The sequence below is a fragment of the Sycon ciliatum genome, chromosome 3, assembly GCF_964019385.1.
Source record: "Sycon ciliatum chromosome 3, ocSycCili1.1, whole genome shotgun sequence".
NCBI lineage: Eukaryota > Metazoa > Porifera > Calcarea > Leucosolenida > Sycettidae > Sycon > Sycon ciliatum.
In genome coordinates this window covers 41,117,538-41,172,537 of record NC_088645.1, presented here as the reverse complement: position 1 = coordinate 41,172,537, position 55,000 = coordinate 41,117,538, and the positions used below count along the sequence as shown (strand labels likewise).

General features: G+C 49.2%; 3 protein-coding genes across 4 annotated transcripts; 2 read left to right on the top strand and 1 right to left on the bottom strand.

Annotated features, from left to right (window-relative positions):
• Positions 1 to 10,075: 10,075 nt before the first annotated feature.
• Positions 10,076 to 38,535, top strand: LOC135812230 (15-hydroxyprostaglandin dehydrogenase [NAD(+)]-like). Its single transcript, XM_065325571.1, has 7 exons — positions 10,076 to 10,609; positions 14,840 to 14,963; positions 15,444 to 15,568; positions 16,102 to 16,198; positions 20,337 to 20,413; positions 21,529 to 21,656; positions 37,376 to 38,535. Exons 1-7 carry the CDS (start codon positions 10,496 to 10,498, stop codon positions 37,503 to 37,505), a joined length of 795 nt encoding a protein of 264 aa, XP_065181643.1. The 5' UTR covers positions 10,076 to 10,495; the 3' UTR covers positions 37,506 to 38,535.
• A 415-nt stretch (positions 38,536 to 38,950) lies between these two features.
• Positions 38,951 to 43,950, bottom strand: LOC135812229 (filaggrin-2-like). Of its 2 annotated transcripts, none has more exons than XM_065325569.1 (2): positions 43,786 to 43,950; positions 38,951 to 43,005 (listed from the first exon to the last, which is right to left on the bottom strand). In XM_065325569.1, exon 2 carries the CDS (start codon positions 42,779 to 42,781, stop codon positions 39,356 to 39,358), a length of 3,426 nt encoding a protein of 1,141 aa, XP_065181641.1. In that variant the 5' UTR covers positions 42,782 to 43,005; positions 43,786 to 43,950; the 3' UTR covers positions 38,951 to 39,355. The 2 variants fall into 2 exon arrangements, with proteins under 2 accessions (XP_065181641.1, XP_065181642.1); XM_065325570.1 differs by having other exon boundaries at positions 38,951 to 43,001.
• Positions 43,951 to 44,162: 212 nt separating this feature from the next.
• Positions 44,163 to 52,454, top strand: LOC135813101 (uncharacterized). Its single transcript, XM_065326319.1, has 6 exons — positions 44,163 to 44,360; positions 44,987 to 45,219; positions 49,781 to 49,857; positions 50,193 to 50,253; positions 50,597 to 50,695; positions 52,268 to 52,454. Exons 1-6 carry the CDS (start codon positions 44,292 to 44,294, stop codon positions 52,452 to 52,454), a joined length of 726 nt encoding a protein of 241 aa, XP_065182391.1. The 5' UTR covers positions 44,163 to 44,291.
• Positions 52,455 to 55,000: the final 2,546 nt, after the last annotated feature.

Below are 55,000 nucleotides of genomic sequence, written 5' to 3'. Positions count from 1 at the left end.
CACGCGCTCAAAAAGGACAAAAATGGATATGGGTGAGCATGAAATCGAGACTGTGTACGATGATCGTACAGTGTACTCGTAGAATCTTCTCGTAGCACCGATGCGCTATCAGGCAGGTAGATCTACGACTCTACAGAATGATGCACGGAGTCACGGACAGTGTTCTGCGCGTGCGTTGAACCGCGCATCTTCGCAAAATATCAGATGCAAACAGCTGCTATGCTGTTTTATTTTTGGGGGTGAACTCTAGCCAGGACTTGCTTCCTCACTGCTCTGACCCCAGTGCCCTACGAGACACAGAATCTGGTTACACGACTCATGATTTACGGACAAGTGACAAACATGTGGACTTGGTTGTGTTGGAAATGGAAGGAACTCTTTCCCAAACGGTCATTATGCCCCCCTGCCCCCTGAGCCCCCCCCCCCCCCCTCTCCCGTCAATCGGTAGTAGTAGTAGTAGTAGTAGTAGTAGTAGTAGTAGTAGTAGTAGTAGTAGTAGTAGTAGTAGTAGTCCAGTGGTTGTCTCTTGTTGTCGCACTACATGTCGCGCTTATTGAGTTTTCTCGCATTTGCACCTTTGTGTCATTATTGCAATTTTCGCTGTTTACTTTAGCTATCTTCTTTCTTTCTTTCTTTCTTTTTGCGCTGTTTTACCACCTTCTTACTGTATTTAATCCACTGTTCCTGTTCCTTTTCCCTTGCCTGTATTTCACCTGATGAGAAGGCTTGAAAGTATACTTGTGAAGACGAAAACTTTCAAGATGTTTGTAATGAGCCTGAAGTGTGTCCTTTTTATGAGTAGTAGTAGTAGTAGTAGTAGTAGTAGTAGTAGTAGTAGTAGTAGTAGTAGTAGTAGTAGTAGTAGTAGTAGTAGTAGTAGTAGTAGTAGTAGTAGTAGTAGTAGTAGTAGTAGTAGTAGTAGTAGTAGTAGTAGTAGTAGTAGTAGTAGTAGTAGTAGTAGTAGTAGTAGTAGTAGTAGTAGTAGTAGTAGTAGTAGTAGTAGTAGTAGTAGTAGTAGTAGTAGTAGTAGTAGTAGTAGTAGTAGTAGTAGTAGTAGTAGTAGTAGTAGTAGTAGTAGTAGTAGTAGTAGTAGTAGTAGTAGTAGTAGTAGTAGTAGTAGTAGTAGTAGTAGTAGTAGTAGTAGTAGTAGTAGTAGTAGTAGTAGTAGTAGTAGTAGTAGTAGTAGTAGTAGTAGTAGTAGTAGTAGTAGTAGTAGTAGTAGTAGTAGTAGTAGTAGTAGTAGTAGTAGTAGTAGTAGTAGTAGTAGTAGTAGTAGTAGTAGTAGTAGTAGTAGTAGTAGTAGTAGTAGTAGTAGTAGTAGTAGTAGTAGTAGTAGTAGTAGTAGTAGTAGTAGTAGTAGTAGTAGTAGTAGTAGTAGTAGTAGTAGTAGTAGTAGTAGTAGTAGTAGTAGTAGTAGTAGTAGTAGTAGTAGTAGTAGTAGTAGTAGTAGTAGTAGTAGTAGTAGTAGTAGTAGTAGTAGTAGTAGTAGTAGTAGTAGTAGTAGTAGTAGTAGTAGTAGTAGTAGTAGTAGTAGTAGTAGTAGTAGTAGTAGTAGTAGTAGTAGTAGTAGTAGTAGTAGTAGTAGTAGTAGTAGTAGTAGTAGTAGTAGTAGTAGTAGTAGTAGTAGTAGTAGTAGTAGTAGTAGTAGTAGTAGTAGTAGTAGTAGTAGTAGTAGTAGTAGTAGTAGTAGTAGTAGTAGTAGTAGTAGTAGTAGTAGTAGTAGTAGTAGTAGTAGTAGTAGTAGTAGTAGTAGTAGTAGTAGTAGTAGTAGTAGTAGTAGTAGTAGTAGTAGTAGTAGTAGTAGTAGTAGTAGTAGTAGTAGTAGTAGTAGTAGTAGTAGTAGTAGTAGTAGTAGTAGTAGTAGTAGTAGTAGTAGTAGTAGTAGTAGTAGTAGTAGTAGTAGTAGTAGTAGTAGTAGTAGTAGTAGTAGTAGTAGTAGTAGTAGTAGTAGTAGTAGTAGTAGTAGTAGTAGTAGTAGTAGTAGTAGTAGTAGTAGTAGTAGTAGTAGTAGTAGTAGTAGTAGTAGTAGTAGTAGTAGTAGTAGTAGTAGTAGTAGTAGTAGTAGTAGTAGTAGTAGTAGTAGTAGTAGTAGTAGTAGTAGTAGTAGTAGTAGTAGTAGTAGTAGTAGTAGTAGTAGTAGTAGTAGTAGTAGTAGTAGTAGTAGTAGTAGTAGTAGTAGTAGTAGTAGTAGTAGTAGTAGTAGTAGTAGTAGTAGTAGTAGTAGTAGTAGTAGTAGTAGTAGTAGTAGTAGTAGTAGTAGTAGTAGTAGTAGTAGTAGTAGTAGTAGTAGTAGTAGTAGTAGTAGTAGTAGTAGTAGTAGTAGTAGTAGTAGTAGTAGTAGTAGTAGTAGTAGTAGTAGTAGTAGTAGTAGTAGTAGTAGTAGTAGTAGTAGTAGTAGTAGTAGTAGTAGTAGTAGTAGTAGTAGTAGTAGTAGTAGTAGTAGTAGTAGTAGTAGTAGTAGTAGTAGTAGTAGTAGTAGTAGTAGTAGTAGTAGTAGTAGTAGTAGTAGTAGTAGTAGTAGTAGTAGTAGTAGTAGTAGTAGTAGTAGTAGTAGTAGTAGTAGTAGTAGTAGTAGTAGTAGTAGTAGTAGTAGTAGTAGTAGTAGTAGTAGTAGTAGTAGTAGTAGTAGTAGTAGTAGTAGTAGTAGTAGTAGTAGTAGTAGTAGTAGTAGTAGTAGTAGTAGTAGTAGTAGTAGTAGTAGTAGTAGTAGTAGTAGTAGTAGTAGTAGTAGTAGTAGTAGTAGTAGTAGTAGTAGTAGTAGTAGTAGTAGTAGTAGTAGTAGTAGTAGTAGTAGTAGTAGTAGTAGTAGTAGTAGTAGTAGTAGTAGTAGTAGTAGTAGTAGTAGTAGTAGTAGTAGTAGTAGTAGTAGTAGTAGTAGTAGTAGTAGTAGTAGTAGTAGTAGTAGTAGTAGTAGTAGTAGTAGTAGTAGTAGTAGTAGTAGTAGTAGTAGTAGTAGTAGTAGTAGTAGTAGTAGTAGTAGTAGTAGTAGTAGTAGTAGTAGTAGTAGTAGTAGTAGTAGTAGTAGTAGTAGTAGTAGTAGTAGTAGTAGTAGTAGTAGTAGTAGTAGTAGTAGTAGTAGTAGTAGTAGTAGTAGTAGTAGTAGTAGTAGTAGTAGTAGTAGTAGTAGTAGTAGTAGTAGTAGTAGTAGTAGTAGTAGTAGTAGTAGTAGTAGTAGTAGTAGTAGTAGTAGTAGTAGTAGTAGTAGTAGTAGTAGTAGTAGTAGTAGTAGTAGTAGTAGTAGTAGTAGTAGTAGTAGTAGTAGTAGTAGTAGTAGTAGTAGTAGTAGTAGTAGTAGTAGTAGTAGTAGTAGTAGTAGTAGTAGTAGTAGTAGTAGTAGTAGTAGTAGTAGTAGTAGTAGTAGTAGTAGTAGTAGTAGTAGTAGTAGTAGTAGTAGTAGTAGTAGTAGTAGTAGTAGTAGTAGTAGTAGTAGTAGTAGTAGTAGTAGTAGTAGTAGTAGTAGTAGTAGTAGTAGTAGTAGTAGTAGTAGTAGTAGTAGTAGTAGTAGTAGTAGTAGTAGTAGTAGTAGTAGTAGTAGTAGTAGTAGTAGTAGTAGTAGTAGTAGTAGTAGTAGTAGTAGTAGTAGTAGTAGTAGTAGTAGTAGTAGTAGTAGTAGTAGTAGTAGTAGTAGTAGTAGTAGTAGTAGTAGTAGTAGTAGTAGTAGTAGTAGTAGTAGTAGTAGTAGTAGTAGTAGTAGTAGTAGTAGTAGTAGTAGTAGTAGTAGTAGTAGTAGTAGTAGTAGTAGTAGTAGTAGTAGTAGTAGTAGTAGTAGTAGTAGTAGTAGTAGTAGTAGTAGTAGTAGTAGTAGTAGTAGTAGTAGTAGTAGTAGTAGTAGTAGTAGTAGTAGTAGTAGTAGTAGTAGTAGTAGTAGTAGTAGTAGTAGTAGTAGTAGTAGTAGTAGTAGTAGTAGTAGTAGTAGTAGTAGTAGTAGTAGTAGTAGTAGTAGTAGTAGTAGTAGTAGTAGTAGTAGTAGTAGTAGTAGTAGTAGTAGTAGTAGTAGTAGTAGTAGTAGTAGTAGTAGTAGTAGTAGTAGTAGTAGTAGTAGTAGTAGTAGTAGTAGTAGTAGTAGTAGTAGTAGTAGTAGTAGTAGTAGTAGTAGTAGTAGTAGTAGTAGTAGTAGTAGTAGTAGTAGTAGTAGTAGTAGTAGTAGTAGTAGTAGTAGTAGTAGTAGTAGTAGTAGTAGTAGTAGTAGTAGTAGTAGTAGTAGTAGTAGTAGTAGTAGTAGTAGTAGTAGTAGTAGTAGTAGTAGTAGTAGTAGTAGTAGTAGTAGTAGTAGTAGTAGTAGTAGTAGTAGTAGTAGTAGTAGTAGTAGTAGTAGTAGTAGTAGTAGTAGTAGTAGTAGTAGTAGTAGTAGTAGTAGTAGTAGTAGTAGTAGTAGTAGTAGTAGTAGTAGTAGTAGTAGTAGTAGTAGTAGTAGTAGTAGTAGTAGTAGTAGTAGTAGTAGTAGTAGTAGTAGTAGTAGTAGTAGTAGTAGTAGTAGTAGTAGTAGTAGTAGTAGTAGTAGTAGTAGTAGTAGTAGTAGTAGTAGTAGTAGTAGTAGTAGTAGTAGTAGTAGTAGTAGTAGTAGTAGTAGTAGTAGTAGTAGTAGTAGTAGTAGTAGTAGTAGTAGTAGTAGTAGTAGTAGTAGTAGTAGTAGTAGTAGTAGTAGTAGTAGTAGTAGTAGTAGTAGTAGTAGTAGTAGTAGTAGTAGTAGTAGTAGTAGTAGTAGTAGTAGTAGTAGTAGTAGTAGCATGGCCCTGGGTATGGGTACTACCCTAACGCGAACAAGACAACACTAATTGTCAAGGAGCAGCATTCGGCCCTGGCACTCGAGCTTTTCAGGGACACGGGCATTCGTGTTGTGACCGAGGGTGCTCGTTATCTTGGCGGCGCACTCGGTACAACGGTCTTCTGTGAGGAGTATATCACAGATTTGATCGACAAGTGGACGCTGCAGGTTGATCGCCTGGCGGAGGTGGCCACCACTCAGCCACATGCTGCGTACGAGGTGTTTGTAAAGGGCCTCGTGTCCAAGTGGCGGTACCACTTGCGCGTCCTATCTTGCCCTGCGCATCTTCTGGCCCGTCTCGACGCCGCCATTACGGACAAGCTGCTGCCAGCGCTCAGCGGCCATTCGTGTTCGGAGGAGTCGGCACTGAGAAAGTTGCTATCGCTACCAGCGCGGTTTGGTGGCATGGCAATCCCTGTGCCCTCGGTGGAGGCCGAGAAAGAGTTTTCTGCATCCAGACAGATTGTGGCTCCTGTGGCGGCCTGCATAAGACCACCAGAACATCCAACCAGCACCAACGAAACTACTCAAACAGACCAGCTGAACGAGGCAATAGCCCTCAGCCGGCAGGAGGCCGGGCGTATTCGCAGAGAGAAAGCTGCCCAAGCCACGGGTCTCGTTAGCGAATTGCGCCCGGATTTGACAGCAACACAGGCTCTGTTGGTGGAGAATGCCGCGGAAAAGGGCGTATCATCTTGGGTAACGGCGGAACCATCGTCCCAAATGCAGATGGTGCTGAACAAATCGGATTTCCGAGATGCGTTCTGCATCCGCTACGGCCTGCAGCCTGACGGACTCCCCCTGACTTGTGTATGTGGTGCTGCAAACACAATAGACCATGCGATGATGTGTCCGGCAGGGGGCTACCCCATGGCACGCCACAATGAGATCCGGGACTTGTTGGCTGACGTGATGCGTGAGGCGGTCCGGGATGTGGAGGTAGAACCGCCTCTACTACCATATGATGGTGAGCGGCTCCAAGGGAGGACAGCCAACCGCTCGGCAGGTGCCCGCCTGGACATCCGGGCTTGTGGCTTCTGGACGAGACAGCAAGATGCCTTTTTCGACATCCGGGTTACACACCCAAAGGCAAGCTTGCTGTCGCGTCAGGAAGTCATCAGCCAGCTCCGAACGCATGAACGGATGAAGAAGCGCCAGTACGGAGAGCGGGTGACAGCAGTTGACAGAGGTACGTTTACACCGCTAGTTTTTTCTACCTCGGGCATGATTGGCAGAGAATGTTCAATGGCACTGAAGACACTGGCATGCCTGATTGCTGAGAAGAACGTCGACCTACACGTATCGGTAATCATGGGTCAGCTCCGTTGTAAGCTGTCAGTCTGCCTTATGCGATGGGCAGTCACCTGTTTGCGTGGTTCAAGATCGTCATACCGCCGCAACAGGATGAATTTCACGACGATGTGCAGGTTGCGGGCAGCCTGAGCGTGATAGTACCTGACAGACATTTGCCCAACATTGCCCCATGATAATGAATTCTTGAGTTTTTGGACATTGTATTGCATTGCTGCTCCATCTACATGGCTGTATTTGTGTTTCACATCTCCATTTCAAGTTTCCTAATAAAGATTGTGTCAAGTAGTAGTAGTAGTAGTAGTAGTAGTAGTAGTAGTAGTAGTAGTAGTAGTAGTAGTAGTAGTAGTAGTAGTAGTAGTAGTAGTAGTAGTAGTAGTAGTAGTAGTAGTAGTAGTAGTAGTAGTAGTAGTAGTAGTAGTAGTAGTAGTAGTAGTAGTAGTAGTAGTAGTAGTAGTAGTAGTAGTAGTAGTAGTAGTAGTAGTAGTAGTAGTAGTAGTAGTAGTAGTAGTAGTAGTAGTAGTAGTAGTAGTAGTAGTAGTAGTAGTAGTAGTAGTAGTAGTAGTAGTAGTAGTAGTAGTAGTAGTAGTAGTAGTAGTAGTAGTAGTAGTAGTAGTAGTAGTAGTAGTAGTAGTAGTAGTAGTAGTAGTAGTAGTAGTAGTAGTAGTAGTAGTAGTAGTAGTAGTAGTAGTAGTAGTAGTAGTAGTAGTAGTAGTAGTAGTAGTAGTAGTAGTAGTAGTAGTAGTAGTAGTAGTAGTAGTAGTAGTAGTAGTAGTAGTAGTAGTAGTAGTAGTAGTAGTAGTAGTAGTAGTAGTAGTAGTAGTAGTAGTAGTAGTAGTAGTACTAGTAATAGTATTATAATTTATTATTTTGATAGGGAAGGCCCTACAGACGTTGCCGTCTTGTTACAGGGAACCCTAAGTGCTCTTTACAGAGCGGAACAGAAACGGATAGATGCTCAACCTGACGACACGAGACAGGCAGAGAAATCCACCTATCAGCGCCAAGGAAAGAAATACAGAACATGCCATATCTAGTGGTAGCAGCGGGCAAAGAAACTGAAGAGAACGATTGCCCTCTTACTTAGTAAGAGTGCGTCTCTCGGTGCAAGTAGCAGCCGACTGGAGGGTGAACATTGAGGAAAGAAGAGGACTTGTAAGCTTATGAATACAGCGGAAAACAAAAATAAAAAGCCTCAAGTTGAGACGAGATTCGAGGGAGTATAACTTAGCGTGCCGCAAAACAAAGACAGTCGGGGTATGGCGAGGGAGACCAAAAACCTTTTCATGCTGATATGACTTAAAGTAACAAGGCGAGAGTATAAAGGTGGTGTCAGACAGTGAGCATACGAGTTGCTGGCGTATTGAATAGTGGATTGGATGAGAGATAAATAAAATATTCGCTTAGTTGTGTGATCTACTGTACGGCGGCAGCGGCGGAATGCTCCTATCTTCTTATAAACAGATGTACACACATGGTTGACTTGATCCTCAAAGGTGAGGTGTTGGTCAATAATGAGGCCAAGATAACGCGCTGTGGCAGAAGGTCGAATATCGACACCACCGCATGCAATGGTAAGATCCGGCGGAAGAGGCAGAGCCTTCTTCCGAAGCACCATGAACTTCGTTTTCTGGGCATTCAAGATGAGACCAATGCTTCCAAGGTACGTATTTAGTCTGTTCAAGTCACTTGTCAACTTGTGCTGAAGTTCTCCAGTAGACTGACAGTGTATATAAAAGGCGATATCGTCAGCATACTGTTGGGACTCTGCGTGGCGAAGTACTCCAGGGACATGTCGCACGTACAAAGAGAATAACAGAGGCCCTAGCACCGACCCTTGCGGAACGCCTCGTGTACAATGTGTCTCGTCTCCTCTGTTATTTCCAATTTTCACCTGTTGTCGTCGACCCTGGAGATAGCTGGAGAACCACTGTAGTGCTACTCCGCTTATGCCAATAGCTTGAAGCTCGTTAAGTAGTAGTTCATGGCGTACCCGGTCGAATGCCTTGCTCATGTCCACAAGTACAACCCCGCAATACTCGCCCTTGTCCACACTCATCATCCAGCGGTTAACTCATATCCGCAGTGCACTAGTTGTATCGGGGTGAATCAGAATCGGACACGTCTTCACAGCGCGGCCACGGTCCCCGTTACTCGGACTCGGTGTCACTCAGGTCAGGACTGTATTCAAGCCTCAACGCGGCCTCAAGGCTGTGGCCTTTCGCTCCCTCAAATCAGAGTCGTTCCTCCTCTCTCGTCCCTTGCTACCAACGTCACAAACTTGAAAAACGAAGACGCCACGAGCGGAGGGTGAATTGAAGGAGATCCGAGCACGGCAGCTTTGTTCCCAAACCTCCGCGGGCCTTGGTCTTCTCCGCCACGGCCCGGGTGGAGCTGGCAAGGCAGCCGCACGGTCTGCACTACTGAAGCGTATTGCCTCCATGACATCGGAGAACTAACTTGATCGGGCGAATCATACTCAACAGTCATGGCGTGGATCCGGTGTCGGCTGAGCTGCGGTCTGCTAACACTAGCGTTGCCTGCCTTCGCGATGCCCGCCGTAGATCTATGTACCAGCCGCAGCCTAATACTAAAAAGTAATAGTGTGGGTTTGTCTAGTGCTCCTCGGGCAGTCAGTGATCATGGTGATGCTGCCATTCGCTTCACATGTATCCATTTTGTTATGTATCATTGTGCATTCATGATTGTTTGTGCATTGTTTCATTATTTGCCATGGCGACCCCAGTAAGTCCACGTAACTAGTAACTGGCAAGGCCGGGTTAACCGGTTGGGCCTTTTTTTTCTTCTATTCTCTTCATTCCCGCGCCTAGCGCCTGTGTGGGCCATTGTGGCTGAGAGTGAGAGTAACAGCCTACGGTGACAGTGAGAGTGAGACTAAGAGCCTGGTGAGAGTGAGAGTGAGACGGTAACAATGACACTGGCGGCAACAGTCAGTGAGAGTGAGAGTGAGACGGTAACAATGACACTGGCGGCAACAGTCAGTGAGAGTGAGAGTGAGACGGTAACAATGACACTGGCGGCAACAGTCAGTGAGAGTGAGAGTGAGACGGTAACAATGACACTGGCGGCAACAGTCAGTGAGAGTGAGAGTGAGACCGTAGTAACAGTGAGAGTAACAGTGACAGTGACTCGAGCCTGGTGAGACTGAGAGTGAGACTAAGAGCCTGGTGAGACTGAGAGTGAGACTAAGAGCCTGGTGAGACTGAGAGTGAGACTAAGAGCCTGGTGAGACTGAGAGTGAGACTAAGAGCCTGGTGAGAGTGAGAGTGAGACTAAGAGCCTGGTGAGACTGAGAGTGAGACTAAGAGCCTGGTGAGAGTGAGAGTGAGACTAAGAGCCTGGTGAGAGTGAGAGTGAGACTAAGAGCCTGGTGAGAGTGAGAGTGAGACTAAGAGCCTGGTGAGAGTGAGACCGTAGTGAGACTCAGAGTGAGAGTCAGAGTCAGAGTGAGAGTTGTTGTTGTTGTTGTTGTACGGTTGTATAGTTTGCTTCGCAGATTCTGCAGGTTGCCCAATAACAAGAAAGCGTGCCCTAACAACCGTGAAGAAAGAGTTGAGTGTGAGATTGAAGATCAGAGACAGACTGGAAAGTGATGTTTGTTTCGCTTCGCTCCTTTTTATCTCCTGGACTGGTGGTATGATCACCAACACCATGGCATGATCATGACGATGCCGCTTTGAGTCAGCTGATGCGTGGGTGGTGGACCAAGTCCCTGCTTGGTGGTCCGACTTTCTGAGGGAGTAGTAAATAATTACATGTACCAGTATTTTACTACTCCCTAAACAATGATTTTTGGATTTGGAACATACCGTACCGCGGTAAAAAAGGGAAAAAGAAAGAAAAAATGGGAAAAATGAGTCATTGAATGACTCACACAACCGTCACGTGCCAAATTTTCAGCTCCACATTCATTAATTTTCATGATTTAAATTTTGTTATCCTCTAGCTCTTATCTGTTTCATGTTTATTTTGCGTGTGGTTTGAAAGTACAAGTTGGCAACTATTCCTCTCTGTACGCTTGTACTGCACTCTGCAGCTGATTTTGTACCCTGTCACCTGTGCCTGTGTCTCCTGTTTAGTATTCATTATCATCAAAGTTAGTTGCCTGTTGGCCGTCAAAAAAACCACATCTCTTGATCTACAGTCCAGTCCGAGTGACTGTGTGTGCGTGCCGCTGAGCCTCAAATCTTCACCACCCGTAGAAAAATAACTGCATGGCCATCCATTGGCATTGCGTTGGATTCTTAGCTGCTAGTTCTAGTCAATAATTCATTTTGCACACTGACTCCAGGCGGCGGTGTAGAGACAAATTTCCGTATTGACGCAAAGACTCACTGGCTACAAGAGTAGTGCATTGTACATTGCCGAACATTTGTGGAGTTGACATTCTGATCGAGCATGATGGCTGGAATCGTCCGCCAGGACCTGAGTCGCAAGGTAGCCATCATTACCGGTGGAGCGCAGGGCATTGGCAAGGCATTCTCTGTGGCGTTCCTGCAACGAGGCGGCAAGGTACGGTCACAAATCCACACCCAGTGCATAGCATAGCAGCACACCAAAAACCACCGATAAAGTTTCTCCTAGCATACACATCGCCGGCATAGCCCGTAGCAAACTACAGGCACTAGCTAATATTAGTAATAACGACTGCGGATATAACGACAATTCGCGAATAACGACAGAATTTCCGTGACCAGAGCAAAGTCCCATCTACTGTAAAAGCCATAATATATAACGAAGTGCTAACTCTAACGAGTTAACGAGGAGAAATCTGTCGTTAACCCTTTACCAGCCGCAGGATTTATATGTAAAAAAACGGGGTCCACTAGATTGATAATAGAGACTAAACGGTGAATAATTTGTATTGACACCTTTATAGTTCTGGAAAGCTGCTAGAATTACCTTTCATATGAGACTAAAACCAAGCTGATAACATGTAGAAACGTTGCCATTCATGGCGAACAATAACTCGAGCAATGCGGCCGAAATAGCAAATTCGAGGACCATGACAATATGTACACTGTTCAGCTTCAGCTCATGCACCAGTTCATCTGTCAAGATTCAAACACCAGCAGAACCAGGCTGCTCTAGCGCTCATTTTTTGGTGCATGTCACGCATACGCGCGCATGGGCTGTGCACCGGGGCGCAAACACATACTTCAGCATGAAGTGCGTCACAGCCACACGCTTGAAATTTCTACTACACCCGTTTGCTGGACTTCGAGCTTCGGCGCTTGAGTATTTTACTTCGCGCTATATCGAATGATACGTATCTAATATTGACTGAGTACGAGGTCAATATAGGAAATAAAAGCCGAGTAAAAGACCGAGGCGAAGCCGAGGTCTTTTACGAGGTCTTTTATTTCCTATACTGACCAAGTACAAAGTCAATATTAGATTTATCACGACTAGCCAAAGCCTGTGTTCAATCGCTAAAAAGGAGTCAAATATAAGCGGTCAATATAGCCCTAAGGAGTGAAATATGCAGGAATATTTGACTGCTTAGGTATGGCAAAAATCTATGTGAGTCAATACTAAGGGAGTGATAAATGGTTGGAAAGCTGCATTCAATTGCTTTCAAATGAGCCGTCATATGTTGAATTTGAAGTAGGCAGACCGACGTTATAGTTGTTTGTACAGTGCTCTATGCTCATTTAGCATGAAGTGCGTCACAGTCACACGCTTGAAATTTCAACTTCACCCGTTTCCTGGACTTCGAGCTTCGGCGCTTGAGTATTTTACTTCGTGCTATATCAAATGAAACATCGTTGGAAAGCTGCGTTCAATAGCTTTCCAATGAGCCTTCATATGTTGAATTTGAAGTAGGCAGACCGAAGTTATAGCTGTTTGTACACTGCTCTATGCTCGTTTAGCATGAAATGTGCCAGAGTCAAACGCTTGAATTTCAACTTCACCTGTTTCCTGGACTTCGAGCTTCGGCGCTTGAGTATTTTACTTCGCGCATTATCGAATGAAACATCGTTGGAAAGCTGCGTTCAATAGCTTTCCAATGAGCCGTCATTTGTTGAATTTGCAGTAGGCAGACCGAAGTTATAGCTGTTTGTACAGTGCTCAGCATGAAGTGCGTCGCGCTTGAAATTTCAACTTCACCCAGGTGCATTCAACCGCGATTTTCTCGAAAAAAATGATGTGCAGCACACGGTTTTCTCGATGGTAGGTGATTCCGTAGGTTTTCAGCAGTAGTTTGCGATTATTCCGACCGCGGTGCGGCAAAAGACCATGGTTTACAGAGCGAAAAACGAATGCGTCGAATTCGACGCATTCGCACTATGTACGGCTGGTAAAGGGTTAAAATAGAAATCGTTATACAGAAATCGATACATATACTGTCCTATTGAGCGTTGAGAATGAGTGAGAATCGTTACTTTTGGTACACGTAAACCAGTCAATTTTGGGAAATCGTTTTATATGTGCGTCGTTAGAATAATGACTTTTACTGTAACTGATACAACGAGACTTCGGGTATAAGGACACTTTGCGAATCGGGACACTTTTCTAATGCCCCGCCGAGTGTCGTTATACGCAACGTTGACTGTAGCCTTGCCCTTTCTTTTTCTGCCCGTGTATGTTCATGTACATTTGTCTGTCCCCGGGGAAAATTGCGGAAAAAATCGGAAAAAAACGCGGGGAAAACGCGGCATAATATGGCATAATTTGCGGTGAATTTGCGGTAAATATGCGGTGAATAATATTGATGTGCGGCAATTTTCAGTGAGTATGTAGTGAAATCAATCAGTTACAAGTCTCTGGTGTAAGCACTCGTCATATTTGAGTAAAAAGCCGCCACGATGAGACGTTGCTGACCGAACAGTGCACTGTGTGTACGTGTAGTGCAACAAAAAAGTTCAAAAAACGCGGGAAAATCGCGGGAAACGCGGTCTTTTAAAAAATCGCAAAAAACGCGAAAAAAAACGCGGCCGCGGAATCGCAATTTTCCCCGGAGACAGATTTGTAGTCATTCTCTGTGTCTCTGTGTCCTCCGACAAAGTGTGCTATGTGCTTCCATTCTCTGATGGGCCACCATCAAGTCAAGTTTTGTTGGTGTCATGGTTCACGACGGTTGCAGGGCGTTGTGGCGACACGAACAATGCTGTACCGCTGTCACAGACTGTTCAGCGTGTAGCAATAAGGAACCTGGAGTGGCCCACTCTTTTTTGGGTTATCTACTCCTCTTGGTGGTGCTAACGGAATACAAACGGAAAGTGTTCCCAATTTGTTTCTGTGTACTGTAATTTCACAAATTTTTAGTGTACTTATATTTCGGGTACTTTCGGTGCATCTGTTTCATACCTAAAATTTCAATACACCGAACTAACACTAACACACATAATCCAATAGGGAACTGCTTCTCTAAGCACCTAACTTTTCTGTTCAGAGAAGCAGTTCCCTATTGGATTATGTGTGTTAGGACCCGGTCACATTGAGGGAACAATCCTCAGATTATAAACCGGGAATAATTTGTTCTGCTTTTCATCACGGCCACACTGCATACGCACAATGAAAAAATCTCACTCACGCGAGCAATTTTTTTTGTCACCACTCGCTTTTGGCAGCCTGTCAGTCCCGCTCCTGGGCCAGAGCTGCATCAGCACAGCCTCTAGAGTATCGCTCCACTTCAGAACGCAATAAAAAACAAGGAAATTCAAAGAAATCCAGTGGAAGCCGCGGATGATTATAATCTTCGGCGGAAAAGCGGGGCCTCGAGCTGATTTTCATCGAGTGGATTAAATCTCTCAAATCTCCCGCTCAGCGGCAACTATCCATGGTAACCACGGATTATTTTCAAATTTTCCCTCAGTGTGACCGGGCCCTTAGTGTTTGTTCGGTGTATTGAAATTTTAGGTATGAAACAGATGCATCGAAAGTACCGAAAATAAAAGTACACCAAAAATTTGTGAAATTACAGTACTGTAAACCGCCCAAAATTCGATCACTAAATTTTCGCGATTTCTTAGAACCAGCAAGTTTGCGATGGCAAAAGTTCGCGAAGCACTGGGGGCCACTTACATACACCCACTGTTGAAGTTAGATTTCACGATTTTGCGTTACGCTCTTCTCGCGAAAATAGCGAACATTAATCCGTCGCGAATATTAGGCAGTTTACAGTATATGATATTATCATGTGACTGATCATGTGACTGGTCATGTGACTGGTCATGTGACTGATCATGTGACTGATCATTTGACTTATCATGTGACTGATCATGTGACTGATCATGTGACTGGTCATGTGACTGGTAGGCAAAGCCCGATTTTGCCAGGGAAACTTCGATATTTTGCCGCAACATTTTGCTCACTCATCGTCGATATTTTGCTTTCATTTTGCCAGGTCACTCGATATTTTGCTCCCTTTTTGCTCCAATGCAAGGCCAAATTTGGGTCACGTGGAGGAAAACTGACCGAAAGTGGGTCACGTGTTGGCAAAATGAGAAAAAATGAGTCACGTGTTGTTAAAACTGTGCGAAAATGAGTCGCAAGCACCGTATAAGTGTAAAATCTCCCAATTTCCAGCGAACATACCGATATTTTGCTCCGTTTTGCTAGCAAATTCTCTAGTCAAAATTCTTCGATATTTTGCCAGCAGAATTGCTAGCAAAATCGGGCTATGTCTAGTGACTGGTCATGTGACTGGTCATGTGACTGATCATGTGACTGATCATGTGACTGATCATGTGACTGATCATGTGACTGGTCATGCTCCCTTATCATGTGCCTATGTAGGTGATGATTGGAGATCTCCAGCCGACTGTGGGAAGTGACACATGTTCAGAACTGCAGAGCAAATTTGGAAAGGCCAACGTAGCGTTCACACAAGTGGACGTCACCGACCACGATCAGCTTGATGGTACGTTACGAGGGCACGCACAGGCATGTGTGTGTGTGTGTGTCTATACGTGTGTGTACGTGTGTGTATGTGCGTGTGATTCACTGGCCAAAAAGCCACTTCGTAGCTGTGTGGTGTAGACCAGGCTGAATAGTGGGCATCAATTCTTCAGCCTTGCAAGCTGTTGAATGGTGCAATCCCAGCACAAGTTGCTATGGCTTCTGCCGTAGCATCGCTATAATCGTCTCCGGCGATGGGCGTCAAATGGTCAACGGTCATGTGCGTGTGCATGTCTTGTCCTTTGATCGGAGACTTCAGAAATTCTTACTGCATTCTCTCCTACCTAATCTCGATTTATCCTGACTGCCTCCTCTCTCTCTCTCTCTCTCTCTCTCTCTCTCTCTCTCTCTCTCTCTCTCTCTCTCTCTCTCTCTCTCTCTCTCTCTCTCTCTCTCTCTCTCTCTCTCTCTCTCTCTCTCTCTCTCCCTTGTTCTCACGTAGAAATGTACCGCTTGACACTGCGTAAGTTCTCTCGCCTGGATGTGGTCGTAAACAACGCTGGTGTCGGCTTTGAAGTGGAGAACTCTGCCCCGGACTGGTGGCGCAAGACTGTCGCCATTAATCTGGTAAGAGGGGGAATCCCCTCCTCGTTCACTTCCCTGCCCCTTGCTCCTACTCATCTCTCACAAACGCATGTGGTTTGTGTGTGTGAAGGCACTTTCAAACGGCTCAGCATGCGGGTAGTGTAAGCAATGCTCCTCGCCGACTGCCTTTTCTAGCCCTTTCAGGGCCACTACTGATTCCACGTATTCCCGCCAGGGCACACGCTGAGGCGTGCAAGTGTATGCACTGCCAGGATACTCGTCCTCGGGAAAACAGCGTACATTGTTTGGACGAGTTAACTCGTCCTCGGTCCTCAAAGGGCTAGGAATGTCGTGAGCCAACAGTAGACCACAGTGGTTAGTGGTTAGTGGTTAGTGGTTAGTGGCGTATCCGCAACACGTGTATGTGCACTCCGGTAGTTGTGTCTGCTTGTGTGCACCCTGGTATTTGTGCACGTGTGTGTGTGTGTGTGTGTGTGTGTGTGTGTGTGTGCGTGTGTGTGTGTGTGTATTTGTACGCAGTCCATTTTCCTGGGTTGTTGCTATGGTGTTTTCAGACCGCGCTGATCGACTCTACATATTTGGCAAAGTACTACATGAGCTCAGAGAAGGGTGGCAGTGGTGGTGTTGTGGTCAACATTGCCTCCATGGGTGGTGAGTTTGTGTGCGCTCTCTCGTACATGTACATGCATGCACACACACTCATGCAGACACACACACATGCAGACACACACATGCAGACACACACACACACCTGTCCTGTCCTGTTGACCCACTGCCTTAAAGGTTACGTGGTCCCATTGCGGGAGGAGGGAGAGGAGCAAACACGCCGGTGGCGGGTCAGGTCCCTGGACTGCCGAAATCTCCGAGAGCAGTGCTGACACATTAGTGGAAACTTGGCACGTTCATCCGTTGTTGGGCGGTTCTGGCGAGGTCTACAAGGAGCGGAAGCGGGCTGGCTAGCGATTGAGGTAGGCTGACACCTGTGCACAGCGAGTCCACCCCTGCTACGGTACCATTTCCCACAATCCGCGCATTGACATGCACCACGCTGCTGATGGACTGGCTTGCGACGCTCCGCTGTGCACTTGTGGCGCTTAAGATCACTTGGTCTAGAGCAGACCTTTCCACAGGTGGGGCACTCAACGGGGGCTGCTGCGGCCGGCCAGTTGCTTATCCTGGTCTTGGTATCTACATCGCCATTCCATGCGAGATGTGTTAGCGGTCTGGTACCAGTTCACAATTTGGTTATGTCGAAGATCGACCGACACGCAGTCCTTCCACCGTTTCCTTGGTCCATGGGCAGGTCTGACAGGTGGGAGCTGGCCAAACAGAAGGCACTTCGGCATGCGGGTGTCATCCATGCGCGCCAGGTGACCTAGCCACTCTAGCTGACGATGCCGAAGCTTACAGTTGATGGTCTCCGGATCGCCCCACATACGCAATAGTTCAGCATTGCTGATGTGGGCATCCCACATCTGCTGTCTCGACACACCAAGGATAGAGCGGACGCAACGCATATGGAAGGTGGACAGGCGTTGCAAGTCGCCCTGAAGGGGGACCCAGCACTCAGAACCGTATAGTAGTAAGGACATGACACACGCGTTGAAAACACACCTCTTCAAGAACACAGGAAGCTGACCATTGGCAAATACAGGGCGCTGTAAAGCACCACAGGCCTTGGAGGCACTCGCAATGCGGGCGCTGACGTCCACTGCCGAACGGCTGTTGCTGGCGATAATGGAACCCAGATACCTGAATTCAGCCACATTCTTGATCTCAACATCCGCCAGCGTGAGTGGAACACAGTCTGCATCTTGGATGTTGCTGCCGCACACCATGAATTGGGTCTTGGTAGTGCTGACAGTTAGTCCAAAATCAGCAGCAGTCGCCTGGAATACAGAGAGTGCGAGCTGAGCACCGTCACGTGTAGTCGCTAACAAGGCTGAATCGTCGGCGAACTGGCATTCCCCAAACTTGGTCGATATCTTTCGCGTCCTCGGCTTGCCGAACAAATTTCCGTCAAAGCAATAGCGAACCTCCATGCCGACACCAGGAACTGCCGACACTCTCCGGGACCAAACAGTGAAAACGGCCCACATGAATAGATTGAAAAGCACGGGGGCCATAAAGCACCCCTGCCTCAAGCCGTTGTTGATGTTGATGGGCTGAGTGTGTCCCTGGGATGTGCGGATTGTGGCAGACATAGATGTGTGAAAGGACTTGATGACAGCGAGGAGGGTGTCCGGTACCCCAGCACAAGCAAGTACACGCCACATACACTCTCTGGGCACTGAATCGTAGGCCTTGCGCAAGTCGATGAAAACCATGTAGCCTTTCGTGTCATGCTCGAGAGATTTCTCCACAAGTTGGCGTACAGAGAAGATCATGTCCGAGCACGAGCGCCCGCGCCTAAAACCACACTGCGAGTCTGGCAGCAGGGTCTCCGCTAGCCGCTGGAGACGTGTCTGTATGATGGCAGCCAACACCTTCCCCACAACATCCAACAGAGCAATGCCACGCCAATTGTCACACAGTTGCAGGTCGCCTTTTTTGGGGATGGGTACGAGAGTAGCATCAACCCATTCCTGCGGTACCTGTCCGGAGTTCCACACAGCACCAAACAGATCTAGCATCCTGTCCCGTAGAGGAAAACCACCGTACTTAACCAGCTCCGGCAAAATCCTGGATGCGCCAGCAGCCTTGCCAGGCTTCAGCTTATCGATTGCACGTCGCACTTCAGCCGACGTTGGGGGGTTAGCCAAATCATCAGCAACCGGGCAATGTGGGAGAGAGTCCAGTACCGCAGGGACGAACGTAGATGGGATATTCAACACTGTGTCGAAATGACGACTCCCCCGACCATCCTGTTCCTCCTGAGACTCACACAAGTTACCATTTTCATCCTTGATAGCAGACACCCGGGTGCCCACCCGTCCACGACAGCACGCCTGCAAATCTCCTATACACTTCCAAACTGCCGCGCCGTCAAATCGGGACTCCGAGGCCTGCTGTGCCTTGTTCTTGATCCATTCCACCTTCGCATGACGTACTGCAGGACGGGCAGTAGCGCGGGCAGCCTTGAACTTGGAATAGTGATCGTCACGGAGCCTACCATGTTGAACCCACACATTGTACATTGCATTGCGTTCGTCCAAGAGCGGTTGAATGACATCCTGGCTATCAACAAACCAGTCTGACTGCCGTCTCTTTCGTGGACCCAAGTTATCCATAGCTGATGTAACAACAGCATCGCGTACCGCAGTCCATTGGTTCTCAACACTGCCCTCCTCGGGCCACCGATCAGCGAGCTCTTTAGCAACATCCGACTGGTAGTGTTCGGCTGCAGACTGCTTTGACGGAAGATCAGGATTTTCGCCACGCATCTTGGCAACATCAAATTGAAAAACCGGAGGGCTATGACGGGCAGCACGGCGGCGCACGGCCGGAGTATCCAGGTCGAAAGACATGGTAAGTAGCTCATGATCGCTCCCACACTCCGCATTCCGTACTGTGGTGACATCCATGCAGTGACGCTGATCGGCTTGGCGAACAATGATGTAGTCAATACAGTGCCAAGCCATTGACCCAGGGTGTTGCCACGTCCGCTTGAAGATGTCCCTTTTCGCAAACCAGGTGTTACAAAGACTAGCGTTGTTCATGGACAGAAAGGACAGCAGCTCGGTTCCAGCACTGTTCAGTTGGCCCAAACCATGAGGTCCACGTACTCTGCCCCACTCATCCTCAGCCACACCAGAGCCAACGCGCGCGTTGAAGTCACCAAGCAGGATATATTGATGGTCCTTGCATACATTGATGGCATACTGCAATTGGTGAAAAAACTCATCCTTTGCTGTTCTTGGACTGGCAAACGTTGGGGCGTAGGCACTGATGACATAAATCGATTTAGGATTGTTCACTCCCCTGGGATGGCTGAGTGGAAGTTTGAGACGTGCTAGTACCACACGCGGACCAAACGACCTCCAAAAACTACCACGAGCTTTCCACGCGCCGGACGAAAATTTATTGAGTATTAGTGCAACTCCTTCTCCTCGACGAACACACACACACACACACACACACACATACATACACACCATTTGACCATTCTCTAACGCCCATTGCTGGAGGCGATGATAGCGATGCTACAGCAGAAGCCATAGCAATTTGTGCTGGGATTGCACCATTCAACAGCTTGCAAGGCACACACACACATGCACGCACACACACACACAATTTCGCACACACATTCTCTCTCTGTCTATTACTAGTGGTCCATTAAAATGTGTGTAGGCACATGCATAGTTCCTGTAGGTATAGTCCAACCAGAAGTTCATGTTTAGCACTTAGGAAGTCGGGGCTTGGGCAGCGCGCTAGCGTTCAACGCCCTGAAATTGACAACTTGTATTCTGCCAGAATTTCGTCAGCAATTTATTTTTCCGGCTGTATTCGGCACCGATCCGAAACGCCACAATTAAAATGCTGAGAAAATCATGAAACGGTGTAATTTTGCAGTGCCGGAATTTTGTGTATTTCCAGTGGGAGGTGTTGCCGGGCGCATGCTGCCACTTTCCAACTGTACTTGATTTTGTATAAAGTTTAGAATGCATGCACGAGATGCGCACCGGCGAGTGTGCATACCGTGCACTCAGGTGTTGGGATCAGGGAGCAATGGGATGTGGCATAGGGGACACCCAACTGGAGCTGTGTTCGTGTGTGTGTATGTGTGTGTTCGTGTTTGTTCGTGTGTGATTGTTGTCGTCGCTGGTATTTCCGTTTAACCTTTCCGCAGGTCTTCAAGCTATGCCGTTTAGTCCAACGTACTCTGCATCGAAGCATGGAGTCATTGGCTTTACACGTGCAACGGAGGTACGGGTGTGTGTGCGTGTGCATACGTGCTTGTGTGTGTATTTACAATGCATTCTCTGACAGAAACTCACTGCGGGTATGCAAATCCCCAGCATGATCATGGCAGATATTCGTATTGCACACACGCTATCCTTCGTTTGTACGTACAGTCAACTTCACTTATAACGACACTCGGCGGGGCATTAGAAAAGTGTCCTTATTCGCGAAGTGTCGTTATACCCGAAGTCTCATTATACCGTAATGTCGCGTGCATAAGCCGGATTTGTGCATAAGCCTGTCTCGTGTAGAAGCATGAAATCTGCAACAGCTTTTCGCGTACAAGCCTGTCGCATGCATAAGCCGGGCCAGTACACGAGACGCGCCACGTGTCGCGTGCGTAAGCCGGGCTACTACGCAAGACTGGTGAGCGCGCCTTTTACATGTTCATGTTTGCATGGTACCGTACACTTGCGAAAAAAAAGAAAAAAAATCCCGTTGGAAAATGTTGGTTTTGACCTCCAAAAGTCAGCAGTTTGCGCATACAAGCCTGGTCATTGAGTGGTGCTTGTCATATAAGCCTGTCTCGTGTATAAGCCTGTCTTGTGTACAAGCCTGACTCCATCACCGGCTTATAGGCATATAAGCCCCGGCTAATGCACGCGACATTACGGTATGTGTCACAGTTGGAAGGGACTTTGCTCTGGGCATGAAAATTATGTCATTATTCACGGATTGTCGTTTTATCCGCAGTCGTTTTATCCGCAGTCGTTTTATCCGCAGTCGTTATTAGCCAAGTTGACTATAGTACAAGCGCATCTGAGACACGTGATTTGAGTTTTCGCCGTCGGAGACCCCACATGCAGAGTTGCACACTCTTGGGGGGTTATATTATACTCTTGATAGGGGTACTACATTGCTCTGGCTTGCAGCACACACCGCACGCTACCAACAGATGCAGAACATGGTGCTGTTGTGCGTTGTACACGTGTGTGTGTACATGTATGTACGTGTGTGTGTGTGTGTATGTGTGTGTGTGTGTGTATGTGTGTGTGTATGTGTGTGTGTGTGTGTGTGTGTGTGTGTGTGTGTGTGTGTATGGTCGGCGGCGACTGTTCTACACTGCTGTCTGTGCATAGTTTTGGCCGGCTCAGTACGGCGTGAGCGTCTACGCCATCTGTCCAGGATTCGTCCAGACAGACATGCTCAAGTCTGGAATGGAAAATGAAGCATTCTCTGATATCGTGCAAGCCCGTGGAGTACTGACGTAAGTTGCTGCTCGTTAAATACTCTTGTCGTGTTCACCATCTTATAGTCTAGTGCTGATCAATGAAATCCAGTCGTGTCCCTCAAGTTTGCGCCATTTCGCAGCCCAGCGTTCGCAGGTGTCTAAGGCTGCGCTACGCCCGGTGCGTACTTGAGTGACGTGACTGGATCTCATTGGGCAGCACTGTCTATTTTTCATGAGGACAACCAAACTGAAATCGAATACGGCAACATGACGACAGCAAGCCAGCCTGTAGAATAGTATAGTAGTGTGTGTGTCAGTCCTACATGTACATGCATACCAAGCGTACAAGTACATATAGGAGTACAATGCATTTCAGGCCTGCATGCGTGTCAGTAGCGCTTACAAGTTGATACAACCCACGCAGAGGAACGTAATGACCGGTATGCACAACCCACACGCATCACTTGACCACAGTCATAGTACTGTAGTATGCATGTATGTCATCATCATCATCATCATCATCATCATCATCATCATCATCATCATCATCATCATCATCATCATCATCATCATCATCATCATCATCATCATCATCATCATCATCATGAGAAAAGCCTCTTTTACGGGCAAAGCAAATGTATATCATTACATTATGTAAAGTGAACAGGGGAAATCAACACAAAACCAACCGGAAAATGATGAAACACAAAAGCAGTCAAGGAAGTAAATCAATACAAAAGCAAGCAATGAACACAGAGTAATAAAAGGGGAAAAACCAAATAGCATTATATTAAGTTGAGGCCAAAGGCAGCACCCTACTCCGCCTGGCGGCACTGGGCCAGAAATGAGTTCGGCTGTCGCCTCTTGCCGTACGAACCGCGGCAACCGCGGAAGCAGGTGACTGCCCATCGCAGCAAGCAGAAAGACAAACGGGTGCGTAGTATGCCCATTACTAGTGGGTACTTCAGTTCAGTATGGCGCTCAACAAACAGGGAGGCCAATGATTTCAGGAATTGAGTAGTTTCTGGGCCACTAAAGCCGTACGTCATCATCATCATCATCATCATCATCATCATCATCATCATCATCATCATCATCATCATCATCATCATCATGAGAAAAGCCTCTTTTACGGGCAAAGCAAATGTATATCATTACAATATGTAAAGTGAACAGGGGAAATCAACACAAAACCAACCGGAAAATGATGAAACACAAAAGCAGTCAAGGAAGTAAATCAATACAAAAACAAGCAATGAACACAGAGTAATAAAAGGGGAAAAACCAAATAGCATTATATTAAGTTGAGGCCAAAGGCAGCACCCTACTCCGCCTGGCGGCACTGGGCCAGAAATGAGTTCGGCTGTCGCCTCTTGCCGTACGAACCGCGGCAACCGCGGAAGCAGGTGACTGCCCATCGCAGCAAGCAGAAAGACAAACGGGTGCGTAGTATGCCCATTACTAGTGGGTACTTCAGTTCAGTATGGCGCTCAACAAACAGGGAGGCCAATGATTTCAGGAATTGAGTAGTTTCTGGGCCACTAAAGCCGTACGTCGAGAACACAAGTGGCGTGAAGGAGCCGCGCTCCACGTTAACCACACGGCTGGCGTATGGATTTTTCTTGTTTCGCTCGTGAGACTTCAGCTGACTCAGGGCTTGTGATCGAGACAACACAGACGCTGCGGGATGAGTGATCCGCACATCAAAGTAAGCGTCCTGTTGCCACGACCAAAAGCCGCGAGCCCGCACATCCAGACGAGCTTCTGCGCATCGGTTGAGGGAACGACCACCAGGCAAATGCTCACTGCTGCAGGGCAATAGCCGGGGCTCCGTCTCTACGTCCACCACTCCAGCCTCCCTCAGTAGTCCAGCAACCAAGTCCCGCACCTCATTGTGACGGGCAATGGTATAGCCGCCAGTGGCACAGGTAAGTGCATGAGCGGGGCTGAGAGGCACACCACAAACACATGAATCGGGTAGCCCACTCAACCTCCGCCCATAGCGGATGCACAGGGCATCACGGAAGTCGGATTTCTTCAGGATGGTTCCATCTTGCCACCGCGGGGCAACAGTCAACCATGACGATACTCCCTTTTCGGACGCGATTTCAACAAGAAATTGTTGCTCCGAGCTCAAGTCCGCCTTAATGTCTTGTTGCCGGCTGCATAGGCTCCGCATTTTGCTTGTCCGAGTCGAGCGTGCCAGCTGGCGGGTGTCCCCAACAGCATCGCGGACGGGATCATGATTGGAGAGCCTCACTCGGTCGGCAACCTCCTGGGTTGTATCACCGGAGCCCTCTGACTGGGCAGTATCCGACAAATCGCTCCTTGCCATATCACCAGGCACGCTTGGAGGGTTCGCATATGTGCCAGTCAACAGTAGCTGAACAAGAGGCTTTGTGATGCTCAAGGATGCTGCGAGCTCTGCTGGTGCACTATCCTGCAACAGAGGGAGGGCCAAACCACCAAGACGCACTGGAAATGACATCAGCTCTCTCTCAGGGCTACCAGGACGAACGCCATCCCCCAGAAGGGCAGGTATCAGGCAATCATTGATCCTCTCATCAAGCTCGGCCAGTATCTCAGCCGAACAAGGTGAGCAACGCAAGTGGTATGTCCATGTGGATGACAGACCCTTCGTAAAAACGGTGTATGCGGCCTGAGGCTGAGTGACAGCCATCCCCGTCAGGGAATCCAGAACCTGCTTCCATTTATCCACCTTCTTGGCCATGAAGGCAGAGCAGAACTCCTCACTGCCAATCGCTCCGCCGAGGTGACGGTTGCCGCTGGTCTTGATGGTAACTCCAGTGGCGGAGAAGAGGCGCTGGGCCTCTTCCTCATGCTCCGGCTTGACCAGCAACACTGATTTCTGTGGGTTTGGAAAGTATCCATAGTCAGGGCCCAGTTGGCTTATGTCTCCCCAGTATGTGGACAATGAAGAAACGCGGCCACCTGCAGAATCGTCGTCCGCGTACCAAACCTGAGCCACAGATGGATTGGATTCCTGGAGGCGCCGAATCATCGGGACTGTAGCGATACCATACAGAGCCATGGCCAGCGGATCGCCCTGGCAAGTACCCTCCAGTGAGTCAATCTCCCCGCCGCCGGAGACGAAGAGACGAATTGAAGAACTGTACGTGTTCTGGAACACCTTTGCCATAGCGGGGCATACATAGGGCACGTTATGGAGGGCCGCGTTTCTATTCAATGAATTGAACGCATTCGTAGCATCTACAAACAAGATGCCTTCCGTGTCCTCTCGTGCGAACAACTCCTGCATTGCATGAACCCCTGCCTCACAGGCAGACGGCACCCCAATGCACAATTGCATGGGAGCAGTAGCACGCAGTACATCGGACTCAAGCACCCGCATAACGGCACGACACACAAGCCGGCGGAACACTTCACCCACCGCAATCGGCCGCACACCTGGGTGTTTGTCCAATGGAATAAGTCTAGCGGCGGTAAATGCGGATAGGTGTTCCGGATCCAAGTCCTCCGAGCACAGGCATTGGGCAAAGCTGGCAAGAGCAGTACAGAGACCATCCGACGATTTGCGATAACAGGTTAGCATCCGGCACCACGCGTCAGAGTCCACACCAGATGGGCCCGAGGACCCCTTCATCTGTCGGCCCAGACGTCGGATGAGCTCCGGTGTGATTTTCTGGAACACTATACTGTTGATTGGCTCCGGGTCGCCGGCGAGAAGTATCGAAACCGGGGGCTCGGCAGCAGGTGGATGTTTTTGCAACAGTGCCTCCTTCACGGTAGTTCCAGTTTCTTCGTCCACTACATCTGTCACACCCAGCACATCATTGGAAGAATCACTGGACAGGTAGCGAATGGCAGACTTAATTTTTCCCGAAAATACCAGGTTGCTGAATGTGATATCACTCTTCTCTCCTCCACCAGACGAGGTAGAGTACCGGGGCTTGAGACGATCCTGAAGGGACTCTCCTTCAGTAGTCAGATCATCTATTCGGCCAGATTTCCATAGAGTGAGTCGACGCCGTAAATGGTCGCTATAGTTTGACATCATCTTAGAATCATGCGGACGCTGGAGAAGCAGGTGGCAGGCAACACCGACGGCCTTCCATGCAACTGGTCGTAATGAGGAGCCATTGGTGAAACCCTTGATGAGCCCAGTGAGCACGTCAACAAAATCACCACCAGCCGAGCCCAATGGAACGTTGAATAAGTTTCTCCGCCAGGTCACCACCTTCTCATACGCTCGGGATATGTCGTTGTTGAGGGAGGTGTTCGAAGATAGGGAATCATCACTGCTCATAGTATTAACTCTGGCACCCGCAGGAGAGACCTGTGATGTAGAAGTCTGCCGAGCGACCGCGGCAGCCGGAGAAGCAGCAGCAGCAGGCTGGGCCGAGCCCTGCCCCACAGCAGCAGCTCCTGGCAACAGGGAGGGCGCAGGATCCACCCCGCTCCGCCCACCAATGCGATGAGCCGGCCGACCAACCGCGCCTCCGAAATCGCCGGCCGGTAATGACGAGGTGCCGGCATCACCGCTGTCTGCCGCTTGTCCAGAGGACTCAGGACCCGAAGCATCTAGGGTAGCCAGGAGCTCCACCTGAGAACCTGTGGGATGAATGTTGGATGTTGACGCTCCAGCCCGTGAGGTGCCAAGGCCATCACCTTGAATCTGAGAGGATGGATCAGTTATTACATCACTTGCAGGGGAAGAACCAGCGCGTGCATGATCTGCGCATACCAAGTTCCTCGGAAGTGTCGAATTTATATGCAGTGAATCACTGTCACTGTCGCTAGCTTGCGATCTATCTCCAGCGCAATCAACACCGCGAGGTGCAAACCCAACCGCAAGTGGCTGGCTGGCAGGGTGCGCGTTGACAGTTCGAGTGACATTGCTAGCACCAGAAGGCTGTGAGGCAGATAACGAATTGTTGCACGTGCTAGGTAGCGACCTTCCTGGGTAGCAATCAATACACTTCCTCCCATGCCGAACACAGCTGCATCTCACACACTTTCGACTTGATTGACACTGGCAGCACGGCATAAAGTATTCCAACGGCTGGAGGTGCGAGGCTGGCAGCCCCTGCAGGCCCACTGCTGGTAGGTGGCAATGATGTTGATGAACGATGCTCTGGCGAGATTGATCAGGCGGGTACTGTTCAAGACAAAATCATCATCATCATCATCATCATCATCATCATCATCATCATCATCATCATCATCATGTGACCAAGCCGCTTTTACGGGCAACAATATTATGAATATAAAACGCAAGGTATTGTAAGAGCAATTTTCTGAAAATTATGTTAAAACACGAAAGATAAAAATGCATTATCACACCGTAGCCACTTTTATGGGCAAATTCCAATACAAGGCAATAAGAAAACGAGGATGAAGTTAACCTTTTAACCCAAAGAAAAGACAAAAGATGTCAACAATAGAACTACAAAATATAAAAAACAAACATCAGGTCATAAAAACTACTTTAAAACATAACCAAATGACAGCAAAGCGTGGAGAATGAGATTGACTTACAAAACAAAAGTAGTCCTACTATGCTTACAAAACAGAATCTACCTACACCACTAAGGAAGAAACATTAAATGATTGCAGTCTCACAAACACCGGCCTCTATCTAACGACCCATCAAACAATATCATCATCATCATCATCATCATCAACATCATCATCATCATCATGAGAAAAGCCTCTTTTACGGGCAAAGCAAATGTATATCATTACAATATGTAAAGTGAACAGGGGAAATCAACACAAAACCAACCGGAAAATGATGAAACACAAAAGCAGTCAAGGAAGTAAATCAATACAAAAACAAGCAATGAACACAGAGTAATAAAAGGGGAAAAACCAAATAGCATTATATTAAGTTGAGGCCAAAGGCAGCATGCCAAAGGCAGCACCCTACTCCGCCTGGCGGCACTGGGCCAGAAATGAGTTCGGCTGTCGCCTCTTGCCGTACGAACCGCGGCAACCGCGGAAGCAGGTGACTGCCCATCGCAGCAAGCAGAAAGACAAACGGGTGCGTAGTATGCCCATTACTAGTGGGTACTTCAGTTCAGTATGGCGCTCAACAAACAGGGAGGCCAATGATTTCAGGAATTGAGTAGTTTCTGGGCCACTAAAGCCGTACGTCGAGAACACAAGTGGCGTGAAGGAGCCGCGCTCCACGTTAACCACACGGCTGGCGTATGGATTTTTCTTGTTTCGCTCGTGAGACTTCAGCTGACTCAGGGCTTGTGATCGAGACAACACAGACGCTGCGGGATGAGTGATCCGCACATCAAAGTAAGCGTCCTGTTGCCACGACCAAAAGCCGCGAGCCCGCACATCCAGACGAGCTTCTGCGCATCGGTTGAGGGAACGACCACCAGGCAAATGCTCACTGCTGCAGGACAATAGCCGGGGCTCCGTCTCTACGTCCACCACTCCAGCCTCCCTCAGTAGTCCAGCAACCAAGTCCCGCACCTCATTGTGACGGGCAATGGTATAGCCGCCAGTGGCACAGGTAAGTGCATGAGCGGGGCTGAGAGGCACACCACAAACACATGAATCGGGTAGCCCACTCAACCTTCGCCCATAGCGGATGCACAGGGCATCACGGAAGTCGGATTTCTTCAGGATGGTTCCATCTTGCCACCGCGGGGCAACAGTCATCATCATCATCATCATCATCATCATCATCATCATCATCATCATCATCATCATCATGAGAAAAGCCTCTTTTACGGGCAAAGCAAATGTATATCATTACAATATGTAAAGTGAACAGGGGAAATCAACACAAAACCAACCGGAAAATGATGAAACACAAAAGCAGTCAAGGAAGTAAATCAATACAAAAACAAGCAATGAACACAGAGTAATAAAAGGGGAAAAAACCAAAATAGCATTATATTAAGTTGAGGCCAAAGGCAGCACCCTACTCCGCCTGGCGGCACTGGGCCAGAAATGAGTTCGGCTGTCGCCTCTTGCCGTACGAACCGCGGCAACCGCGGAAGCAGGTGACTGCCCATCGCAGCAAGCAGAAAGACAAACGGGTGCGTAGTATGCCCATTACTAGTGGGTACTTCAGTTCAGTATGGCGCTCAACAAACAGGGAGGCCAATGATTTCAGGAATTGAGTAGTTTCTGGGCCACTAAAGCCGTACGTCGAGAACACAAGTGGCGTGAAGGAGCCGCGCTCCACGTTAACCACACGGCTGGCGTATTGATTTTTCTTGTTTCGCTCGTGAGACTTCAGCTGACTCCGGGCTTGTGATCGAGACAACACAGACGCTGCGGGATGAGTGATCCGCACATCAAAGTAAGCGTCCTGTTGCCACGACCAAAAGCCGCGAGCCCGCACATCCAGACGAGCTTCTGCGCATCGGTTGAGGGAACGACCACCAGGCAAATGCTCACTGCTGCAGGGCAATAGCCGGGGCTCCGTCTCTACGTCCACCACTCCAGCCTCCCTCAGTAGTCCAGCAACCAAGTCCCGCACCTCATTGTGACGGGCAATGGTATAGCCGCCAGTGGCACAGGTAAGTGCATGAGCGGGGCTGAGAGGCACACCACAAACACATGAATCGGGTAGCCCACTCAACCTTCGCCCATAGCGGATGCACAGGGCATCACGGAAGTCGGATTTCTTCAGGATCATCATCATCATCATCATCATCATCATCATCATCATCATCATCATCATCATCATCATCATGTGACCAAGCCGCTTTTACGGGCAACAATATTATGAATATAAAACGCAAGGTATTGTAAGAGCAATTTTCTGAAAATAATGTTAAAACACGAAAGATAAAAATGCATTATCACACCGTAGCCACTTTTATGGGCAAATTCCAATACAAGGCAATAAGAAAACGAGGATGAAGTTAACCTTTTAACCCAAAGAAAAGACAAAAGATGTCAACAATAGAACTACAAATATAAAAAACAAACATCAGGTCATAAAAACTACTTTAACACGCATGCACTCGCTATTGCAGACCAGTGGAGAGCACACATCATATGGAGGATTCATGGAGTGCTGGGCAACCGAATCTGGCATGTGATAATCATGTAGGATAGTCCACGCACGAGGTGCAGCCCATGAAATGGGCACCCATGAACTGGGCGGAGTGTGGACGGCCTGTATGATAGTGTGTATGTATGTCCACGCACAAAGTGCAGCCCATGAGATGGGCGCCCATGAAATGGACGGAGTGTGGACGGCCCACGCACACGAGGTGCAGCCCATGAATGGGCACCCATGAACTGGGCGGAGTGTGGACGGCCTGTATGATAGTGTGTATGTATGTCCACGCACAAAGTGCAGCCCATGAGATGGGCGCCCATGAAATGGACGGAGTGTGGACGGCCCACGCACGAAGTGCAATGCCCGTTAGGAGGCAGGAGTGTGGGAGTATGAGTGTGATGGCCGAAGGCCGTGATAATTGCCAGATGAGAGGAGATAGCTGGCCCATGGTTGCCCAGCCTCCATGCTAAGTAAAGTTAGTTGTGACACATTGCAATGCACGTGAATGACACCGTTGTTGCTATCAGCGCAGTTTGTCAGCACAATCCTAGCAGAGCAAGTTGCTGTGCTGTTCCAAACGGTCAGCCGTGTGGGTACGTGCATGGGTGCGAGTTGCGTGCCCGCGTGGCGGGTTCTTACATACCTCCATGCGTTGTGTGATGCGCTTGTACCTCTGATAGCTTTTGGGTCAACTGCGCCATGTCTGTGTCGGTTGTCCTGATGTAGCGCAAGACGCTGTCGCTTCTCCATCGGCCCATTGCCCTGATTAGCCAGTCCGGGGTACCCGCCATGGCTGCAGTTGTGGCGGCGCCGATGCGGAACGAATGACCAGCGTAATCGCGTGAATTGGGTGTTCCCGTGAGTGGGAGAAGCTGTCGGAGCTTTTCTGTCAGTGCCTGCCTGGTCAGCGGTCTCCCAGGGCGGTAGCGGAAGAGTGCGTCAGTGGCGTCAGACGGACAGACTGTAAAATATGCCAGGAGGGCGGCAACCGGGCAAGGTTGTGAAGTGGTACTACCGATTATCTGCATGGCCCTGACGAAGTTGGTCCGTCTTCGATTGCTTGATGTGGAAGCGGATATATGTGCGTCCTTAAGTGACATCCAGAGTCACATCCTGGCGCGTGGCATGAGTGGCAGGGTCAAACCCGGCTGGAGGCGCAGTGAATTCAGCGCATCGAAGAGATCTGAAGAAGGCGAGCACCATTGCCGCCTTGAGCATGCCCTTGTCCTGCTGGTGACGCCGTTGGTCCAGGCTGAGTTGGTTGAGGAGCTTCCGCAGCAAATCAATGGTGATTGGGAGGCGAGTGCGCTGGATTGCCGGGTCAGTCGCCGTCCTCTTGATGCCTCGCATAACACGTGGCGGCAGCAATGCATTCATCGTTGGATCTCGGAATCCGGCTTCGAGATGCATGTTGCGTACTGCGGCCATGTAGACATGAATTGTCTGTGGTTGAACCGATTGTGTGAGGTGTGCTGCGAAGCAGCTGGGCATCGTGTCTGTAGCCGGCATGGGCGTCCATCTCTGCAACGCACAGAATTGCGTAAATTTCCTTTCGCCAGTGGCGTACGTGCGCCGTGTTGTCGGGGCGATTGCCATGGCTGCCAGGTCGGCGACCTCCTGCATCAGTCCAGGAGAGGGAGGCGGATTGCAGTGTCCGGGGCTTGCTGTGCCGATGGTGCCAGCTGCTGGAATGCCTGTCAGAGTGATACGGAAATAGGGCTTGGCGCGGCTAAACCTCTTGTTGATATCCCATAAGCGCCGCGTAAATGTTCTGCCTGGTACGACGACGCTCGACGCAAAGGAGAGTTTCCCCAGGAAGTGATCGAGTTTGCGTTGCGTGGTCTGGGTGCAGCGTGACAGCTCGCTGAGGAGCTCGCGGAGGTCCGTCGGTTTGTCGTCTGGGAGACGGGCTTCCATGCGCACCGTGTCCAGCACAATTCCGAGGAGGGCAGTAATGTGTGAAAGCGGACAGTGTTCAGGGGAGTGGAAGTCGGCTTACTTTTTCTCAGTGGGCTTCGAAGTCTTCTCGTGGCTATCTGCAGGGCGCTGCCACCTGAAGCGGGTGGTGCTGGTGCAGGATGTGGCGGCATGTCCTTTGTCTTCACATGAGCTGCAGGCGTAAAGACGGTCGCAGGGTGTGCGGGAACAGGGCCTGCCGCGGTTGAAGTTAAAACAGACTTGGCGGGTGCTGCCCGCCACTGATGGAAAGGGCTGCGCGTGTTGAGCTGCGGCATGTGGGCAGGCAGCGGTCGCGGCTGTTTTGGAGCGTGCATTTGGTGCATGACAGACGGGGAGAGCGGAGTAGGCGAATACTCCACAGCGTCTGATTGATCACGTCCCAGCGCAGTGCCATGCTGGCGGTGTGTTGGCGAAATGCTCGATCATAGTTCAGCACAGGAGACGTCTGCATGACAGACGGGGAGAGCGGAGTAGGCGAATACTCCACAGCGTCTGATTGATCACGTCGCAGCGCAGTGCCATGCTGGCGGTGTGTTGGCGAAATGCTCGATCATAGTTCAGCACAGCAGACGTCTGCATGACAGACGTGGAGAGCGGAGTAGGCAGAGGTGAGAAAGGAACAAACCGGTGTTCTTCTCACTACCCAAGCAAAGCAAATATGAAGTAGCAATACGGCCAGCGCGAAGTATGGTGTATGCGTTACGGGTTCAAGCTCCGATGTGTGCTGCAGCCGCATATGGCTGGTTGGCTGGCGAGTTCAGGTGAGTTCCGGCGTACGCATGTTACATGCCACCACAGCGTGCATGTACGTGTTACTTGACATGCATCAATGAATAGCGTGGGATCTGCGGGCTCTTTGGAAGCCGCTGGAGCGCGTGTGAAGTGGTGGCTTGTGCAATGTGTTAACCTACATTACCGCAAGCTCTAATGTGCTATTAAAACATAACCAAATGACAGCAAAGCGTGGAGAATGAGATTGACTTACAAAACAAAAGTAGTCCCCCTACTATGCTTACAAAACAGAATCTACCTACACCACTAAGGAAGAAACATTAAATAATTGCAGTCTCATAAACACCGGCCTCTATCTAACGACCCATCAAACAATAACTCCTGAAATTCTTGACTGACTTTTTCTGGTAGGAGCTACGGCAGCCACGAAAACAGGTCACTGCCCAACGGAGTAAAGTGAACGAGAGCAGGCACCGCAATCGACCCATAACCAGCGAGTAGGCCAAGTCACTGTGTTTATCGACATACTGGGCTGCAAGACACTTGAGAAAGCGGTCTGCCTCCCGGCCACACATGCCATTCGTGGCGAAAACCAACGGGGTGAACGTGCCTCGGTCTATATTCACAACACGCGCTTCGTATTCCCGCTTTTTCATGCCTTCATGCTTTTGGAGATGGCGCTGGACTTCTGGACGCGACAGCAGGTTTGGCTTTGGGTGAGTCACCCGAACATCAAAAAAAGCCTCCTGCTGCCTGGACCAGAAACCCCGCGCCCTCACATCGAGGCGAGCTTCGGATTTCCTGTTGGCTGTACGATGGGGAAGATCCTCCCCATCAAATGGCGCTAGCACCGGCTCCACCTCCACGTCAGGCAATACCTCCGACAGTACAGCCGCCAGCAAATCGCGAACATCATTATGGCGTGCGATGGTGTAGCCGCCAGTAGGACAAGCCATTGCATGCTCAGTGGTTAGAGTTGCTCCACAAACACAAGTCTCAGGGAGGCCATCCAGCTCCAAACCGTATCGGAAGCAGAGAGCATCCCGGAAATCAGATTTATTGAGTATGGTTACTGGCTGATTGTATGACGGTTGGGCGGTCAGCCAGCTGGAGGTGCCTTTCTCACCCGCTGTTTCTAACAGTAGCCGCTGGCACGGAGACAGTCCAGGGCCAATCTCTGCCTGCACACCACGCGAAATCTGGTCCCGCTGTGCTCTCACCCGGCGCAGCCCAGCACGCACCGCAGCAACAGCCTCAGCGACACCACACGGACCACTAGGATTAGTCTCGCCAGGCTCTTCGACGCCCAATCCCACGGCAACAGGCTCCGCACGCAGCGCAGAGAACGATCCGGCATCAGGTAGTTGGTCAAGATCAGGCGGAGGCGGACCCGCAGGTGGAGGCGGACCCGCAGGTGGAGGCGACAACGCGCCAGCATAATCAGGCGGAGGCGGTCGCACATGTGGCTGGTCTAGACCAGGCGGAGGCAGCGACGCACGAGCACAGTCAGGCAGAGGCGGTTCCGCATGCGGAGGCAGTGACACGGCAGCACGGTCAGGCGAAGGCAGTCGCACCGGTGGTTGGTCTAAGCCAGGTAGGGGCCGTCCCACAGGTGGAGGCAGCGACGCACCAGCACAGTCAGGCGGAGGCGGCCGCGGAGGCCGAGGCAGCGACGCATCAGCACAGGCAGGCAAAGGCGACCCAGCAGGCAGAAGCGGTGACATATTAGCACAATGATGCGGGGGTGGTCCCATAGGTGGTTGGTTAATATCACGCAGAGGCGGTCCCGCAGGCGGAGGCAGTGACGCACCAGCACAGTCAGGCGAAGGCGATGATAGCGCAAAGCTGAACCAGAGGATCAGTGGCACTGACAAAGGCCTGATGTTCCCCAGCCGCGGCGAGGCCCCCATGCCGGACAGGCAAAGCCATTAGCCGACGTTGGTGGCTGGCCCGCGCAATTCCATGACCCAGCAAAGCCGGCAGGAAATGGTCACTGAGGATATCATCCAAGGCCTCCAAAACGCCTGTCGAGAACGGCATTGAGCGCAAGTGGTAAGTCCACCGTGATGACAGGGCCTTGGAGAAGACGGTATACGCCGCATGAGGTTGAGTCTGGGCGATCTCACACAAGGTGCGCAGGTCACCAGCCCATCTATCTGCCAACTGCCCCATATAAGAGCGGCAGAAATCTTCTGACCCTAGGGCGCCCCCGAGGAATCGGCCGCCAGCGGCGGTAATCTGGATGCCACTGTCGAAGAAGATTTCTCTGGCCCTATCCAAATGCTCTGGCTTTGTGATCAGAACAGTTTTGGACGCGTTCGGGTAGTAACCATAACCAGGGCCAATGGCCCGGAGTTCATCCCAGTAATTCCGAAGGCGAGCCAGAAGACCTGCACCCGAGTCATCATCCGCGAACCAAGATTGGACAACACTGGGGCATGTCGCAGCCAGGCGCCTGACCAGTGGCATGATCGCCACAGCATAGGCTGCCATAGCCAGTGGGTCGCCCTGAGCCGTGCCTTCACGCGATTCGATTTCACCTCCACCAGACACAAACAGGCGGGAAACTGATCCATACGTGTTACGAAACACCGTTGCAAGCGGGGGGGGGGGGGGCAGAGACGCGGAATGTTGTGTAGCGCAGCCTGCCTATTCAATGCATTAAATGCATTGGAGGCGTCCACAAGCAAGACACCCTCAACCCCCGGGCCAGCGAACAGACGGGACATTGTGTGTACGGCGGCTTCGCAGGCAGATGGAACGCCCACACAGAGTTGGACAGGAGCTGTTACACTCAGCACATCACTTTCCACTACTGACATCACGGCACGACCAATGATACGCCGGTACACTTCGCCCACAGCGATGGGGCGCACGCCAGGTTTCTTATCGAGGGGTATTAAGCGAGCGGATGTAAATCCAATCATCGCGCAACCGGCAAGGCGCTCGGTACATATGCACCTCCCCGCGGCAGCAAGGGATGAACACAAACGCCTTGACGAGGCGTCATAGCACGTCAGCATTCGGCACCACGCCTCAGCGTCCAGGCCAGACGGTCCAGAGGAACCCTGCATGCCTCGGCCGATTTTCTTTATTAGCTCAGGGGTTATTTGTTGAAAGATGACCTGGTTGACAATCTCGGGATCACCCGGCAAGAGAGCCGAGGCAGGCGGTGTAACAGATGGCGGATGTTTCTTCAACAGGGCGTCACGGACCGTCTCTCCCGTGGTATCATCCACAATGTCGTTCATGGAAAGGACTCCACCAGAAGCGTTTGGCGCCAGGTAGCGAACAGCAGAAGAAATCTTTCCATTGAAAACGAGATTAGCGAACACCACGTCACTCTTCTCCTGTGAGGCGGGCCTGGGAGAGCCTCCGCCCGACGCCGGCAAGTGCGCCTGGATTCAAAGGCACTCGCTCAGTAACTGTGGAATGTCGCAATCTCTCCACAGCACGAGACGTCTGCGAAGATGCTCACTATGGTTTTTCATGATCTTGGATTTGTGTGGTTTTTGCAAGAGAAGGTGACAAGCAACGCACACAGCTCTCCATGCGACATCTCTTTTACCGGAGTCATCCGCAAACCCAAGGATCAAAGATGCGAGCTCGTCAACAAAGGCTGCACCAGCGGATCCATGGGGTATAATGAACAGATTGCGTCTCCAGCCTACCACGACCTCGTAGGCATCAATGATTCTCGCGGAAAACGGATCCCTGGCTACGCTCGCAACTCCACTACCAGCATCCGCTGGGCTGGGGATAGGCCTCAACCGTGCCTGAGCGGTTGATTCCACATCCACCTGGCCGCCACCAGCGCGGTGCTCCGTATTCATTCCATAATCCTCGGAGCTGTCAAGCACACTGCTTGGCTGGCTGCCACCGAGATCAGCCAGGAGCCGGGTATCCTCTCCAGGACCAGAGGGTAGGGTGGCACTTCGATTAACCGTGGCAAGGTGTGGGGAGCACTCATCACCCTCCTCGCCATTCTCACTAGAGCCGGAGGCATTCTCACTAGAGCCGGAGGCATTCTCACTAGAGCCGCCATCACCCTCCTGGCTGCTAATAACAGAGGCATCAAAAGCACTTGCCACGGTGAGAGGAGGCGCTAAATCCCGAGAGACAGAATGAACAACCGGAGGCCGCGACTGTAGACTTGCACCATCCACACCACAAGAGAGAGCTGGGGCATCATGATGATATTTCGTGTTTTAACATTATTTTCAGAAAATTGCTCTTACAATACCTTGCGTTTCATATTCATAATATTGTTGCCCGTAAAAGCGGCTTGGCCACATGATGATGATCATGAGAAAAGCCTCTTTTACGGGCAAAGCAAATGTATATCATTACAATATGTAAAGTGAACAGGGGAAATCAACACAAAACCAACCGGAAAATGATGAAACACAAAAGCAGTCAAGGAAGTAAATCAATACAAAAACAAGCAATGAACACAGAGTAATAAAAGGGGAAAAACCAAATAGCATTATATTAAGTTGAGGCCAAAGGCAGCACCCTACTCCGCCTGGCGGCACTGGGCCAGAAATGAGTTCGGCTGTCGCCTCTTGCCGTACGAACCGCGGCAACCGCGGAAGCAGGTGACTGCCCATCGCAGCAAGCAGAAAGACAAACGGGTGCGTAGTATGCCCATTACTAGTGGGTACTTCAGTTCAGTATGGCGCTCAACAAACAGGGAGGCCAATGATTTCAGGAATTGAGTAGTTTCTGGGCCACTAAAGCCGTACGTCGAGAACACAAGTGGCGTGAAGGAGCCGCGCTCCACGTTAACCACACATCATCATCATCATCATCATCATCATCAAAAAAAAAAAAAAAATCATCATCATCATCATCATGCAGTCGTAAAATACCGTGCATGTGTGCATATGCATGTGTACCGTCCCCCCCCCCCCAAAGAACGATGTTTGTTTCATGGACGATAAGAAACTTTGGCGACGACTCCCTAGAATGTGTATGACTGTGCTTTAGACATGTGTACGAGTATGTGCATTTCCGTCTATCCGTCTGTCCTCTCCATCTGCAGGCCGGAACGTATCGCCGAGGGTTTTATTCAGCTGCTGGACGAACGTCCCGACTCCGGCCAAGTGATGCGTGTCACCGTCCAGAAGGGAATTGATTACCAGAAGTACCGTGTTCCCAAGGCCAAGTTGTGAGGCACACCGTGGATACTCACAACGGTACACCGTTCCTTCTGATGTTTTACTCGTTGTCGTACTTCTGGAACTGCTATTGCGCCCCTTCCCGGGTTTATTGACCCGGAGGTTATTGCCCGGACCTGGGGCATTTGCATCTTTTTATTTATGTCCTGGGCTTTTTCACCCCGGGGTGTTGTGCCAGACTCACATTGATTTTGGTACCATACCCCAGTTTTCTGTTGTCCCAGGTGATAGGCCCAATGGTCTATTCCACCACAACGGGGTATTTGTCTGTCATGGTTTGTTTCTGTCTATCATGGTTTGTTTGCTGCCTCTGTGCTGCACTGTAAGTTCATGCTTGTGACCAGGGAGTAGTACAATACCGGTATTGTACTACTCCCTGGTTGTGACCCTGTGTGATAATGCAGGACACGGTGTGATTATGCAGGTCACGGTGTGATAATGCAGGACGGTGTGATAGTGCAGGACGGTATGTTGGAGGTTAGGGTTAGTAGCTGTGCAATGTCAAGCACATACCTGGTATGCAGGCATGAACCACAGTGACATACCAAACACACGCGTACACGTGTTCCACTTATGGCAGTCTGTCTTGTTATGTCTGCGCTGAAGCCTTACTACATATATATTAGAGTACTTATTTTAGGATAGAGTTTTCTACTTGTGCACGTGTATGGCACACTGAACTTGTACGAGTAACTCATACTCGTACAATGTCTCAATTTTAAAGGTTTTTTTAGAGAAATTTGTACTGTTTCCCTGTTTGCACCATTCTCTGCACCCCCGCCACACACACACACCGTACTGTGCCCTGCCCGTTCTGGGGACTTGACAGAAGAGAGTTCCCTGGCCTCGGAGTCCGCACACTTTTCCCTGTTTATGTTAAATTTTGACTTTTGATCATATCTAACGTTCTTATCCTCTTTTGTACATGTACTTCATTTATTTTTAGCAAATTTTAATTCCAGATTCAAATTTCTATTTTCTCTCCTGGTTTTATCCGGGCATTGTAAAGATTGGATGAGCCTGTCGACCCGTGTGAACTGGATGCCAATGTGAGCATTGGGATGTGGTCGCACACCTCATGTACCGGCATCAAGAGTATATCCATGGGAACTTATTTTACTCTTGCCGGTACATGTAGTCTTGTGTACACGTACACGTGCATGCGATATCGCTTGCAGTGCAGTGATGCATCGGGTATGCAAGATCCACTATCGGGCCTGGTTCTATACAAGCATCATAATGTACTTCACTCCTTTCCTCATTCCACATCCCTCTACAATCTCAGTTTGGACCACTCCAGAACAAACTGTCAGACACACAGTCAGTGCCATGCAAACGCAAATTCCTGGAGTAGGGGATGGGAGGGGGGGCTCTACAAGTAGTATGTAGTGGTTCACAGAGCTGTCATCGTTTGCTGCTGCTGCTGCTGCGAGCAAACATAAATTACCTAGCACCTCATGAGTACTAGTATGCAATCAGCCAACTCTAGCCAACTCTAGGTCAACTCTAGGTCAACTCTAGCCAACTCTAGGTCAACCGGAAATATGAACAGGACGCGCTCAGAACTTGAGTGAAATGTGTGAATGTGAGAAGCAATGCTGTTCATGTAGAGAGAGATTGTCAACCAAACAGAATGTTAACAGAATGAGTAGTCTTGGCGAAAGAGAAAACAAAGCACCAGCACAACAGCCGGCGCATTAGCACTATATACACAGGATGTGCCCAGCGGCCCGGAGGACATTTGTAGATGGGAGAGCGCGGGCAGGCGAGAGATTTTGTATAGCAACATGTACAAACATAGAGACACTGGCACACACACACACACACACACACACAGACGAGAGCTACGAATCACCGGCTAAGTATTTCTCAACGTCCTCGCTTGGCACCAGGTCTTTCCAGCTGGCTCCGGGATGGTAGCCAATGTTACGCTTGCGTGCCCGCTCTTTCTCTTCTTCAAGGTCCGCCCAGCGGATACGATACCCTCGCGAATTCTTCTTGCGGATGACAACGTCACCGGCGTCAGTAGCCTCTACCCCGTGTTCTGTATTACTACTAGCTCTGTCAGTCAAACCCGTCCAATCAGCGATGGATTGTGCAGCTGACGACGACGACGCATCGCCACTCGATCTGAGACCGTCGAGACGGTCAAGCCGATCTCCGCCGCCACCGCCACCACCAGACGACGACGACTCCCAACGACTTCGCACCGGATGCAGCGCTGCCGCAGATGATCCATTGTCGTCGTCGCCATCATCATCGTCTTCATCACCATGACCTTGTTTGATAGTAGCGGCTGCCGTCTGCTCCGAGCCATCACTATCATCGTCATCATTGGCCGGTATAGATTTCTCATTGCTAACATTATCTGTTGTTGTTTGTGTGGCGGACACATTGTTGTCATCGTTGTCACTGTCATCAGCCATCTCCACCTCGGCTATAGCTTCACGGTACAGGCCGCTAACGTCCAGGCGCTTGAAATTGGCCGGCGTGGATTCCCAGGCGTCGTGCAGTGCCCGAATGTCGTCGAGTGTGCGCTGATGAACGTTGCGATCGGCACACAGCTCCACCGGCTCCTCCAGGTCGGCGATGTACACTTCAAAACCTTTCAGCTTAGCTGCCAGCCAGAACTGCTCAAAGTGCGCCACCTTTTGATTGACGCAGTCGAGCAGGATCATCTTGAAGAGGCCGTCGTCCAGGGTGCGGCTAAACGCTTTCAGCATGGACGCGCGGCACGCCGGTTCCGCCGCCTCGTCGTAGTCGTACTCTTCGCGCTTGACCTTGACGCGTCGGCCGGTGTCCGGATCCTTCTCCGTCACCTCCGTCTCCGTCATGAAGTAGTCGTCAAGCGATAGGATACGTGGCGCCTCACCTCCGTTGGCCACCTCGCGATCCCGCAGCTTCTTGGCCGCGTGTGTCTTGCCCGAGCCGGGCAGACCGCGCAGGATGACAACGATGTTAGCCGGCCGAGCGGACCGTGCCTCCTCACCGTCCAGTAGACTCTCGATGAGTACAGTCTCGGCGGGAGGTGGGGCGGGAACAGCAACGGGAGGTTTGGTATAACCATCCGCCGCACCACCACCTCCGCGAGCATCAACATCACCATGGTGATGATGGTGGTGGTGACCATGTGATGATGGTCCACCGGCTGATGGTGGTGGTGGTGGATGGCGAGGCTGCGAATGCGGATGGCCATCGTAACGATGCCCACCGTCGGTTGTTGGCCCCCAGTGTCCACCACGATGATCACGTGGCGGTGGTCTGTCCACAGAGGACCCTGAATAGCCCCCACCGCCAGGGTGACGGGATCGGTCGTCGTGGCGATGATGATACCGCTCGTAGTCGTCACGGCGATAATCATCATAGCGACGCGGCGGCGGTGAGCGCCGTTCCCGTTCCCGGTAACCATGGTCACTGCCGACGGCCGCGTACCTGGTGTCGTCATGACGATCATAGCGGCTAGGTGCGCGCGCCTCCACAGACATAAGGCTTCGTGGTGCCTCCGCGCTATCATGAGCAGGTGGCAGCGGCCGCGAACTGGCTGCATGTGAGTGCGATGCTGCTGCTGCTGGACCTGCTGGTGTTTTGTGGTGGTAGTCTTCGGTACGGATTACTGGTTGCCACGGCGTTGATGATGACGCGGATGGCGGGTCTGATGCAGCCGGCGGTGGTGGTCGATGCGGCGATGCGTGATGGCCGGGATCGGTGCGTGCCGATGCTGTTACGTCACGCTGCTGTAGCTGGTGGCCATACTCGTAATCATAGGCTGCTGACGCTGGCGACGATCGTACACTGGATAGCTGAGAGCGGTGGCTGCTGTCCAGCGATGTCGCCACGGAGGATGGCTGGCCGTGCGTGCGGTGTGCGTAACCGTCGTCACCATGGTTACGGTACTCTGCTGTATGACCACCGCTGTTATCTACCGCCGACGCAGACGATGGTGCTGCACCGCTGGTGGTACGGGTGGAAGACGGAGGCGGTTGCGCTGTGTGACTGGTATCACCGTCTACTGCATGCCAGCGTGACGCACCGCTGCCTCGGCTGTACTGCTGCGACGACGACGATGCTGGAGCACGCTGCTGTTCACGTGTATCCAACTCTGATCGTGCCCAATTACCACCACCACCACCAGCAGAAGGTGCAGCTGAAGGATAGCCTGTTGAACCACTGGCCGGGTGGTGCTGGTGATGATGAGCCAGTTGATTATAGGAATACTGAGATGACGGTGCTGCGGAGTGTGCAGCGGATGACTGCGCTGATGGGGCAGCAGCAGCATCACTGGACCATCTGGATTTGCTCCGCCATGCACTCGTACTACCGCTGTTGTTATCATGATCAACAGCAGCAGCATCACTGGGCCATCTTGATTTGCCCCGCCATGCACTCACACCACCGCTGTTATCTTGATCAACCGCAGCAGCAGCGGCAGTTCCAGTGGATGTCTGCTGGCCGTCATGTCCACTATAGCCATCTCCACGTTGCTGCTGCTGTTGTTGTGTCGGTGGCTGTGACCACTGCTGCTGCTGTTCTGCTGCTGGCGGCGGCCGATAGGCAGAGTCCCGCGGACCTGCTGACGGCGGGTACGCTTCCGCGGAAGAGTGCTGGTACGCAGCGTGTGTATGCTGCTCAGAACTTTTACTGGTATCACTAGAAGCAAAGCTGCCAGCAGTAGCAGATGCTGAACCGGCGTAGGGTTGAGTAGCAGCGGGCTGAGACCACGACTGCTGCTGCTGCTGATGATGCTGATGGTGTTCGTAGCTATTCCCAGCGTAAGATTGCGGATAGCCAGCAGATGTTGTCGACGACCGCTGATCGGCTCCTGCTGCTGCTGCTGCTGTTGTTGATTGGTACGTCGCTGGGTGAGTCATCGGGTTTGCCGCATTGCCGTGACCACCAGAGCCCTGCTGGGCATGTGGGGCGGCGCCATGGACACCGTTGTGCCAGCTGGCGCCGGCGTCTTGATTGTAGTGTGACGCTCCACCAGCAGCACTACCGGTGGTTGTGGTTGCTTGAGGATATTGCTGATAGCTAGCAGCAGTAGCACCAGAATGCTGTGCTGGCCACGACTGACCCCAGGCCGAGTTCCACGGTGCAGCTTCCGGTTGTTGCTGCTGCTGCTGTTGTTGCTGTGGTGCGCCATAGCCCTGTGCTACGCCATACTGCTGTGCACCACTGTAATCCACTGTATGGCTGCTGTACTGTGCCTGCTGTGATTCCTGTGCCTGCTGTGGCACGTTGCCAGCCTGCTGCCAACCATAGGAGGACTGCATGCCTGTGAAGTATTGCTAGCGACCGGCTTGGCCACGTCAGGTCTACGCATGCACACACGTGCGCGTGTCCACGTGTCTGCGTATGTGCACACGGTCAAGCCAGTTGATAGTCTGTACTGATACCGGTGATTGATGGTGAACAGGTCACATGACCGTCACATGATCACCACAGTTCATTGCATTCAGTAGGTGTCAGCTATGGTACAGGATATCTGGTGTACTGCCTGAATGCAAACAATCAAACACACATACACACACACCACACACACATATACACACGCACACGCACACACACACACACACACACACACACACACACACACACACACACACACACACAGGCACCCCTCACTGATCTGCACGGACACAGCTGGTCATACACTATGCATGTACAAGTGTTCGGGGATTTCTACAACGCCATTTCTTCAATCCGCCACCACCCCAAGCATGCGCCTGCAATGCAACTGGACGGAGTAGCGGAACTCTGCTAAGTGTTCAGTGCATTGCACAGTGCAGCATACCCCCACAGCTGAGCTCTCCAGGGCTACCAAAGGAAATAATTATTTGACTGGCTATAGGATAATTCACATCGCCACGCCATGCACGTGCACAACAAGCAGGCTTCGAAAGGTGTTCATATCGCCACGCCACGCCATGTACGTGCACAACAGGCAGGCTTCGAACTTCAAAGAGTGAACGATTGAATACATGTACTAGGTAACATCAGGCAAGATGAGGAGTTTAAATCTTTGCAGGAATTATGTCTTTTCGCAACTCTGCTCACATCACATCTTACTAGCATTCTCAAACAAACAAAAGACTTTGCATGAATGATGGAAGAAAGAAAGCCTTCAGATGGTCGCCGGGGAATATATTCACAGTTAGTAACAGACGCAGGTGTGACAATTTTTTCTCCTTTTGAAGTGGAAATGTTAGATAGTCCTCAAGTTGTGACGAGAAAGTTTCAATGAGTGAGAATTGCCTCATTCGAAGTATTTTCTCACCTGAATTTTTAGTTGTTGTGGCTGCTGTCGCCTACTCCAACAGCAGCAGAGTGAGCTCAAATTAAGGAACAGAACTATCAACGCAATAAATACAATGTAAAGACAAAAGTAGCTCTACTTTACTTTACAATGTGGCAAGACAATCGATGAATGATGAGTTCGAGTGTCGACAAAGACTGGAAAGAGAGAAACTGCATGCTGTTTATTTTTTTGCGTACATTCTTTCTGTTGTTGGGTACTAAAGTAGCGGTATTTTAGTACTCTCGATCGTAGTGCATGTTGGGCAAGCTTTTGCGCTGAAAAGAACATTCCGCGCGATAAAAACCAAAATTTCAAAAAAAGCTAGAGATTGACGATAATTATCATCATCACTTCATTCGAGGACATTATGCAGGAAATGACAGATGAAAGCTCGCCATTGCAATACGAGCAATGTGATTGAAGTAGTACCTTCCACCATCTTGCCCACTGAACTGTACTGATGTAGCTCCTCCATTGACGGCAACATGCTGGTTATTTTTGCTCGCATACCCGTCGGGCAGCTACGCAAACTGAAATGTCTGCACGAATCCGAGGTAATTGATGATATCCCTGTCTGTCTGCGTTATGATATGCACAGTCTCGTGCTTGGTTCTTGCGCTGGGGATTTTCCCTGGCCTGGCTCAGGCTCAAAGTATAATATACATACCATCCCGCTGGCATGGGTTCACTAGAAATTATGATATTTTGGATCATAGCAATGATGTACAATACATGTACAAGCATTGGGAGATTTCGAATTCGTGCTGTTCATAGTGTAACTTCAGAACTCTGCGTCAAGCAGCTATAATAGAGAGGTTAAGTTCAGCTCACGTTATTTGGCGCGCGCTTTGGAAAACAACGCGAGTGACCTGCAGCTCGTGTCGAAATTTGGAGTTTTATGCCGAATTTGACGTGAAATTGCGCGTCACGGCAGAAATAACGTGCATCTTAACCTCTCTAGTCCTGTAGCTGTTGATGGATGGTATAATCATGATCACTGAAGCTGTATACAGCTGTATTCTGCTCAAGTGCAGTTTATACATCAAATCATTCAAACTATTGATTACTGTGATCTCAGCATCAACATGACATGGGCATTGGGTTCTTGTGTGTGTGTGTGTGTGTGTGTGTGTGCGCGCGCGCGCGCGCGCGCGTATGTGTGTGTATGCACTGACTGCAGATTGACGAAATCCAGGGTCTGTATACGGAGGCCAATTCCAGTATTTGGCTTGGCTGGACATGCAGTGGCAACACTAGTAGTGATGATGATGATGCCAGGTCTCAGTCTCCTATACCTACTGTAGATTCTGTAGCAGCAGAGACAGTGGGGGCAAGGGCCAGGGATGCTGTATTGCATGGTCTACCATCTCCAGACTGTGTTATCACCACACACTCAACTCCAACAGTGATACGGTTAGTGATGATAGATGTGTGTGTGTGTGCGTGTGTGTGTGTGCGTGTGTGTGTGTGTGTCTGTGCATGTTTGCGTGTGTGTGAATGGACACATGCCCCATGTGGAGCAGTGGTATGTCCGCTCAGTTTCCAATCAGAGGCTGCAGGTTCAAGAGATGTCATGTGATTGCACGGTGAATTTGAAGTGCTTTGGCTCTGCCGCAGCATAGCGATGCATTAACCCAAGTGAACCCACCGACTCTCTCTGTACACTATGCTCCCATAAGTGGATCCGCCAACTCACACTGTAAAGTATACTTTTACGGCGTTATCACCCATACACACATCGGCCAACTCACCAGAATGTCATCATTTGTATGACCTCTATTCCTGACTATGATGGTCATGCATCGTCCTAAGCGCCGCTCAGGCAAGCCATGCCATAATATTATGTGAGTGTGTATGAATCAGTCTTGCACCAAGCCTTGGCGACTGTAACGGGCAGCCTGAGAGTGAAACACACATCGGTTAGCGTTACAGTCGCCTGCCTTGTCTCCCTCAATGCTGCGATTCCCCGGTGGTTACCAGTAGCCAGTGCATGCCAGAGCATGTGGTGCGATATATCTGTGTGTGTGGGACGAAAAAGGGGAAACAGATATGAATCAATCTAGGGTTTAGTGGCCAGGAAGATCCCTTCAAAAAGCTGTGCAGTGCAAAAGTAAATTTAAACCTGCACACGTGCACTACCAAGGGCAGTAGCAAGGGCAGTAGCAAGGGCAGTAGCTAGGGCAGTAGCTAGGGCAGTAGCAAGGGCAGTAGCAAGGGCAGTAGCAAGGGCAGTAGCAAGGGCAGTAGCAAGGGCAGTAGCAAGGGCAGGAGCAAGGGCAGTAGCTAGGGCAGTAGCTAGGGCAGTAGCAAGGGCAGTAGCAAGGGCAGTAGCAAGGCAGTGGCGGATCCAGGGGGGGTTCCGGGGGTTCCATGGAACCCCCTAAATTTTGCAAAGTGTGTGGCTGAGAAATATCGAAAAATATCATGTGTGCACAAAAGGACGTCCGTCCGATCACAGACTCAGTCAGTGGCAGTCACTTAGTCAAGGAGCACAGACTGTCAGTCAGTGCACTGCATGCGCGTGCGGTAGATCGACACTGTACGGATAGTAGTCTGTACTGGTGTTCACGTCCGTGATTTACAAACGGACACTGTAGACAACATTGGGTGGTTGTTTCCTTTTTGATCTTTCGAAACGATCCAAACTTACCTCCATTGGCAGGGGCGTGCTCGGCCCCCCAACTAGGGGGGTGCACGGGAGCCGAGGGGAGCCCCCCGGCAATTTTCTGCAATTTGTTTGCAACCTTTCTTGAATTTTAGAGCATATTTGCATACATTACAATTGCCTTGGATCAGATTGAAAATTTTTGGGGGGTGCACGTGCCCCCCCGTGCCCATCACCGAGCACGCGCCTGATTGGCGCTGTCATTCACTGCTGCTCAGGATCGGTGTGGTGTGGTCAGTATTCCTTGGACAAGTTTTTTGCAGAAGAGAAAGGACGTTCCGAGTACTGACACTCTTCAACGAACTTCGAACCGTACACGTAGAGTTCAAGCTCCTCGGAATATAATAATCTTTATTTCAGGATTACCCAAAGGCTGCAGCGCTGACGCCTATCAAGATGAGGGCTCCGACATCCAAGCAAAGTCAGTAATCTCTACCTGCTGCAGCATGCAGTAGTGACTAGTTGTTCCTCCGCAGGAACGGAGTGCTGCGCCAGATGTGTTTCAGATGACATCGGAAGGATTGTACAATTGTCGACACTGTTCCGCTATTGTTGTTTCTGTCACTGAAGTGAAGACGATGCTCTTGTCCTGTGACTATAGAGCATTTTGCATTGTAAAAAATGCCAAAAATTTCCGAAAGCACAAATGGACAGGGAAAGTAACTTGGTTGTCATTTCGGCATTCCTGGCTCTCAACGTACCCATGGCTTGCATATTCGATCTTTACAAGAAGTTGAAAGGGTCTTCCGTACTAAATAATATACAATGTAGGGTAAGCAGCAGCATTTGGCCCTGTCCAGGTTTTCCATCGTCCACCACACCACAACTGCGCTCCGACTCAGTCTCCAGCGATGGTGCAGTGGTGGTGTGCTGTGGCAACGTGTCGAGGCCGGCTGGAGAGCGCAGTTATGGTGTGGTCGATGATGGAAAAATATAATAATTATTATGTCCGTAGTGTGTGTTTAAAAGCATGCGATTCCCACTAACACAATCGGATTGTTGTTATTACAAGTGCCAACCGCACATCTGATTCCATAATATTTTGGCTGTTCAATTTTGGTTCAACCGGAACCCCCCTGTAGAGATCTCTGGATCCGCCCCTGCAAGGGCAGTAGCAAGGGCAGTAGCAAGGGCAGTAGCAAGGGCAGTAGCAAGGGCAGTAGCAAGGGCAGTAGCTAGGGCAGTAGCAAGGGCAGTAGCAAGGGCAGTAGCTAGGGCAGTAGCAAGGGCAGTAGCAAGGGCAGTAGCAAGGGCAGTAGCTAGGGCAGTAGCAAGGGCAGTAGCAAGGGCAGTAGCAAGGGCAGTAGCAAGAGCAGTAGCAAGGGCAGTAGCAAGGGCAGTAGCTAGGGCAGTAGCAAGGGCAGTAGCAAGGGCAGTAGCAAGGGCAGTAGCAAGGGCAGTAGCAAGGGCAGTAGCTAGGGCAGTAGCAAGGGCAGTAGCAAGGGCAGTAGCAAGGGCAGTAGCAAGGGCAGTAGCTAGGGCAGTAGCTAGGGCAGTAGCAAGGGCAGTAGCAAGGGCAGTAGCAAGGGCAGTAGCAAGAGCAGTAGCAAGGGCAGTAGCAAGGGCAGTAGCTAGGGCAGTAGCAAGGGCAGTAGCAAGGGCAGTAGCAAGGGCAGTAGCAAGGGCAGTAGCAAGGGCAGTAGCTAGGGCAGTAGCAAGGGCAGTAGCAAGGGCAGTAGCAAGGGCAGTAGCTAGGGCAGTAGCAAGGGCAGTAGCAAGGGCAGTAGCAAGGGCAGTAGCAAGGGCACTACCAAGGGCACTACCAAGGGCAGTAGCAAGGGCAGTAGCTAGGGCAGTAGCAAGGGCAGTAGCTAGGGCAGTAGCTAGGGCAGTAGCAAGGGCAGTAGCAAGGGCAGTAGCAAGGGCAGTAGCAAGGGCAGTAGCTAGGGCAGTACCAAGGGCAGTAGCAAGGGCAGTAGCAAGGGCAGTAGCTAGGGCAGTAGCAAGGGCACTACCAAGGGCAGTAGCAAGGGCAGTAGCTAGGGCAGTAGCTAGGGCAGTAGCAAGGGCAGTAGCAAGGGCAGTAGCAAGGGCAGTAGCAAGGGCAGTAGCTAGGGCAGTACCAAGGGCAGTAGCAAGGGCAGTAGCAAGGGCAGTAGCTAGGGCAGTAGCAAGGGCAGTAGCAAGGGCAGTAGCTAGGGCACTACCAAGGGCAGTAGCAAGGGCAGTAGCAAGGGCAGTAGCAAGGGCAGTAGGATGTGTTTAGATGTGTGCTGTACACAAGGGCAGTAGCAAGGGCAGTAGCAAGGGCAGTAGCAAGGGCAGTAGCTAGGGCAGTAGCAAGGGCAGTAGCAAGGGCAGTAGCAAGGACAGTAGCAAGGGCAGTAGCAAGGGCAGTAGCTAGGGCAGTAGCAAGGGCAGTAGCAAGGGCAGTAGCAAGGACAGTAGCAAGGGCAGTAGCAAGGACAGTAGGATGTGTTTAGATGTGTGCTGTACACAAGGGCAGTAGCAAGGGCAGTAGCAAGGGCAGTAGCTAGGGCAGTAGCAAGGGCAGTAGCAAGGGCAGTAGCAAGGGCAGTAGCAAGGGCAGTAGCAAGGGCAGTAGCTAGGGCAGTAGCAAGGGCAGTAGCAAGGGCAGTAGCAAGGGCAGTAGCAAGGACAGTAGCAAGGGCAGTAGCAAGGACAGTAGCTAGGGCAGTAGCAAGGGCAGTAGCAAGGGCAGTAGCAAGGGCAGTAGCAAGGGCAGTAGCAAGGACAGTAGCAAGGGCAGTAGCAAGGACAGTAGGATGTGTTTAGATGTGTGCTGTACACAAGGGCAGTAGCAAGGGCAGTAGCAAGGGCAGTAGCGAGGGCAGTAGCGAGAGCAGTAGCGAGGGAAGTAGCGAGGGCAGTAGGAAGGGCAGTAGCAAGGGCAGTAGCAAGGGCAGTAGCGAGGGCAGTAGCGAGAGCAGTAGCGAGGGAAGTAGCGAGGGCAGTAGGAAGGGCAGTAGGATGTGTGCATTACTAGTACATTGTACCAAGGGCAGTAGCAAGGGCAGTAGGATGTGTTTAGATGTGTGCTGTACACAAGACTAAACAGTGGCAGGATCAATTCTTCAGCCTGGAAAGCTGTTGAATAGTGCATGTGCAATCCCTGCACAAGTTCCTATAGCTCCTGCTGCAGTGTTCCTATCATTGCCTCCAATGATGTGTGTGTGTGTGTATGTGTGTGTTCGTGTGTGTGTGTATGTCCGTGTGTGCATGTGTGTGTGTGTGTGTGTATGTGTGTGTGTGTGTCGGTGTGTGTGTGTTCCTGTGTGTGTGTGTGTCGGTGTGTGTATGTGGATGTCGGTGTGTGTGTCCACGCGTATGTGTGCATGTGTACTCCAGGCGCTGTGCAGTAACGGAATGCAGTCCTGACGTTGCAGCATTGCATAGTTTGCTGGATCGTCTTCACTCCGTCATAAGTAAGGTTATGGTTGTGTGTGTGCGTGCACGTGTGTGCGTGTGTGTGTGTCTGTCTGCTTGCGCTGATTCTGTCTGATTCCGTATCTGAGGCGACATCAGGTATCTGTCCCTCTGCTGCCCCTTCGGGGAACCACGTGACCCTTGTGACAGTGGCTCAACAGGACAGGTGTGTGTGTGTGTGTGTGTGTGTGTGTGTTTCTTTATTTGTTGAGCTTTCGTCGACATATTTTTCAGATCAACAGTTTGACATTGTGTGTGTGCTCACATGCACTCACGCATGCACGAATGAGTAAGCACAATGTCTTATCACTGTGTGTATGTATCTTTTGTTCAGATGTCAGTAGTTGCTTACAAGCATTATGGTTCCTGGGCAAGAAAGACCTCAATGCTATGCGGTGAGCTCTAGCATGTCTGACGTGTTTTGTGTGTGTGTGTTTGTCTGTCTGTCTGTCTCTCTCTCTCTCTGTCTGTCTGTCTGTTAGACGAGGGGTGTTTGAACAAGCCATGTCTTCTGATGCCTTGATCATTCAGGGCTATATTTGTGGCTTTCCTACGGATGCGAGAAGTTGGCCTGATTTTTCAGAAAAACCATGGTTTTTTTGTCATCAGTAATATGTAGGCGTGGAGCTAAAAATGATCTCTTTCTGTTTGTCTCTTTTTCTCTCTCTCTATTCAATTCTCTTTTTTTTCTCTCTCTCTCTCTCTCACTCTCTCTCCCTTCTCCCTGTGTGTTTGTAGGAGGTCTGCATTATTGTACGGCGCTATTCTACGTCTGACACTAGGACTGAGAGCAGCGTTGTCCATTGTTGGTGTTGATACACACGATGACTACAGCAAGTAAGTTTCTCATCATAGTATCATACACATTCCGCCTTTTACCTTCCTCTTCTTCCATTTCTTTCTTTTGTTTTGTTGTGGCTAATACCTGTACAGCTGTACGTGTGTGTGGTGGGAAGGGGAGGGGGGGGGGGGGGCAGTCTGAGCTTTTGGTAGTTTTGAAACAGTGCACTTTTTGTCTCACGTATCACCTCTCTTGCTATTTGTCTGTTTTGTACCTGTGTGTGTGTCTCTCTGTCACTCGCTCTCTCTCTCTCTCTCTCTCTCTCTCTCTCTCTCTCTCTCTCTCTCTCTCTCTCTCTCTCTCTCTCTCTCTCTCTCTCTCTCTCTCTCTCTCTCTCTCTCCCTCTCTCTCTCTCTCTCTCTCTCTCTCTCGTACTCGGGGTCATCGTCAGGAACATGCGTGAGGAGATTCGAATCCGCACTGCTGCAAACACCGTACAAACCGAAAATTCAAATGAGCTTGACTTCATCTCATTTTGCAAGGCGGGAGAGAAGCCAGTTCGCGTTCAGCCCAGACGAAAGTTGGTTACGACTGATCTCCTGTCAGCGGCCTCAGACTGGAAACTTCTTGTCGACTCAGTTAGTGCAAAGATTTCTTTCCCTAGCTGTGTTGCACTTACCACCCTAAGACCAGATATAGTTCTGTACTCTACGAGTCGTAGGATTGTATTCTGGATGGAGTTGACAGTTTGTGCTGAGGACAGATTCAGTGTCAGTAACTCGCGGAAGGACAGGCGGTATGCGGATCTGGCCGATCAATGCCGAGCAAACGGGTGGCAGGTCGTTTCTTTTTCGGTTGAGGTGGGTGTGCGTGGTTTCATCCCGGACTCTCTTCGGAGGGCTCTGAAAGCGCTTGGATTTTCTAATCGAAGAATAAAATTTATTTGTAATTTGTGCAGTAAGACGTCTCTGCGAAGCAGCTACATCATCTGGTTGCGGCGTCAACAAAAACACTGGTCGGAAGATCCACTTTTCTGAGGTACTGTATGTGGGGCTCCGTTTATTGAGGTGCGTTGAAATTTATTCTCTTTATCTTATTATTTCTTTTCTATAATTTCCCCATATGAGTTCCTATCAGTTGCTGTGAACACCTTGAGTGGAGAGCGCTTGCTCGAGCGTTGAACCGGGTTCTTAATCCACCATACCCAGTTCGCAAGGCTGGGCGGGGTTGTGAGCAGGCTTTCATTTCATCTTTTCCTATTATTTCTTATTATTTCTGCTTTTCATCTCATTACAAAAATTCTGCGCTTTTTCTCCATCTGCGCATAAAATCTAGACTGACAACCTGCTTGTTAAATCATGCACCTGCTTTCAGGCGTAAAAACCCTGTTGTAGAGGTCTCAGTCCTCATTTGTTAGACTTACCTGTCTTTATAAATGTAACTTACTCTGTCTCTCTCTCTCTCTCTCTCTCTCTCTCTCTCTCTCTCTCTCTCTCTCTCTCTCTCTCTCTCTCTCTCTCTCTCTCTCTCTCTCTCTCTCTCTCTCTCTCCCTCTCTCTCTCTCTCCCTCTCCCTCTCCCTCTCATTTGTGTGTATGTGTGTGTGTATATATATTGTGTGATGGTCAGTGCTAGAGTGTGGGCAGACGTGATACGCTGTAAGTATGTGACAGTAGCCAGTGACACTGACATACACTACTGGACAGCATTCCAACCCACTCTGCTCTGGTCTGGTCCACTGGCTATAAACAATGTAAGCATGGACAATGTAAGCATGGACAATGTAAGCATGGACAATGTAAGCATGGATCTATAGCTGTCTGTTTAGCTATTGTAATTTTGTCTGAGTGCTGTTTCCAGCAATATCGCTGGTATGCGCCGGGGCAGGAGTGCCTCTTACAACTTCTTCCTGAGGATTGCGCTTACAGTCAACTTGACTAATAACGACTGCGGATATAACGACTGCGGATATAACGACTGCGGATATAACGACTGCGGATATAACGACTGCGGATATAACGACTGCGGATATAACGACTGCGGATATAACGACTGCGGATATAACGACTGCGGATATAACGACTGCGGATATAACGACTGCGGATATAACGACTGCGGATATAACGACTGCGGATATAACGACTGCGGATATAACGACTGCGGATATAACGACTGCGGATATAACGACTGCGGATATAACGACTGCGGATATAACGACTGCGGATATAACGACTGCGGATATAACGACTGCGGATATAACGACTGCGGATATAACGACTGCGGATATAACGACTGCGGATATAACGACTGCGGATATAACGACTGCGGATATAACGACTGCGGATATAACGACTGCGCATATAACGACTGCGGATATAACGACTGCGCATATAACGACTGCGCATATAACGACTGCGGATATAACGACTGCGGATATAACGACTGCGGATATAACGACTGCGGATATAACGACTGCGGATATAACCACTGCGGATATAACCACTGCGGATATAACGACTGCGGATATAACGACTGCGGATATAACGACTGCGGATATAACGACTGCGGATATAACGACTGCGGATATAACGACTGCGGATATAACGACTGCGGATATAACGACTGCGGATATAACGACTGCGGATATAACGACTGCGGATATAACGACTGCGCATATAACGACTGCGCATATAACGACTGCGGATATAACGACTGCGGATATAACGACTGCGCATATAACGACTGCGGATATAACGACTGCGGATATAACGACTGCGCATATAACGACTGCGGATATAACGACTGCGGATATAACGACTGCGGATATAACGACTGCGGATATAACGACTGCGGATATAACGACTGCGGATATAACGACTGCGGATATAACGACTGCGGATATAACGACTGCGGATATAACGACTGCGGATATAACGACTGCGGATATAACGACTGCGGATATAACGACTGCGGATATAACGACTGCGGATATAACGACTGCGGATATAACGACTGCGGATATAACGACTGCGGATATAACGACTGCGGATATAACGACTGCGGATATAACGACTGCGGATATAACGACTGCGGATATAACGACTGCGGATATAACGACTGCGGATATAACGACTGCGGATATAACGACTGCGGATATAACGACTGCGGATATAACGACTGCGGATATAACGACTGCGGATATAACGACTGCGCATATAACGACTGCGGATATAACGACTGCGCATATAACGACTGCGCATATAACGACTGCGATAAGCTGCGATATAACGACTGCGGATATAACGACTGCGGATATAACGACTGCGGATATAACGACTGCGGATATAACCACTGCGGATATAACCACTGCGGATATAACGACTGCGGATATAACGACTGCGGATATAACGACTGCGGATATAACGACTGCGGATATAACGACTGCGGATATAACGACTGCGGATATAACGACTGCGGATATAACGACTGCGGATATAACGACTGCGGATATAACGACTGCGGATATAACGACTGCGGATATAACGACTGCGGATATAACGACTGCGGATATAACGACTGCGGATATAACGACTGCGGATATAACGACTGCGGATATAACGACTGCGGATATAACGACTGCGGATATAACGACTGCGGATATAACGACTGCGGATATAACGACTGCGGATATAACGACTGCGGATATAACGACTGCGGATATAACGACTGCGGATATAACGACTGCGGATATAACGACTGCGGATATAACGACTGCGGATATAACGACTGCGCATATAACGACTGCGCATATAACGACTGCGGATATAACGACTGCGGATATAACGACTGCGCATATAACGACTGCGGATATAACGACTGCGGATATAACGACTGCGCATATAACGACTGCGGATATAACGACTGCGGATATAACGACTGCGGATATAACGACTGCGGATATAACGACTGCGGATATAACGACTGCGGATATAACGACTGCGGATATAACGACTGCGGATATAACGACTGCGGATATAACGACTGCGGATATAACGACTGCGGATATAACGACTGCGCATATAACGACTGCGGATATAACGACTGCGGATATAACGACTGCGGATATAACGACTGCGGATATAACGACAATTCGCGAATAGCGCCCGCCATTGAATGCCAGACACAAATTTTTTTTATAAGATTGCATGCTTCACACTCTCATGTAATATTTCTTTCCTTTCTTCGTCTTTTTGCGAGAGCTTGGACAATCCACTTGTCCAGGCAAGAAGGCAGCAATGCCTGTTCATTCTGGCGAAGTAAAATAAAATATACCAACCAACCAACCAACACCTCCATTGTTGC

What these genes read in the sequence shown, in the direction of transcription:
- LOC135812230 (XM_065325571.1), top strand. Translation starts at nt 10,496, where the DNA reads ATGATGGCTGGAATCGTCCGCCAGGACCTGAGTCGCAAGGTAGCCATC. An exon ending in AGACTGTCGCCATTAATCTG is followed by an intron (nt 15,569 to 16,101) that starts GTAAGAGGGGGA and finishes TGGTGTTTTCAG; the next exon opens with ACCGCGCTGATCGACTCTAC. An exon ending in GCTTTACACGTGCAACGGAG is followed by an intron (nt 20,414 to 21,528) that starts GTACGGGTGTGT and finishes GTCTGTGCATAG; the next exon opens with TTTTGGCCGGCTCAGTACGG.
- LOC135812229 (XM_065325569.1), bottom strand. Translation starts at nt 42,781, where the DNA reads ATGCAGTCCTCCTATGGTTGGCAGCAGGCTGGCAACGTGCCACAGCAG.
- LOC135813101 (XM_065326319.1), top strand. Translation starts at nt 44,292, where the DNA reads ATGCTGGTTATTTTTGCTCGCATACCCGTCGGGCAGCTACGCAAACTG. An exon ending in AAAGACCTCAATGCTATGCG is followed by an intron (nt 50,254 to 50,596) that starts GTGAGCTCTAGC and finishes GTGTGTTTGTAG; the next exon opens with GAGGTCTGCATTATTGTACG. An exon ending in ACACACGATGACTACAGCAA is followed by an intron (nt 50,696 to 52,267) that starts GTAAGTTTCTCA and finishes TGTGATGGTCAG; the next exon opens with TGCTAGAGTGTGGGCAGACG.